The sequence below is a fragment of the Arachis hypogaea genome, chromosome 18, assembly GCF_003086295.3.
Source record: "Arachis hypogaea cultivar Tifrunner chromosome 18, arahy.Tifrunner.gnm2.J5K5, whole genome shotgun sequence".
NCBI lineage: Eukaryota > Viridiplantae > Streptophyta > Magnoliopsida > Fabales > Fabaceae > Arachis > Arachis hypogaea.
Window position 1 is genome coordinate 99683794 of NC_092053.1, and position 72089 is coordinate 99755882.

Below are 72089 nucleotides of genomic sequence, written 5' to 3' on the forward strand. Positions count from 1 at the left end.
TTAACTTACTACTTATGCCACATATATACTTAAACCTATGCATGTCGGTGAACGTCATAAGGAATAAGAAATCTCAGGCCTCATGGGGTTGGATGGTTACAAAATATATGTGTGAAATGTGTTAGAAAGTCCCCAAGAGATTATTAGAAAGCTTGAATTTGAGGTCAGTGTTAGGTTAGCTAAATTCCCGTTATATATGCTATAAAGCCTAAATGATGCATGATATCCATTTTTCATGAATTTTAGATTGAAAATAGTAAATTGCACTTATTCATTGTAATTGAAGGCTTTTGTTAATATTTTTCTAATTTGCTTAATTGTTAAAAACATGCTTTTTGGACTTGTAAATTGTCAAATTAATTTCACTTCTATTCCATTCGATGTCTTGGTATGTTTGTTTGAGTGATTTAAGGTTTAAAAGGCAATGATGGCTTGGAAAGATTGTGTAAAAGCCAAAAATATGGAGAATTCATGAAGAAATGAAGTTGACCAAAGCTATCAATCATGCGTACGCATCTTTTTTCATTCGTGAGCACGCAGCATGCGTGCATATGCATCATTTCAATCTCGTTCCTTACTTAAAATGGCACGTGACTCGCGATTTCTAGCCCATTTTGGACACAATCCAACTCATTTCTAAAGCATTTGAAGCAAGGATTGAGAGACGATCAGCCAAGTAGTCTTAGTTTTTAGTTTTTTTAGGATTTTTTACTTTGAATTCTAGAGAGGGAAGCTCCAAATTTTCCCTAGAATTCAAGAATTTTCTTAAATTTTCTTTCCAGTTCTAGGATTTAAATTTGTTAATTGTAGTTTTTAGTTAATAATTTCTTTTTTTGCTACTCTAATTTCTCAGAATTTCTTGTTGTTTTCTCTATTTTGCTATTTTTAGTTTATGAAACATTGTTGAATTATCATTTTCTCTTAATGCAATTTGATGTTTGATATTTTATTATTACTTAATTGAGTTGTTATGATTGCTCTCTTGTATTGCGAAGTTATAGATTTTATTAATTCACGCAATTTATAATGCTTTTCTTTTATATCGACCAAGTGTTTGATAAAATACCTTACTTAGTTATAGAGTAGATTTTGCACTCTTGGCTTGGGTTGAGAACTTGGGTGATCTTGAGTCATTAATATCCAATTTTCTTGATAGTTGTGGTGCGCGAAATTGTGATTTGAAGCAAGCTAAGGTTATCTTGTAGAAATGCTCTTTCGAGTGCAAGGAGGTCAGATCCTGACAGCATCTACAGCACTTGCTCTATCTCTGAATCAGACTTTTGCTCCAACTCTTCAATTTTAGCCAGAAAATACCTGAAATTACATAAAAACACACAAACTCAAAGTAGAATCCAAAAATATGAATTTTGCACTAAAACCTATGAAAACTTAAAGAAACTTAAACAAAACATACTAAAAACTATATGAAAATGATGCCAAAAAGCATATAAAATATCCACTCATTAAGTTATAATAGCCCAATTTTCTGTATGTCTAGATCATATCAAAAACTGAGTGCTACCAACTTGTCTTCCTAATTATTATCTATTATTTAATGAATATGAGCCTGATCGTAGTTAACACGTTGTCGATTTTATAGGAAACCTTTTCCTTTTAAAAAAATATTAGGTCAACGCACATCAACAACAGATATAATAACAGTCACAAGATAAGATAGAAATATTCATGAGCATCTCATAAATACATATAGGAACCCAAATATACGGTGATATGTCATCAACTTCGTATAGTATCCAGTTAGAACATTCCTGGCATAGTTAGATAACACACACACACACACATGACATCCCAGGTCCTGGCCAATTCAAAAAGCCCCTAAACTGGAATCCAGGCTAACCTAATTTCCACTATAAGTTTATTCCCCTCTAAGATCACAAAAGTGAGAGAAAGACACTCTATGTCTTCATTTGTATCTAAACAAGACGGCTTCAAAACAATAGCAACCCTATGGTCCTTCTTTTGGTCTTTCTCTCTAGCGGTCGTGGAAAGGTGCTTTCGCCTCTATCGGGGAGTCCTTAGTAGGGTCGGGATAGTTAATTAGGTTCACTTTATTCTTTATTATACAACAAACAAGCAATAGAACATATACAACTTTAGAAAATAAAGAATAGAAAAGCAATCAACCAAAACCTTACATACATTCACAGAAATACACAACACAAAAATATGAGCAACCAAATATGATGTATGTCTGTCTTATGCAGGCCATGATCTCATGTTTTGGTTTACACCATACAACCTGACATTACTTGAGAACCAGTCTTAGATAAGGTTTCCTATTGCATACTGTACCTGCGAATGTATCGATATGGTTAAGAACACCATCAGTACATGATCACTAGCAATCGTCGCAAAGCTAGACGCCATAATATATGCACAATAGAAAACAGAAATCAACAATACGTGGGCGTCCCCGAGTAGGCATTCATGAAGGAAAGATATCTGTAGCCTGAGGCTGAGTCGACCAGAGCATCAAAGTGGGGGAGTAGATAAGAATCTTTAGTGCAGGCTTTGTTGAGATCAGTGTAATCAACACACATTCTCCATTTACCGTTTTACTTTTTTACCAATAAAACGTTGGTCAGCCAAAGCGGATATTTTACCTCCCTTATAAATCCTGCTCCTAGCAAGGCCTGCACCTGCTCTTCTACAACCTGTATTCATTCTGGCCCGAGCTTCCTGCGCTTCTGCTGAACAGGTCGGGAACCTGGGTATACAGCAAGCTTATGGCACATCAGGTCGGGATCTATGCCGGGCATGTCAAAAGCTTTCCAGAAAAAAAAAGGGTCGGAGTTTTATCTTAACAAGTCAACGAGTTGCTTCTTCAGGCTCTCTTTTAAGTTTGCCCTTATACTCGTTGTCTTGCTAGGATGGTCTCCAATTAGTATATCTTCAATTTTGCCTTCGGGTTGAGGACATAATTCTTCACGAACTCGTACTCCCTCCAATTCGATGGTGTTGACTTCCTTGCCTCCTGAGTTTCCTTTCAAAGTGAGGCTCTCATTGTAGCACTTCCTAGCTAGCTTTTGGTCTCCTTTGATAGTGGCAATCCCTTTGGGGGTAGGAAATTTCATACAAAGGTAAGGAATAAAGACAACAACTGCAAGTTTATTTAGGGTGTTTGGATCTATTAGAGCATTGTAGGCTGAGTTTACGTCGACTACAGTGTAGTCGATACTCAAGGTCCTTGACCTAGTACCCTTTCCGAAGGTGGTGTATAATGGGATGTAAGCAAGAGGTCGGATCGAGGTGTCTCCTAGTCCGTACAGGCTATGAGGGTAGGCTTTTAAGTCTTTTTCTTCTAACCCGAGCTTGTCAAAAGCGGGTTTGAACAGGATGTCAGTTGAACTTCCTTGATCTATGAAGGTGCAGTGAAGGTTAGCATTGGCCAGGATCAGTGTTATCACCATTGGGTCATCGTTCCCAGACAGTAGGCCTTGTGCATCTTCTTTAGTGAAAGAGATGGTGGGCTGGTCGATCAGTTGATTGCTCACCCCGACCTGGTATACTTCTTTGAAGTGTCTTTTTTGGGATGATTTTAACATTTCTCTTCCTGCAAATCCTCCATTAATCATATGGATGTGTCATTCCAGGGTGTGAGAAGGATGTTCGGGTCGTCCCCCTTCTTCATCCCTTCTTCTTTTTCTCGGATCGTCCGACTTGTCTGCCAGGTATCTATCAAGTCGGCCTTCTCTGGCCAAATTTTCTATGACGCTTTTTAGGTCATAGTATTCGTTGGTGGAATGGCCATAGAGCTTATGATACTCACAATATTCTATCTGACTTCTAGCTTTCTTGTGCTTAATCGGACGAGGTGGTGGAAGTTTTTCCCTGTGACATATCTCTCTATAAACGTCCACTAGGGAGACCCTGAAAGGAGTGTAGTTGTGATATTTTTGAGGTTTCTCTACTCCTGGCTCCTATTTTTTTCTTGGGTTCCCTTTCTTTGTCCTGAGGTGGATAGGATAGGTTCGATCTTGAGGGAGGTGACGATTGGATTTTTGACGGTTTAGAAATTCACAATTGAAATCTCGTTGTAAAGTATAGCTTCTAAACCAACAATAATCCTTTCATACAAAAATTTGTTTGTCACAAGTAACAAACCCCTAAAATTTATAAACCGAAGTATTCAAACCTCGGGTCGTTCTCCCTAGGAATTACAATAAAGTGTCTTGTTATTGGTTATGAGTTATTTTGGGGTTTTGGATAAGAAGCATGAAAAGTAAATGGCAATGAAAATAAACTAACAACTATAAAAGGCTCTTGGCAAGATGTGAGAACTAGAAGTCCTATCCTAGTTATCCTTCTCAATTGTGATGAGAATTGTTCATTGCTACCACTTAGTTAACCCTTACTAATTAAAGAAAAGTCAAGTGGATGAATTGACTTGAGCCACAAGTCCTAGCCAACTCCCAAGGAAAGACTAGCTTTAGTGCACTCCAAACCAATTAGCAATCTCTCGAATTATCAATCAACAAAGGAATTAGATAACTCAAGTGTCACTAATTACTCTACCTAGGCCAAGAGGAACAAAACATATACCATATCTAGAAGAGGCATTTCAACAAACACATAAAAGGCAATAAAAGTAAACAACATAAATTGCAAGAATTAAAGAGAGATCTAACTACAAAGGCAAGAGATCAACAATAGAAAAGCAAAGAAGAACAATCATCATGAATTACCTCTTATTGAATTGAAAGAAAATGGAAGGAACAATAGTAGATCTACAACAAAGTATAAGAACAACATAAAGAAAATTACAATAAAAGAATGGAAGAAGAATGAATGTAACAACAAGTAATTGAGAAGATAGAAGTAGAAGAAGATGAATTAAAATCTAGATCTAAGAACTAAACCTAATCCTAATCCTAATTCTAGAGAGAAGTGAGAGCTTCTCTCTCTAGAAACTAACTCTAACTAATAAACTAAGCTAATGATTAAAAGTATGTTGATTCCTCTTCAATCCTTGGCTTAAATAACATCAGAAATGAGTTGGATTGGGCCCACAAGGCTTCTAAAATCGCTGGCCACGTTTTGCTTTAAGTGAACCAGGTGGCAGCAACAGCGCGTGCGCGTACTATGCGCGTGCGCGCCACCATACGTGTAGCAACTATGGCAAATCTTATATCGTTTCGAAGCCCCAGATGTTAGCTTTCTAATCCAACTGGAACCGCATCATTTGGACCTCTGTAGCTCAAGTTATGGTCGTTTAAGTGCAAAGAGGTCGGCTTGACAGCTTTCCGGTTCTTTCATTTCTTCATGAGTTCTCCAACTTTTCATGCTTTCTTTCTTCATTTCCTTGATCCAATCTTTGCCTCCTAAACCTTAAATCACTTAACAAACATATCAAGGCGTCTAATGGAATCAAGGAGAATTAGATTTAGCTATTTTAAGACCTAAAAAGCATGTTTTCACTCTTAAGCACAATTAAAGGAGAAGTTATAAAACCATGCTATTTCATTGAATAAATGTGGGTAAAAGGTGATAAAATCCCCAAAAATCAATACAAGATAAACCGTCAAATTGGGGTTTGTCAACCTCCCCACACTTAAACCAAGCATGTCCTCATGCTTAAGCCAAGAGAGAAACAAAGGGTATCAACATTTATTCAATGGCAACTAACTAAATGCAATCTACCTATATGCAACTATCTAAATGAATGCAAGTGCTTAGTCAAAATAAATCAATTTCCAAGAAACATATATGCCCAAGGGCTAAGGACTAGCAAGTCTAATCCACAATTGAATTGAGTTATTAAATATTTTTACAAACTTGCATGAAAATTATGATCATAGGTGAAAACATGTAATTGAGCATCAAACCCTCACCGGATGTGTTTGCACTCTATTCGCTCAAGTGTTTAGGGTTGATTCACTCAATTCTCCTCTATTTCATGCTTTCCAAGATTTGTTTTTCTTCTAACAATCAACATTTATTTCATGCATGCATACAAGTATCATGAGGTCTTTTCATTGGTTGTAATGGGGCTAGGGTCAAGGTAGGATGCATATTTGGTCAAGTGAGCTTGAAATTTGAATCTTTGATAAGCTTAAACTTCCCACCTAACCTATGACATCCTATACAATTAAGTTCTAATCTAACTACCCATTTTTCACATTTTCACATACTCATGCATTTTCTTTTCATTTCACAACTCATATCATTGATCTTATTGAGCTTCACCTTGGGGCATTTGTCCCCTTTTTATTTCTTTCTTTTTCGTTTTCTTTCTTTTTCCATTTTTTTCTGTACTTTTCATATATTTTTTTTTCTCATTTTTTCTTTCTTTCAAACTATATACAAGAGTACCAATGCATAAGGTCTATACATTTAATCAATACATGAGCATGTACCCAATTCCCAATATTTACAATAATAATACAAAACTACCCTTTTATTCACCCAATGTACCAAGGTTTCCACACTTGAATGATACACACACTCTAGCCTAAGCTAATCAAATAGGGGTGGCAACGGGGCGGGTAGGGGCGGGTTTTTGCTCTACCCGACCCCGCCCCGCCCTACAGAAAACCCGCATCAAACCCGCCCCGCCCTACCCGCGGGTTGTAAAATGTTAAACCCTAACCCGCCCCTGCGGGTACCCGCCCCTACCCGCCCCTACCCGCCCCTATAATTATTAAATCCAACAAATAAAATTAAATTTTAAAAATTATATAACCACTATTTACATACATAATATAAATTAAAGTAAAAATTTATATATGATATAATATTATTAATCATTTTACTAATTATTTTATATATGTTACGTATATTATATATTAAAAATATATATATTTACATATATATTATATATACTAATATATACCGGGGCGGGTTCAACCTAAACCCGACCCCGCCCCGCCCCGCCCAAGAACCCGCCCCGGTGTGGGGCGGGTAATTTACCCGCCCCGAGCAGGTAGGGGCGGGGTGGGTACCCCCGGGTTCGGGTAGTGTTGCCACCCCTATAATCAAAGATCCAAATAAAGGACATTCATTGTTTTCCGCTTTAAGGCTTGTAATGTGCTAAAATAAGAACAAGTGGGTTAAGCGTAGGCTCAAATTTGGCTAACAAAGGAAGATAAAAGGTAAGGCTATTTGGGTAAGTGAGCTAATAAAATGATGGCTTCAATCATGTAAATGCATGAATACACAAAATAATGGACATAAAGAATCAAACAAATCAAAGATTACAATCATAGAAAGAGAATAATGCACACAAGAAGGAAAAATAAGTGGTTATAAGATGTAACCACATCGTTAGGCTCAAATCTCACTTGCTTATGTTCTTAGCTCAAAAACATGATCCACAATATATATAATTCAAGCAAGTTCTATGAAAAGTTTTTACTCAAATCAATTGACATGCCCTATAGATAGAAATCTTGAAAAATTCTCATTATTTTGACTAAGCTTATTGTGTATACATATGCAAAAATAAGAAAATGCAAAATGCAAGTAAAAATCCTAAAATCCTAGAATGAAATGTAAAAGTGTTGGGATTAGAAATTTGTCACCCAAAATCGCCGACCGGTCGGATGACCTCCCTACACTTAAAAGTTTGCACTGTCCTCGGTGCACTCAAAGATGAGCAAGGGGGTACGGCGACTCTCCGGATTGCTATGTGTTCTTTCTTCCGCTTCCATGGTTGCTTGTGGTGAATTTGTTATGAAAAACAAAAATATAACACCATAAGATGAGAAGATATAAAAGCAAGGAAGCATACATTGTTGGAATGAGGTAAATCACTAGAATGAGGTGAGTGAATTAGTGTGACATTAAGAAATATTAGGTGTGTGAATTCTAAATTGCGCGGTTTAGAATACACATTAGCATAAAAGCTATGTCACAAAAGAAGCATGCACTTCACTTATCCTAGTGTGCTTGAGATGCTTTAAGTAAACTTGTAAGGTAAGACAAGCATTAGAGAAGCATGAAAGCATTCAAGTCAAACATATGGATGGATATAATCATGAAATACAATGCATTAAGGTAAATGCACAACATCATCCATCAAGAGGTTGCCTAATCAAAGAATACGGTTCAAATCACATGGTGGCTAGCTACAACATGCAATTCAAAAGAGTTATAAGCTCGAAGACAATTCTCATCACTTGGTATTTTTCAAAAGGTAAGCATGAAGAACTCAAAACCAAGTAACAAAATATAACCTCAATCATAGAATCCAACAAAGATTATCTAAAAACATTCATGCTAAAATAGCATTTAGGCAATAAGGGATATAGCAATGTATAGTAAACAAAGTCAATACTCCAACACTTATGGTGAAAAGAGAGAAAATAAAATGAAAACTAAACTAAAACTAACTAATCAACTAACTAACTAACTAATTTGTTAACTAAAATAAATGGTTGTCAATGGTGTTTGGAAGTGTTGGATGAGGGGTAGGAGGAGGGAGAAGGGAAGAAATAGAAAGAGGAGAAGAAAAGAAATGTGGCGAAGGGAGGAAATCCGCGCGTACGTGCGCATGCCGCGCGCGCGCGGATGGCTTATTTCGAGAGTGACGCGTACGCGTCATGTGCGCGAGCGCGCAAATAGGTTTGTGCCAAAGGCACAACGTTGGCGCGGTGCAGGCACAACTCTTTGGAAAATGTAAGGAGGTTGGAACTTCTCAATCCGCACGTACGCACGCATGGCGCGCGCGCGTGGATGGTCGAAAATGCTGGAAGTGCGCGTACGCACGCAGTGCGCGTACGCGTGGATGGTGCTCTGTTTTTCAAAATTTTTTTTCTATGTTTTTGCACCAATCCAAGCATTCCAAACCTCCAAACAGCTACCAAAACACCATAAAACCTTATTTAACATACTTAAACTACCAAACATACTCAACTAACTAAACAAAACATGAAATTAAAATAATTCTATCAATATGTACAAAAGAGAAAATGAAAGGATTTTACCATGGTGGGTTGTCTCCCACCTAGCACTTTTGTTTATTGTCCTTAAGTTGGACTTATGGGGAGCTCCTCTCAAGGTGGCTTGTGCTTGTATTCATCTTGGAACTCCCACCAATGCTTGGTTCTCCATTGTGCCCCAAGATTCTTCATGGATTGAGCCAAGTCTTGATGGAGTTCTTCACAAGCTTGGGGCTCCCAAAGTTGATCCTCTTCTTGTAATCCAGGATCCCACACTTTGTTTTCACACCCGTCTTGAGGTTGATCATCATTATTAGTCCAACCGGGTGGTGAGTGAGGTGAATTCTCTATATAGTGGCCAACAATCCTCCTAGACCCATCTAATTGAGCACTACTCCAACCTTTATATCTCATGTTTGATGCATCAACCATAATGAGCCTTGATTTGCAACGCCAACCACGAAACCTTTTTCGTTTACGCTTCATCCCACAAAGCTCCCTAAGTTGGCCATCCGTTTCAAGCAAACCATATTCAAGTGGGATAATAAAGCTAATAGAAACAAATTTCACCCACTCAAATGAAGGAGTAGATGGCAACCTAGGCAAAGACAACTCCAAGAGTTTTGATAAAGCGTATTCAATTCCCATCCTCCTTTTTCTAAGGATTTCCACCTCTTCACAAGACTTCTCAATTATAATCCTTTGTTCAACAATTTTATATAAACCTTTTCTCCTACTCAAGTCATAAATGGGAGGGTAAGAAAAATTTACCTCCACATTGCTTTCCATCTTGTTGGGAGAAGGTTCTTCATGCTCAAAGGATTCTTCACCACTAAGGTTTGATGCTTGATCTTCATCACCAAGGGAACTCACTTCTTGCTCTATCCCATCCAAATCTTCATATGGAATATGTCTTGGAAGGTGTGCACTTTCCTTCCTAGCATCAATTTCAATCATCTTGGAGGGGTTTTCTTCAATTCTAGATTCCCATGGAGGCTCCGCATCTCCTAAGTCTTCAACCAATTCTTCCCTTTCTTCAATAATCATAGCTTCCTCCAATTGTTCCAATACAAAGCAACTTCCCTCATTCTCCACCAATCTCTCTTTTATGTTATGCTCTTCATTTGATTCCCCACATGTAGCCATGGGAGTTCCTTGAGAGTTCAAGCATTGGGATGCTAACCGGTTTACCACCTCATCCAAGGCGGTCATGAATTGTTGCACATCCCTTGTCATCTCCTCTTGTCCTTGAACAAGAACATCAAGAATGTCATCCATTGGAGGTTGGGGTGGATGGAAGGGTTCATCAATTTGGGGGAAGGGTTCATAGTAGGGAGGTGGTTCTTCTTGGTAGAGTTGTGGTGGTTCAATAATTTCCACTCTTTCCACTTGTTGCACAACACGCTCCATGGTTGCTTGAAGTTGATCCAATGTTTCCTTGAGATGATCCCTTGACTCTTGTTCCTCTTGGATAATATGATTAGGATCATATGGCTCTTGGATTGATGGACATGAATATTCTTCCATGGGAGGTTGTGGTGGAAAGTGGTATTCATCTTGTGGTTGAAAATTTTCATACATTTGTGGTTGAAAATTTTCATACATTTGAGGAGGTTCATCTTGGTAATAACATGGAGGGGGTGGCTCTATATGTGGTTCATATGGCTCATACGGTTGTTGTAATGGTAGATATGGATGAGGGTCATATGAAGGTGGTTGGTGAAAAGTGGCTTTTGAGTATGGTTGAGGGTTATGTTGAGGGTATGGCTCATAGGCATATGGTGGTGGTTCTTGAAAGTCACAAGGGAGTTCACCATAGCCATTAGATTGATATGCATCAAAGAATGGCTCTTCTTCATAGTGTATTGGTGGAGGTTGTTGCCATGAAGATTGATCATGTGCATGTGGCTCTTCCCACCTTTGGTTATCCCATTCTTGATACACATCTTCATTGTAGCCCCCATTACCTACAACATAGTTGTAATCACACTCATAGCCAAAATGAGAATTCATAATGGAAAGAGAAAACAAAAATCAAAAGATAATGGAAAATAAGAGAAATAAAATTCTACAACTAGCAAATAAAGCAAAAAGCAAGATATTCACACTATTCACATATGTACAATAACCAATAACATAACACCATTGCAGTTCCCCGGCAACGGCGCCATTTTGACGATTGGATTTTTGACGGTTTAGAAATTCACAATTGAAATCTCGTTGTAAAGTATAGCTTCTAAACCAACAATAATCCTTTCATACAAAAATTTGTTTGTCACAAGTAACAAACCCCTAAAATTTATAAACCGAAGTATTCAAACCTCGGGTCGTTCTCCCTAGGAATTACAATAAAGTGTCTTGTTATTGGTTATGAGTTATTTTGGGGTTTTGGATAAGAAGCATGAAAAGTAAATGGCAATGAAAATAAACTAACAACTATAAAAGGCTCTTGGCAAGATGTGAGAACTAGAAGTCCTATCCTAGTTATCCTTCTCAATTGTGATGAGAATTGTTCATTGCTACCACTTAGTTAACCCTTACTAATTAAAGGAAAGTCAAGTGGATGAATTGACTTGAGCCACAAGTCCTAGCCAACTCCCAAGGAAAGACTAGCTTTAGTGCACTCCAAACCAATTAGCAATCTCTCGAATTATCAATCAACAAAGGAATTAGATAACTCAAGTGTCACTAATTACTCTACCTAGGCCAAGAGGAACAAAACCTATACCATATCTAGAAGAGGCATTTCAACAAACACATAAAAGGCAATAAAAGTAAACAACATAAATTGCAAGAATTAAAGAGAGATCTAACTACAAAGGCAAGAGATCAACAATAGAAAAGCAAAGAAGAACAATCATCATGAATTACCTCTTATTGAATTGAAAGAAAATGGAAGGAACAATAGTAGATCTACAACAAAGTATAAGAACAACATAAAGAAAATTACAATAAAAGAATGGAAGAAGAATGAATGTAACAACAAGTAATTGAGAAGATAGAAGTAGAAGAAGATGAATTAAAATCTAGATCTAAGAACTAAACCTAATCCTAATCCTAATTCTAGAGAGAAGTGAGAGCTTCTCTCTCTAGAAACTAACTCTAACTAATAAACTAAGCTAATGATTAAAAGTATGTTGATTCCTCTTCAATCCTTGGCTTAAATAACATCAGAAATGAGTTGGATTGGGCCCACAAGGCTTCTAAAATCGCTGGCCACGTTTTGCTTTAAGTGAACCAGGTGGCAGCAACAGCGCGTGCGCGTACTATGCGCGTGCGCGCCACCATACGTGTAGCAACTATGGCAAATCTTATATCGTTTCGAAGCCCCGGATGTTAGCTTTCTAATCCAACTGGAACCGCATCATTTGGACCTCTGTAGCTCAAGTTATGGTCGTTTAAGTGCAAAGAGGTCGGCTTGACAGCTTTCCGGTTCTTTCATTTCTTCATGAGTTCTCCAACTTTTCATGCTTTCTTTCTTCATTTCCTTGATCCAATCTTTGCCTCCTAAACCTTAAATCACTTAACAAACATATCAAGGCGTCTAATGGAATCAAGGAGAATTAGATTTAGCTATTTTAAGACCTAAAAGGCATGTTTTCACTCTTAAGCACAATTAAAGGAGAAGTTATAAAACCATGCTATTTCATTGAATAAATGTGGGTAAAAGGTGATAAAATCCCCAAAAATCAATACAAGATAAACCGTCAAATTGGGGTTTGTCAGGAGGCTCTCTTAGTCGGGAATTTTCTTCCATGTTGATATACTTCTCTGCCCTTTCCTGAATCTCGTTCAAAGAGGTCGGGTGTTTTTTAGATATGGATTGGATGAATGGTTGATACACCACTATTTTATAGTTTATCTTGTACTAATTTGAGTGATTTTTATCAAGTCCTTGCACACTTATTCATACAATTTGCATGATTTTACAATTCCCTCCCAATTTTGTTCTATGGTTGAAAACTTGTTTTCTAAGCTTTAAATTGTGTATTTTAATTCCCCTTTTATACCATTTGATGCCGTGATCTGTGCGTTAAGTGTTTTCAGGCTATATAGGGTAGAAATGGCTTAGAGGATGGAAAGAAAGCTTGCAAAAAATGGAAAGAACACAAGAAACTAAGGAGACAACCAGCGAGGAGCGATGCGCACGCATGGTTCACGCGTGGGCGTGATTTGGAGATTTTTATGCCGATGCGTACGCGCACCTGACATGTACGCGTGAGAAGCGAGATTGCACGGCGACGCGTGCACGTACCTAACGCGTACGCGTGACTGAGGCGTACACGTGACATGCGCCACGTGCAGAAAATGCAGAAGACGCTGGGGGCGATTTTAGGCTGAGTTTGGACCCAGTTTTTGGCCCAGAAACACAGACTAGAGCCAGGGGACAAGCAGAGACTCAACACACATTCTCATTCACATAGTTTTTAGTTTTAGTTTTGAATCTTAGAGAGAAATCACTACTTCCTCTAGGTTTTCTTCACATTCATAATTTTAGAGTTTATGCTTTGGATTTGGATATTGAGAAGAGTCACTACCTCCGTTGAAGTTGTCATTATTCTAGTTTGTTTCCTTATTCTCGTACTCCTTTAATCGCCCAATAACCCTATTCAGATACGAATGTTTATGATTTTGGGATTTATTAATGTAAAGAACTATTTTTACCTTTAATTGATTTTTAGTTATTATTTTATTTAGTTTATCATGTCTTCTTTTTTCCCCTTTTATCGTTTGTGAAAATTGTATTCATGTCAATAGAGTAAATCCCCAACTTGACTTGGGATTTGATTAAAAGGAGACCCTTGAGTTGGAATACTCAAGTGTTGATTTTAATTGGAAATTATTGGCCAATTCTCTAGTCACTAACACTAGTCCTTTCATAAGGAGAGGATTAGAACTTGTGAATAAGAGTTAGCTCAATTACTTGACTTTCCTTTATTCGGTAAGGGTTAACTAAGTAAAAACAACAACTTCTTACTATCATACTTGAGAAAATCCAACAAGGATAGAACTTTCGATTAATCTTCTCCCAGTCAAGGCTTTTTAATTAATTATATAAATTCTCTTGTTAATTTCCATTGCCTTAATTTATAATTATTCATTTTCCTGTTCTCCAACTTTTAACATTTTTTAGAAAATTTCTGACTAATAAAAAGCACTCTTTTGTCAACTCACTGGGAGACGACCAGGGAATTCTACTACCAGTATTTTGTTCTTAAAATTGTGACACTCTTTCAAAATTGATAAGCGGAATTTTCGTCGGTTAAGAACTGTACTTGCAACGCTATTTTCACTATAAATTCTTAATCAGCGATTTTCCGCCCATTCAATTTTTGGCGCCGTTGCCGGAGAGTTGCAATAGTGTGCTAAATTATTAGTTTGTGTAAATATTTTTACTTTTACATATTTGCATTTTTATTTTATTTTATTACCATGAGCTGTATGTTTCTTTTATTGAATGACGCGTTCACTACCTGATTCGAGCTTAGCCGCGTTTGATCCTGAAATTGAAAGAACTATTTCACGTATTAGGCGGGCTCGGCATCGGTTAGCCTCTGAGGGTGGTGAAGTGGTTCTTACCAACTCACCAATCTCATCTGAGGGCGAATCTGAAGTGCCATCTGAGGAAGAAACAAGCTCCACTTCTACTGATTCTGTTGATTTACGTGCAGGTAATATGGCGGAGCCCAGAAGGATTACTCTCCAGGAAGCAGGAGCTCCAGACTTTACACTGCAACCGTATCAAGCGCGTCACCCAAATATGACTGCAGATTTTAAACTGAAGACTGCGCTAATCAACTTACTACCCAAGTTTCATGGCTTAACTGCTCAAAAGCCTATCAAGCACCTCAGAGATTTTCAGACAGCCTGCTCAACTACTAGGCGTCATGGTGCAGATGAGACTACTACCTGGCTATATGCCTTCCCATTATCTCTTGAGAGAAAGGCAAGAGAGTGGTTTTACACTCAACCTGAAACAGTTGTTACTAATTGGGATCTGCTCAAAAGGGAGTTCCTGAAAAAATACTTTCCAGCTGAAGTTACAGACAGACTGAGCAAAGAAATTTCCAGCATTATCCAAGGCAAATCAGAGACTCTTTATGAGTATTGGGAACACTTCAGGAATCTCCTAGACTCATGTCCCCACCATAAGATTGACCAGTTGGTGTTGATCAGCTACTTCACATAAGGCATGATGCCTCAGGATAAGACTACATTAGATGCTGCGAGTAATGGTTCTCTGAAGAAGTACAAGACGGTGACAGAAGCTTGGCAACTGATCACCTATCTAGCTGAGTCTACCCAGAATGTCAAGCACAGGAACAACCATCCCAAGGCTATTGCGGAGGTTTCCTCTAGTAGTGAGACTGCTGCTCTCACACAGACTCTGGGAGAGATGACCAACATACTGAAGCAGATATAGCTGAATCAACAACAACATCAGCCTCCCCCACAATAACAGTGTCAACAGTTGGTTCCTCAGAGAGTGTGCGGAATATGTGCCTGCTATACTCATTACACTGATGAGTGTCCGTAGCTCCAACAAGAAGACAACACCTTGGGCAGCTACTCATAATTTCTATGACCACCCAAATCAAGGATACTATCAACAAGGCGGCAATTATAACCAAGGTGGAAGCTACAATCAAGGTTGGCAAGATAACTCCAACCAAGGCTGGATAGACAATTCCAACCAAGGATGGAGAGACAACTACAACAGAGGAAGCAGAGACAATAGTAGAAATAGAGGTAGAATAACAACAACAACAACAGACAGCAGAACCAAAACCAGCCTTACAGAGCACCTCACCAAAGGCAATCCCAAGCGCCTCAGAACAACCAACAGCAGGCCCCTCAAATCACTTACCCCCTTCTTCTTCTAATGACGAGATGCTTCGCTCTCTTGTGCAAGGACAACAAGACATTCAGAATACACTTACCTCTATCATAAATGGTCTGAACGCTACCTTGCAAGCGCTTGTCTCCCAAATGGATTCATTATCTACCCCCAACAATCAACCTTCAAGCTCCAGTGCAATTCCTTCTCAACCTTTACCCAACCCCAAAGGTGGTATCAATGCCATTACTTTGAGGTCCGGAACCACACGGCAAAAGAGGAGTCATGAGGAGCCAAGCTCAAATGAAGATATCCAAGTCGAAGACATTGTTGAGGTAGAGGATGTTGAAGAAGAGGAGGAAGTACAAGACATGGTTGAAGAAGAAGCATCTCAACCAGGGAATGGAGTACCAAAGGAAGATGAAGTTACAAGAGAAGCCATTCCCATTCCATTTCCACACCTTGCTAGGAAGTCTAGAAAGCAGATGGAGCTCGACCCCAAGATGGTGGAGATCTTTAAAAAGGTTGAGGTAACGATTCCCCTTTTTGATGCCATTCGCCAGGTACCTAAATATTCTAAGTTTCTAAAAGATTTATGCATGAATAAAGATAAAATACAGGATTTAGAAACTATTCCTCTAGGTAGCTCTATTTCTGCTTTAATGGGTGATATACCGGAAAAATGTAGTGATCCAGGTCCATGCATAGTTACTATTACTATAGAAGGTGTAAAATTTTCTGACTGCATGTCTGAGTATTATGCCATTATCTGTATATGATGCCTTGAGGCTCCCTCCCTTAAAAAGGTCGGCAGCACGTTTTGTTTTGGCATATAAAAGTATAATCTCAGTGGTAGGAATTGCTGAGGACGTGCTAGTGAGCATTAAGGGGCTCACATTCCCAATTGACTTCTACATCTTGGAGATGCCCCCTAATGACTCAGGAAGACCATCATCCATCCTTCTTGGAAGACCATTTCTAAAGACTTCAAAGTTCAAATTGGATGCCTTCTCAGGAACTTACTCCTTTGAGATAGATGGCAGAGCAGTGAGCTTTAACCTGGATGAAGCCATAAAGCATCCTCCGAAAGATCATTCCGTCTTTCAGTGCAACATCATTGACGAAACTGTAGCTGTAGTTCACCGAGAAGAAGTAGAAGAGATGCACATGGAGCAAGGTGCAAGTGTAGGGAAACCCTCTGAGCCTACTGAAGATACCTTGCCACCATCACTAGCTCTGGATGATCAAGTGCCTAGCCAGGGGCAGCAAATGGAGTTAAAGCCCCTTCCACCCCCACCTCAAATATGCTTACCTTGAGGATAATCAGAATCTCCGAGTTATTATTGTAAGGGAACTCACTTTACAACAGGAGGAGCAGCTGCTTAGTGTGCTGAGAAGACACAAGAAAGTAATTGGGTGGAGCTTGGCGGATATAGTTGGCATCAGCCCTCAAGTTTGTGAGCACCGGATATTTTTAGAAAAGGAAGCAAAGCCTGTCTGTCAACCTCAAAGGCGGTTGAACCCCACCATCTTAGAAGTTGTCAAGAAGGAAGTGACCAGGCTGCTTGAAGCTGACATCATCTACCCCATCTCAGATTGCGAATGGGTTAGTCCAGTACAAGTGGTACCCAAGAAGTCTGAAGTCACAACAGTGAAGAATGAGCATGGAGAGCTCCTAACAACTAGAGTGCAGAATTCCTGGAGGGTGTGCATTGATTACAGGCGCCTCAACCAGGCTACTCGCAAGGATCACTATCCCCTGCCCTTCATTGATCAGATGCTCGATCGCCTGTCAGGTAAATCACACTACTACTTTTTAGATGGTTACACAGGCTATTTTCAAATTCATATAACTCCTGAAGATTAGGAGAAAACTACTTTTACAAGTCCCTTTGGAACGTATGCATACAAGAGGATACCTTTTGGCTTATGTAATGCCCCTGCTACTTTCCAATGATGCATGATGAATATTTTCTCAGATCTTATTGAGAGTTGTATGGAAGTTTTCATGGATGACTTTAGTGTGTATGGTGATTCATTTAGCCTTTGCTTGGATAGTTTAACTAGAGTATTAGACAGGTGTGTTAGTTCAAATATTGTATTAAATTTTGAAAATGTCATTTTATGGTAAAACAATGCATTGTTCTAGGACACGTTGTTTCTAATACTGGTATTTTAGTTGATCCAGCAAAGGTAGATGTCATTTCTAGTCTACCTTACCCCTCCTCCGTGAGGAAAGTCCGTTCGTTCCTTGGTCATGCAGGTTTCTACCAGAGATTTATCAAGGACTTCAGTAAGGTAGCATTGCCTTTATCCAGACTGCTGCAGAAGGATGTTGAGTTTGAGCTGAGTGAGGACTACATACAAGCGTTTGATAAGCTGAAGATCACCTTGACTCAAGCTCCGATTGTGAGAGGACCAGACTAGAGCCAGCCTTTTGAGATTATGTGTGATGCCTCCAACCATGCAGTAGGAGCGGCGCTGGCTCAGCGCGAAGGTAAGGACCCTTTCATAATTACTTATGCTTCTAAGACCTTAGACACTACTCAGTCTAATTATACTACCACTGAAAAAGAGCTTCTGGCTATTGTTTTTACTCTGGATAAATTTTTAGCCTACTTACTTGGTACTAAAGTGGTAGTGTACTCATACCATGCAGCTCTAAAATATTTATTAGCTAAAAAGAATCCAAACCAAGGTTAATATGTTGGATATTGTTGCTGCAAGAATTTGATTTAGAAATCAAAGATAGGAGTGGTTCCCAGAATTTAGTGGCGGACCACTTGAGTCGCCTAGAGCACATTAAAACTGACTCCACTCCTATCAATGATGCTTTCTATTTGATAGCCTGCATGCAATATCTGAAGTAGTTCATTGGTATGCTCCTATAGCTAATTATCTAGTTAGTCATACCTTCCCTCCCAATTTTACTAAACATAAAAAAGACAAGCTGAAAAGCGAGTCCAAATATTATATATGGGATGACCCATATTTATGGAGGTATGGTGCTGACCAAATAATTAGAAGGTGTGTGCCCCAATCAGAATTTCAGTCAATTTTAGAGGCCTGCCACTCCTCTGAGAGTGGTGGACATTTTGGCTCTCAAAGAACAGCTAGAAAAATTTTAGACTGTGGATTTTTGTGGCCTAATCGTTTTAAAGATGCTACTGCCTTCTGTAAATCTTGTCCCCCATGCCAAAGGTTTGGGAATATATCCAAGAGGGATGAGATGCCCCAACAGCTTATGCTATTCTGTGAAATTTGTGATGTTTGGGGCATTGACTTCATGGGTCCATTTCCAAACTCTAGTGGTTTCTTATATATATTGTTAGCTGTAGATTATGTTTCTAAATGTGTGGAAGAAATTCCTACCCGTACTGATGATGCTAACGTTGTTGTCTCCTTTGTTAGAAACCATATTATCTGTCCTTTGGATCTCCACGAGCAATCGTGAGTGATCAAGGCACTCACTTTTGTAATAGGAGATTAACAGGTTTACTGAAGAGACATGGCATTGTGCATAAGGTATCCATAGCCTACCATCCCCAGACCAATGGGCAAGCCGAGGTGTCCAACAGAGAGATAAAGCACATATCAGAGAAGATAGTCAAGCCTTATAGGAAAGACTGGAGCACTAGACTTGTAGACACGCTCTGGGCTTATTGGACAGCGTACAAGACACCCATAGAAATGAGTCCCTTCTGCCTAGTATACAGAAAGGCTTGTCACCTCCCATTGGAGGTGGAACACAAGGCTTTCTGGTCTGTAAGGGAATGCAATATGGGATTTGAGAAGGCTGATGCTGAAAGGAAGCTGCAACTAGCAGAACTGGAGACCCTTCGACTTGAAGCATATGACAACTCCAGACAATACAAATAGAAGGTGAAGGCTGTGCATGACAAGCATATCAAGAGAAGAGAGTTCAGACCTGGGGAGCTAGTTCTCCTTTACAACTCAAGGCTGAGGCTCATGCCAGGCAAGCTGCGTTTAAGATGGGAAGGCCCCTATAGATTAGAGAAGGCAGAGCCATATGGAGTCTTTCACCTGAGCCATCCTTCAAGTTCCAAATTCATCAAGGTCAATGGACATCGCTTAAAGCTGTATCATGGTGAGAAGATGAAGAAAAATAAAGAGCTAGAGGTTTTCCTCTTAGAAGATCCACCAACAGAAGCAGACTGAGCTTGTGGACCGTCCAACTTAAGGACGTAAAAGCAAAGTGCTAGGTGGGAGACAACCCACCATGGTATGATCGTTCTTTTTCATTCTTAGTTTTATTTTATTTTGTCTTTCATAAGAGTTCATTCATAATTTCTGCATAATCATTCTGCATTCTATAAAAAAATAAAGCATTCGACACGCGAGCGTCCACGACACGTACGCGTCATATATGAATGCGTGGATAATAAGAATTGACCCGAGAGTTGGGCAAGTGTGGCACTGGAAGTGTGCTTTGCGCACAAGCAAGCCCACGTGTATGCGTACATCACGCGTGCGCGTCGCTTGCATTTTCGTCCGACCACGCGTAAGCGTCTTTGACGCGTACGCGTGACCCTGGAAATCGGCGTAAATGGGTGTTTGGCCAGAGAGTTGTGCTGGCTTGGGGCTAGAACTGTGCTAGTAGCACAATCTTCATCACGCGTACGCGTCCCTGATGCGTGCGCGTCATTTTCCCTTATTGGCCATCCACGCGTGCGCGTACCTGACGCGCACGCGTCACATGTAGTTATGGCCCCAACCCATAATGCACCCGAGAGTTGTGCATACGCGTCCCTGACGCGTCTGCGTCACTTCAAACTTTCGCGATCCACGCGTACGCGTGCCGTACGCGTATGCGTCGCCTGCAACGCACAATTAAACCCATACGCCGCCTGATTTCCATTCTCCCCTCCCCCAATCCTAATTCTTTTTCAATTCTAATTCTTTCTTCATTCCTCCTTCCTTATTCTTTCTTACTATCCACTACTTTCTTCTTCCCTTTTTCATCTTCTACATCAGGTTTCTTTTTCTTCTCTCCCTCTATTTTTTTCGTTCTTCTTTCAGTTATTGTTGTTAATTACTCTTCTTTCTTCTCAATTTTTCTTTTATGCTTAGTTATTTATCGTTTTTTTTTTCATTCTTTTCTTTTGCATGCTTTTTTTTTCATGTTGGTATTCGAGTTTTATTTGGGTAGTACCTTATTATACTTGAGCTTGTGGATATTATGAGGAGTGATTTGACAATTGACATTTAAGTTTGGCTCTCATATACATTTGGATACATTATTTTCATTCCTATTTTAACTTGCACACCAAGTGTTTGTGAAAAGGCTTTTATGGCATTCTGAATCCTATTTTATTCTACTCTTACATTTTAATGCCTCTTTTTCACAACACTTATCCTCTACATGTATTTGGGATTATCATTCACAATTGTCATCATAACAAGTGCTCTTTAATTTGGCACATTTAATACTTGATGCTTGAGTTATGCTTCTCATGCCTGTTTCTGCATGCCATAAACACTCATGCATCTAATTATTATGAATTGCCTTCTCGATCTTAATTGATGTCTTACCTACATGTTGTAGCTACCATGTATTTAAGCTATAATCTTTTCTTTGGCATTCATTATCACTTGGAACTTCCACCTTCTGGTTTTAGTTATCTATATTTTACATTCTTCCTCTCTCCTTCTTCCTTAGGCATGGGTACCAAGAGAGGAAAAGAGAAAGTCACTGACAAGACACCAGCAAGGAGAGGAACCAAGAGATCCCCGGCTAAAGTGCTTCCATCTACAAGCGTAAAGCTGCCAACACAGTGGGTGAAGAGGATCATTAAAGTTGATGAATCAGAGAAAGTCTTTGCCGCCTGGGACTCCACACGGTTCACTAACCGTTACTGCGAACAGATGTTCCCTATCTTAGCCGAAAGGAACTACAACAATGAGCCTCTACTCATTGTTCCAACACACTTTGTTGATTTTGTGGAGCCCCGCATAGAGAGGAGACAGTGGGGATTTTTGAGGAGACAGCCGCGGGAGGCCAACCTATCATGGGTAGTTGAGTTCTACTCTAACTTCTACTCACCTACCCTGCAGACTGTCTATGTTCGTCAGCACCAAGTCCCTGTCTCCGAGAGTGCCATACAGAGAGCATTGGATCTTCCACCTAGTCCAGATGGATTGGATGCATATCAAGAAGCCTCTCTTAAGTGCCAGATGTATCAGTTCGATTGGGATAGCGTCCTTGGAGTTATAGCCCGACCTGGCAGCACCTGGATCTATGGGCCGCATCGATCAAAATCCAAAAGCATCTCATCCCAGTCACTTACCTTAGAGGCTCGCGTGTGGGCACAACTTATGTCCCACTATATCTTTCCGATCACTCACGAGTCGACCTTCACAGCAGACATGGTTGTTCTCATCTGGTGCATCCTGACAGAGCAACCTCTCAACCTGCCCCGACACATGCGGCAAGCCATGGACACGTACAGATAGCGGGTAACCTGCCTTTCCCCGCCTTGGTTTCAGATTTAGTCTCTGCAGCAGGTGTGTCCTATCGGGCCGGAGACACAAAGGTCATGATCCCTAAGGCCGACCAGTATGTCCCACATGGGAAGTACATCAGGCCATCAGTTCCTTCTGCGGGCCAGCCTGCAGGCCCATCTTTGGATACTCTTCCTTCTTCTACCCCACCTTCATCCACACCAGAAGCATCATCCACCCATCAGATGTTCCTTCTGATCCTTGAGAGGTTCGACCTGCAAGACCGGCGAATGGAGCAAATGGAACGCCGTAACAAGCGCCGATACAACTACCTAAAGGAACTCATTATTGGTACTCGCTCACCTCCAGAACAGAAGGACACCCCGGACTCTCCTTCATCCAGTAGCACATGAAGCCAGGGCGAACCAGACAGCGGAAGCGATGCTTCTAGCCCTACCTTACTCCTTATTGATGGCACGGAGGATCGTGCCAAGCCTTAGTGTGGGGAGGTTAGTCATTGACTTCCAGAGGTAATTTCTCTCTCTTAACACCAACATTTTAGTTTTTCTTTTATTAGATAGGATAGCTTGCATGTATGATTTGCTTGGTTAAAGTAATGAGTTTCCTTTCAAGATCCTATTTTATAGTATTTCACTAATTTAAATTAAAAATTTGTGTTAAATTTGTTTGAGGACTGTAATTTGGAACATGAATTATAGCTAAGAACACACCACCTGTGAGATTTGAGCTTAATTATATGGTTATATTATTTAACCATGATTTTTATTCTTGTGTGTTTTCTTATCTATGATTGCAATCTTTACTTTGTTCTATTCTATATGTCCATTATTTAGTGTATTTGCATGCATACATATGATTGAGGCCATCAATTGTTATTAGCTCATCAAATAGCCTACCACTTCAATTACCTTTGATTTCCACTTTGAGCCTTTTAATCTCCATTTGTTCTATATTTTACCACATCACTAACCTTAACCAGAAAAACAATTAATTATCCCATTGAATCTTTGGTTAGCTTAGGATAGAGAATGTGTGTTAACTAAGTGTGGGAAAATTGTGGGAACTTGGGTTGATGAGAAAGTGTTGAGTTTTATTGACGAGATATTGGGAATTTGGGTGCATACTCATGAGAGATCAGAAAAACCATATGCATTGATATGTTATGTTTGCTTTCATGTTCATAAAAAAATAAAAAAATAAAGAAATAAAAAAATTAGCATAAATAAATAAATAAATAGGGGACAAAATTACCCCAATGTTAAGTTCAATAAAAGATCAATGCATATGTGGTGAAATTAAAGGAAAATTTGATACATGAGTATGTGAAGTAAACAAAAGTGAAATTATGGGTAGCTAGGCATGATTTTAGAATTATATAGAGAGTGTGTGTGTGTGTTAGGTGAAAGCTTAGGTTAGTCAAAGATTCATATTATAGCTCACTTGGCCATACATATATCCTCACCCTTACCTTAGCCCCATTACAACCTTGAAAAGACCTCATGATGTTTGTATTGGTACACTAAATATTTGTTGATTGGTTAGATGAAGAACAAAGTTTAGAAAGCCTGACTAGAGAAGAGTAGAGTGAATAACCCTAGACACTTGAGAGATTAGAGTGCATATACACTACCAGTGAGGGTTCAATGCTTGATTCTATGTTCCCTGCTTTCATGAGCCATCTTCTTACAAGTTTACTTGTCTTTTATTGTGTGATTTGAATTAGTGGAATCTAATTTATTTTTCTCTTGAAGAACTTGTTTACTTTCAACCAAGTAGATAGAAACATCTTAGCATATAGTTGCATTCACATACATAGGTTGCATTTCATGAGTCTTACTTGCCCCATTTATTCTTGTGATCTCCTTGAGCTTAGCATGAGGACATGCTAATGTTTAAGTGTGGGGAGATTGATACACCACTATTTTATGGTTTATCTTGTGCTAATTTGAGTGGTTTTTATCAAGTCCTTGCACACTTATTCATACAATTTGCATGATTTCACAATGCCTTCCCAATTTTGTGCTATGGTTGAAAACTTGCTTTCTAAGCTTTAAATTGTGTATTTTAATTCCCCATTTATACCATTCGATGTCGTGATCTGTGCGTTAAGTGTTTTCAGGCTATATAGGGCAGGAATGGCTTAGAGGTTGGAGAGAAAGCTTGCAAAAAATGGAAGGAACACAAGAAACTAAGGAGACAACCAGCGAGGAGCGACGCGCACGCATGGCTCATGCGTGCGCGTGATTTGGAGATTTTCATGGCGACGCGTGCGCGCACCTGACGCATACGCGTGAGAATCGAGATTGCATGGCGACGTGTGCGCGTACCTGATGCGTACGCGTGACTGATGCGTACACGTGACATACGCCACGTGCAGAAAACGCAAAAGACACTAGGGGCGATTTTGGGCTGAGTTTGGACCCAATTTTCGGCCTAGAAACACAGACTAGAGCCAGGGAACAAGCAGAGACTCCACACACATTCTCATTCGCATAGTTTTTAGTTTTAGTTTTGAATCTTAGAGAGAAATTACTACTTCCTCTAGATTTTCTTCATATTCATAATTTTAGAGTTTATGCTTTGGATTTGGATATTGAGAAGAGTCACTACCTCCGTTGAAGTTGCCATTATTCTAGTTTGTTTCCTTATTCTCGTGCTCCTTTAATCGCCCATTAACCCTGTTCAGATACGTATGTTTATGATTTTGGGATTTATTAATGCAAAGAACTATTTTTACCTTTAATTGATTTTTAGTTATTATTTTATTTAGTTTATCATGTCTTCTTTTCTTTCTCTTTTATCGTTTGTGAAAATTGTATTCATGTCAATGGAGTAGACTCCCAACTTGACTTGGGAGTTGATTAAAAGGAGACCCTTGAGTTGGAAAACTGAAGTGTTGATTTTAATTGGAAATTGTTGGCCAATTCTCTAGTCACTAATGCTAGTCCTTCCATAAGGAGAGGATTAGAACTTGTGAATAAGAGTTAGCTCAATTACTTGACTTTCCTTTATTCGGTAAGGGTTAACTAAGTAAAAACAACAACTTCTTACTATCATACTTGAGAAAATCCAACAAGGATAGAACTTCCGATTAATCTTCTCCCAGTCAAGGCTTTTTAATTAATTATATAAATTCTCTTGTTAATTTATATTTCCTTAATTTATAATTATTTATTTTCCTGTTCTCCAACTCTTAAAATTTCTCGGAAAATTCCTGACTAATAAAATAGCACTCTTTTGTCAACTCGTTGGGAGACGACCTGGGAATTCTACTCCCAATATTTTGTTCTTAAAATTGTGACACTCTTTCAAAATTGATAAGCGGAATTTTCGTCGGTTAAGAACTGTACTTGCAACGCTATTTTCACTATAAATTCTTAATCAGCAATTTTCCGCCCGTTCAATGGTCCTTCTCTAAGGCCATCGACTAAGCCCATAATCATAGCTTCAGTTCGTAGATTCTGAATCTCCAAGCAAGCTTTGTTGAATATTTTCGTGTAATCTCTAAGCATTTCTCTGACCTCTTGCTTTACTCTGAGTAAGCTTAGTGTGTGTTTTGTTTTATCCTTTTGAATAGAAAACCTGGTCATAAATTTTCTGGCTAGGTTGTTGAAGCTGGTGGCTGACCTCGGAGGTAGGCCGTCAAACCACTTCATCACAGCTTTGGTTAGGGTGGTAGGGAAGGCTTTGTAATGTATGGCGTCAGAGGCATCCACTAGGTACATTCGACTTTTGAAATTGCTTAGGTGGTGTCTTGGGTCGGACATCCCGTCATAGAAATCCATGTCGGACAATTTAAAATTTCTAGAAACTTTGGCCCTCATGATCTCTTCTATAAACGGGTCGTCTCCTCCTAAGGGGCTCTCCTCCCGATTTGTCATGTTGGTTCGACTTCGGAAGTTGGCTTCCAGCTTCTAGAGCTTTTCTTCTAGCTCTTTACGTCGTCTTACTTCTCTTCTCAATTCCCGTTTTGCCTCCCGCTGTCGTTCAGCTTTGTGTTCGAGCTGCATCAGCCGATCTTGGTGTCCTTGGACCATGTCCAGTATCTCTGTCGCCTGGGGGTGATCCTCATCCTTAGGGTGGTGTACTTCAGAATGGATCCTTCTTGGAGGGGGTTTTCTTAGGGCCCTTCTCCGCGGGGTCCCTCAGTGCATTGTGGTGGATGAGGGAGCATGATGGCATGGCCTTTCGGTTGAACTTCTCGCTCAGATTCAAATGCGGTGCGGCCGTCCTCCTGTTGGTTGTCCGCCGTGGTTGTGGGATGAATTTCAAGTCCCCAGCAATGGCGCCAATGTTTCAAGGATTACCTGAAATGTCGATTTGGGCCTGAACGGGAGGTCCAAGTCCCTTTCAGTGGCAGCGTCCGACTTGTGATGCCGAGGTGCCGCTTGTCTGAATTCCTCGTGAGGAGGTGGGGGTGGTACTTGCAAGAAACTCTAATGCTTAAGTTAGCAAGGACTTTAGGCAAGCTTTTAGTAGATTAGAACGTGAGTTATACCTGGGGGTGCTGGTGTATTTATAATAGAGTTGCTAACCACCTTTGTTGAGATGATCTTATCTTTTCTGAGAGATAAGCATTTCCTTTATCTTGGAAATTTGTTGAGATTCTCCTTCTAGATGAGGTAGAGATTTTAGGGAGTAGTTTGTCTGCTTTAAGCAAGTAGGATTTTTGCCTCATGGAGTCATTGTTCAACCTCTTTAAAGAGGTCGGACTTGTCATGAGGTCCGCCTTTATTGATAGACCTTTTAGTGTTTTTGGGTCTGACTCTTATCTATTGGGTCAGGATATGAACAAAATAATTCTTTTTTTTTTTGGTGACGAACAAAATAATTCTTTGAAATATAATTTTTAATCATAAAAAAATAACACAGCAAACGTTTCCTGAAATTATCAACCTTTGCTATATCCAGCAAAAGTTGACCTTATTAATGAGGTTTGTCATAAAATGTTGATTAAGAATTATGACCGAAGGTGTTGAAGAGCGCAGAAAAGGAAGCGACAATTGTTGAGAATTTGATGGAACACGTGATAGAACTCGATTTGTTGAGTAGTAGTTGCATATATTTTATTGAATTTTGAATTTTTTTTTAATTTTTATATAATTTTAATTGATTTTGTATTTTTTTTTTCTTTAGTTATGATAATTGATATATTTGGATTTTACCTGCAATTTGGACATTGTAACCAAGTACAAAACCCTAAACCCAATTGGTCTAAAATCCAACTAGTGTCAATTACAAATTTTGTTTGTGTTGAAAAAAGGTTAATTTTTAAATTAGTCCATAAAAAATAAGATATTTTTAAAATTTATTTTTAAAATTTTTTTTAATTAAATTGGTCCTTCAAAGATTGCGAATTAATCATATTTGTCCTCAAGTCACTCCATTAACAATTTTTTTCAAAGATTAATGTTGTAAAATGTTAATTAATAACATATATAATACTTGATATGTCGAATTGGATATTGACCAAATATGTTTATGAGAATTTATTAATTTAGTCATTTTTCCCAATTATAAAAATGCTATTCCTAATATGACCTAGTAACTAGATTGATTTTCGTAAATATATTTAGTCAATGCCTAATTGAACATGTTATGTGTCATGTATGCTATCAGTTAATATTTCACATCATCAATCATTGACAAAAATTGTGAGTGGAGTAACTGAAAAACATATATGAATAATTCGTAATCTTTGAAGGACCAATTTAATTGAAAAAATCTTTTTGGCACGAATTTGAAAAATACCTTATTTTTCAAGGACTAATTTAACTATTAACCCGTCGAAAAAAATAAAGCATTGATTAGAAAAAGAAGCATCACAAAGAATTAAAGTGATTGTATTGGAGAAAACATTGAGTCTTCTAAAATAAAATCATTCTCTAAAGCTTTTATATTAATCACATTTTCTAGTTCTTAAAGATTCAAGGTAAAATTCACAGTCAACGATTGAAGTCAAGAATATTTCTTATAATGCCAAATCCTGACCTCTTTACATAAATTGAATAATAACTTCAAATATAAAGGTTCAAATTAAGCAATTTCAATATCATTGGAAAACTAAGACACATAATTCAAAACGATATCCAAATGTCGCATAAAACAGTGAGGATAACACCGCATATGCAAGAGAATTCTAGCTACACGAGGCTTCGCATATGCGAGTGATTTCTGGGTACTCGGACCAAGTTTCTTCGATCTCCATTAACTTGGAGCGTGAATTAGTATTTTTGGGCTCTATGGCTCACCCAGAGGTTGTAGTTGAAGGGAAAAAAGGCTAACAGGAAAAGGGAATTCAAACAAATATCACCCAAATCACATAAGAAATTACGGACCAAGGAATTTAATTTATAATTATTGTACAATTAACAATATTAAGTATTAACAATCATATATACAGGGATGAGAATGTACAAGATCCCTACCTAATCTCACTGAAATAATTCCTCCTTACAGGCGACTCCTTTTAAGAAAGAAGAATTCGGAAGCATGTCGACCAACCCCCCAAACCTAACATTTAAAACCTATATATCTTACAAGAGACAATCCATGTAAACTCAACTAACACTAATGGCCTTTCCTTGATTGTCAAGCTCTCTACTCAGTTTCAGGACAAATTTTGCAGGCTCTCTGGTCAAGACAATGTTCCCTCTCGAATCTTGGACGCTAGGACTTGAATCATTAGAACCCATAACAATTCTGCATGAGTCTGGCGCGTCTGATCCCATTTCAACACCATAATATACCAAGTGGTCTGATATGCTATTCCCACTCACCGACCTGCATGATAATACACTACCTCTTGACAATAGAGTTTGGATAAACAACACTAGTCTATCATAAAATTAATGGATAATCTTTGGTAGTTGGATTCTTATTATTTTCCATAAATTTGTAAAATGGAAACAGTAAATATGAAAATAGGAAATTTAAACATAATGTAAACAACTCTCAATTTTCAATAGCGCTCGTGAAATTCACTGCAGCAGCAAAGTTTACTGTAGTCTATACTATTTAATGGGATTATGACCAAAAAGATTGACTTACCTACTGCAAGTTGGATCTTCACCAGATCCATCACAAACCTTCTCAACCCGATATACCAGACTTCCTAATCCAACGTTATAAAGCCACACCTGCAGTGCACAACAATATCTCAGATTCAAGAACTGGTAAACAAGTGAATCAGGTGCCACAGGTTTGCACAGATCACTAATGACAGCAGAATGGACAACACAAGAAAGCCAGTATAGTTCAAGCAACAAACAACCTGATAGAAAGAGCATTAAAAAAAAAAAAAGAATAATGAGTTTGGAAATAGAAAGCTTTCTCTCATTAAGGGTATGAAAAGGTTTGATGTCCAAAAAAGGCAAAAAGGAACATGAGAAAAATCGTAGCAAACTGCAACCATCAGTGCATAATATGATTAATGATTCCCAATATTTTAAACTTAGGTTTTAAAAATATAGCAGTAAACAAGTGAATTTTTATTGACCAATAACACGGGAATTGAAACAACGAAGCCAGATAATAATATAGACGTGCAGAACATATTTTTTATACATATAACGTGTAATCAGTATTCACCGCTGAAGGTGAAATAATAGATGACAATAACATTGCGTTTGGTCTCCTTGTATTCATAGAGGAATTTATATCCACATTGAGAAATTGGAAGGCTTTGCTTCATTGATGGCGGTTCTCTTTGTACTTATATTTGTGAAAATGATCTCTTATCTCGATTCCTCCTATTTCATAATCCTCCGTTCATCTTAATAAAATTCTTTTATCCCCAACCCCCAAAATAAATAAATAAATAAAAAGTAGATGAAATAGTCAATGAACATTTTACACAAACAAGAATGCAACCTATTAAACTTTTTAAAAAATATAACAGGTCTGATACATATGATGCAAATTTTCATCACTTCATTAAGCCATAATGCCTAACCTCTCTTGGGAAATGGTGGTATGTCTTTGATGGTAAATAGTAATAATATGGTGGCAAATGGGGAACAATGTCGTGGTCATGTGTCACACGCAACGTATTTGGAACAAGTGTGCTATACAGGGATGCAAAAACAGCATTTCCAATTCGGGGTTGTCCAAATGTCATAACCTGAACATTCTTTTCACATCGATTCACCTGTAGAAAGGTCAAATCAAACAATAAACTACTTCATATGTACAAAGTAGGAAAAATCATAGAAGGGGAGACAAAATAGCAATTCAAAGACTTTTAGTTTGGGCATTGGACACTATTCCAATTAGATTTTTGAAGATTAATCAAGATAGAAAAAGAGGTCTTATGAATTTGGTATTAATCCATATTGTAAATATTAGACAAAATTTTTTGCATTAGTGCTTATTACACAATACACCCGTCATTTACCCAGCCCAAGAACCTGAAATGCAAAATAAAACCGGATTTCCAAACACAATGGTTCCACTTCCACAAGATATTATTTAAAAATTTTGCTTGATGAAAAATGCAGATATTAATCATGAAAAGTAGTCGAAGGAAACTTGAACCACAAAGGGTGCATAATGTCCAGCTTTGCAAGATAAGTAAACCGTAATTATAATTACCGTTAAATCTAGACCACAAAATGCAGCCATTGCTCCTCCCATTGAATGTCCAAGCACAATAATTTGAATATTTCCATAAAATTTCTTTGCCCTGTCGACAGCATCCAGAATTGCGGGACGTATTGTTGTGTTGTGGTATGCATTATAAAATCCACGGTGTACCTAGAGAAAATGGTAAGAGTATATCAAACCCAACATTGATAGAACAGAGAACTAATAAGGCTTAACCTTTTAACAGCACACACCATTGCATCATCCATGCCCGGATAATTTATTTCATGCTGCTTCCAGTATAAATCTTCTATCCAGTTCTGTAAGCTGTATAAAAACAGTTACAAACTGATTATCCTCGAATAACTCAAACAACAAAACAACAACAACAACAACAAACCCTTGAATGAGATGCATCTAACAGACTTGAAGTGTTTGACTTTTAGAAAACTATATGAACCTTTGGATTTCTAGACCCCAAATACTGAATGAAATAAATGTAAGCCAGTAAAATGTGAACCTGTGTTCATTAGTTCCTCTGAATGCAATGATAATGGCATGCGGATCATCAGCCACTCCAACAAATGCCTAGAATAAGCAGAGATTATAACATCAGAACAAAGGGTACACTAATAAAATAAAATAACAAACGAGAATCTATTAATTCTATATAAAGGAATATTGTTTCTACAAAGATTTTTTCACCCACCTGCAAGCAGTGCTCAACATCAACCACCAACTCTATAATTTCAAATCCCTGTTTCCATTTTAAGATCTTTATTAAAGAGCCAAATTCATAAGATACCAAAACATAATAATTCAAAGCTCTAAGACTTAAAGTGAATATTCAATGTAAAAATAAGATTCACATTCTTAGCACCTCAGTCAAGCCATCACATCTAGAGCATGTCCAAGTAAAAAGCGCTGTTAAATCTGACAAGTATACCTGCAAGAACCAGTCCTATTTCAGTCCTTTTATGCAATATGTACAGATTTCCAACACTATTTTGCTTTCACAAATAGAAGCTTAACCAAAGCAAAGTTTGAAGTTGAAATTTTCATTATTAATCCTGAATTCTTTATCAAACTTTTAAGATATGATTAGGAAACAAATAATATTTATAATTTCAAAGAAGCTTTGCTATACAGCCTAGATGATGATAATATAAAATGCCCATAGAACTCACCGCAGATGCATATTGCACTAATATTGTAGCAAGTGTATGGTTGTACTTGGGAAGATTAACCTTGTCCCTAGCCTTTAAGTCTGCCAAATTGAAAACAACACATAAGTACACAAACATGAAATGCTCACAAGACTCTGATTCACAGCACGGTTTCATCATATAAGATGAATTAACATTTGTTCGGGTATCATGTAGACATAATGACATATGTGCAGTGTAAATCATTCACTGAATCTTCAAAAAATGAGAGAAGAAAGATACTATTCATTGTGTCATGTAGCGTAAATCAGATAATCATTGTTGCAGTCATGAATGATATATCTTCAGTGCATTATCCAAATCAATACAAATAAAAGGACATGAAAATCTTCTGCAGAGTTTTAAAATGTCATTTGCCAACAATATGATCTATTTGAACTATTTTCAAGTTGGGTATATTGTTATTGAACAAAACTGGTACTGATTTTATGTCCCATAAAAAGAAAACCACACTCTGTAGGTTTAACCAACAACGACCAATATTCCTCCGACTAGATGGTATGGGTTAAATAAATCAAACAACTCTAAACTGCCCCTTTCATAAACCATCTCTGAGACTCTGAATCTCTGTAAACAAACAATCAAAACCTAAGTGTATTGTAATGGATTATCCTGTAACTTTTTTCTTTCCCTCACTAATATGATCACAAATGACACAACCAACAATCATCAAAAAGTAAACATGTACTAGGCTTTTGATTCTATCTCCTTTAATAATAATAATAATAATAATAATAATAATAATAATAATGTTACAAGAGGGATTCCTCACCCTCTCTTCCATTTACCAACAAAAGTAGCAATAATATTGAATGGAAAATTTAGACTCTTACCTCTACCATTAGATGAGCTAAGCAAGCATAAAAACGTAACCAATATCAACCACCATGTTTTCTTCATCTTGTCTGTAATTGAAATACAAAACAATCAGCTGACAACCAAAAGAAAGAGTAAGAAAAGGTAAAACAACATAAAACCATATTTCAACAAGTAAGCATCGATGATTTCAAAAACTGTGCCTTAACAGAGTTAGGGAAAAGACGGATTTGGCACTCGGTATTTTATATACTAAGGTACATATATACAAGAGATGGCTCATTCATCAAATTTCTCCCAGAGCAAAAATTGTTTCTAGTTTAAGTCTTAGGCCACTCAAAAGAACAATTGTACAAATTAAAATAGGGTTAAGCGCAGGTTGAGTGCTTCATTCATCACTGATTTAGCAAAATAAAGCATTAGATGTAATCACTCGAAGTACCAAATCAAATTAACAGAATTTAACACTGATCTGCTCATTTATCTCTGTTTATTGAGCATTTTCATGCGCCACCCTGATTCATTCACTTCATTCATCTTCATATAAACTTAAAAAATTCTCAGCATCTGTTCCAACCAGTCCAAATAAAAATTCCCAATCACAAGGTCATTTTTCAAACATGTTCTCCTCTAGAAATCTAGAACATTCTTTCCTCAACAATGAACAATTAACTACAAAATTTAACAATTAAATACAAAATTTAACACTAAATCAAACAATTTATATACATACAAACACGGGAGGAAGGACCGGCTGCGAGGGACACGAAACAGAACAGTAGGAGCAGAGACAACCAGAGACCGGCGGCGAAGGACCAGACGGAGAGAATCAGAGAGAGCGGTGAGAGGGACAGGAAGGAGACAGAAGCAGAGAACGGCGGCGAACAGCAGAGACGGAGACAAGGGTTGGCGTGCCGCTTGACGGCGGCAGGCGGGGGCCGGCGGTGAGGATGAGAAGGAAAAAATCAAAGAAAGAGAGAGGGATGAGAGGAATTCTTCGAGTGAGAGAGGGACGGACGGAAGGGTTGGGGCTAGGGGCTTTTTTTTTAATAAAAAAATAAGAATTGGTGAAACCGTGAGGTTTTACAACTATTTGACAACTACGTTGGAAAAGATTTGCGTATCGGTAACACTTTCTCAAGTGGGGCTGATTTTAAAACCGAGAAATAAATAATGAGGAGTCAACAAATTTTATTATTTGTTATTATTATTTTTAGTTATTAAATTTATTCTTTTTAGTTTAATAATCTAAGAATGTACTTTTACAATTAGGCATATATTATTTAATATTATTTAATTTTTAATTTTCTTATGATTTTTAAAGTTTACTCTTTATTAATTTGCTTAATTTATATAAATTTTATTTTATTATATTAATATTATTGAATAATATTAATATTAATTATTTAACATATATATATATTTGTTGTATACATATTTCTAGATAATTATTCAACATATATTATGTTATTTGTATGAATTATTTTAAAAAATTATTTAAAAGATATAAGTTTATTTGCTTATTTGAATATCATTAAGTTGATAAAAAAAAATTTTTTTTAATAAAAAGTATCTTTTTTATAGTTTTTACTTTTTAGTGTGTTTGGTAAATTTTTTATAGTAAAAATAAAAGTACTAGAAAAATAAAAAAAATATTTTTTTAAGAAGTTATAATTTATATCTTTTTTAAAAGATTTTTTCTTTAAAAAAAATATATTTTTTATATAATAAATAAATAAAAAGATCTTTGTATGAGATATCCAAATATAAAATTACTTGTACTTTTTTATAAATTTAAAAAAAATAACTTAAAAAATATCTTTTTTTAAAAATTCACCCAAACAAACCCATATCAAAATTTTGTATATCATTAATAAAAATTACCACGTTACAATATAATAGCTTAGTTATAAATAAAATGACTAAAATAAATAAGACAATACACATATATTATTCCCTTATTAAATTACATAATGAGAATACAATAACAAAACATGAATAAAAAATCAATATTAAAGAAGTCATGTTTATACTCTATCAATAAATATGTATGGTTATATTAATTTGAAAAATATAAAAGAACCAAAACAGTATAATAAGATAACATAGTTCAAATATGTTTTTTTTTTCAAAAAAAAAAAAAAGAAAAAAACAGAGCACTTGATTTATATTATAATGTGAAACGATAAAATAATAGTAGAATGAAAAGAATGAATTAACTTGTGCAAAAGAAAAATAAGTATAAAAAATAATTTTCAAAAATTAAAAACAAAATATAAGGTTAACTTTTTTATATAAATAAATTAAAAGTAATTTAGGTGTAGAATTTTTTTGTAATCAAGTTCAAAATAAAATTGGTTCAAAACCTAATAAAAAAAAACGTGCATACATCATTACTCTTTTTTTTCACACTTTTTACGGCACATAAATTTTTGTTGGAAAGTACAAAAATTTATTGATATACTACATAAAATTTTAAAGCATAACACACAATTTTATATATAGTACATACTTATCAATATAGCACATAAATTTTTACACATAGTACACATATTTTTGCACATATCACACAAATTTTTGTACATAGCACAAATTTTTACTACAAATGTATTTTATTAGTTTGGTTAGTCAATATTTTGCGTATATAATCTTCCAAATTTTTCTATACAACACATCAAAAATTCTATGCTATGCAATAAGATTTTTGTGTTGTACGTCAAAATTTATGTGTTGTACGTATTTCATTGGTTGGGTGTCAATATTTTGGGCATGTCGTCCTTAAAAATTTTTTGTGCTGTATACTAAAATTTATGTGATGTGTATCAAAATTTATGTGTTGTGTATCAAAATTTATGTACTTTAGTTTTCTGAAAATTTATAACAGAAGAAGAAGATAAAGACGACGAGGACAATGATAATGATAATAAAAGAGGATGAGGAGAATAAAAAAAGAAGAAGAAATTAAACAACAACAACAATATCAAGAAAAAGAAGAAAAAAAAAGACAGCGATGGTGACAACGATGATGACGACAGTAGTGGCGGCAGTGACAACGACAATGACGTTGAAGAAGGAAGAACGAACGTAAGAAGTAGAAGAAGCAACAACGATGATCATTAAAGGAGAGAGAAGTGGCATGCAAATAAGTTTTTATTTTTAAACAACTTGATTAAACTTGATTACTCAAAAGACTTGGACACCTATCATTTTTGATAAATTAAATATTTTATTTATCAATATATATAATTTATAAGGTATGATGGTTATCAGTGGCTAAGAGAAGGGGACTTGAATCTTGGCCTCCTATTAATTTAGCTTTCAACCTTGCGTTCTATAGAGATTCTGCGAATAGAAGACAGGAGAGATTTTGGTTTTGTCTCCTGATGCAGTAGGAGCCATAACAGTGTTACTTGCAAGAAGAGTTGTAACGAAATGAAGCTTTGTAGAGAAATTAGGAGATACTTTATTTTTGTCTCCTATAGTGCAGAACCAAAAATAGAAAAGAGAGTAGAGAATGACACGCAAATGTATCTTGTTTCAGCTACCCAGTGCAATGTAGCCTACATCCAGTCTCCATCACAACAATGATGAAATTGCACTATCTTTTCAACAGATTACAATCAACAATTCTCCCTAGGATCTACCCAGTCCTATATGGGACAAGTCCAAATTCTAACCCAAAATAAACTTGATTAGGACTCACCCTAGCTTTCAACTGCAAAATGCTAATCCAACTTTCAAGGGAATCCACTCAGAATCATGACACAAATAAAACAGAAATACTTACAAAGGATTTCTAAGATAACCTAGGCTTTTTCTCCAAGTTTAATACTCTACCTTTTTTCTCTCATTGGCTTTTTCTTACAAACCTCACCATTTGCCTTTTACCAATGAAACTCAGACAGACTAAACTGAAAAAAAGAAATACAACATGAAAACTATGAAGGAGAAGAATAAACAGCTCAAAGAGCTATGGAAACCCAAATGTGTGCTCTCACTCCTTATTCCAATCCTTAGTCGTTCACCCTTATTATAGAAGAGTGAAGCTCCCTAGGCTTGAAACATCTTCAGCATTTTGTTTGTCTTCTTCTCCAACAATCAGAATCAGCAGCGGCATTCACAGAGGAAAGAGAGGGCTGAAGCAATGACATGCAACCATATCTTTCTCCTTTAACCTTTTTTCTTCATGCATCTTAAATCTGGGTTGTGCATCTTTACTTAGTCCCAAGTTTGTTTCTTGACCGTTGATAAACAGCAGAGCACCATTGACTTTACGTTCTTTATTTTTTCAGAATGGTGCTTATGACACAGAGGATTTCTTCAACATTTCTTGATGAAGAATAAATGAGAAAATCTCCTTTTTGTGGTTCTCTATTCTGATGAGATATTCTCTCTTGTTTTAGCCTTTTTTCTTTCTCTTCTTGCTTGAGAATGGAAATTAGCTTTTTGTTCTTTATTGTGCCCTAACTCCAGAAATTTTTTTTCTTTCTTCTTGGTACAAAGAGTGATGTGATATGAATTTTGAATTACCTAGTTGGAGTCTAAGTGAAGTGTATGAATTTGAGTGTGTGGTCCATCGATTGGACTTTATATTTTTATTTGGGCTTGCTTTCTTTCTTATTTATTTGGCTAGAGACTTGTTTTATATCATGAGAAACTTTTGTGATAGAGCAAGTAACTCTTGGTGTAAAACCCGGTCAAACCGTAATTAATTAGATAATAAATTAAATAGGAGCGCATATGGTTAGAAAATTTAGCAATCGGAATTTGATAATTTAAATGTGATATTTGGATTCAGTGAATTTTTCAGAGTCGAAAAAGATAGTTTTCTGCATAAATACGCGCACTGGAATTTTGACCGGCAGTACCGGTTGAGAAAAGTGACTATAAATAAATAAGGTTAAGAAGTTAGGATTTATAATTAGGGAAGGTAGAAATATTTAAAATGCAATTTAAAGCGCTAATCTTAAAGGTTTTGGCCCAAAGTTGGGCCAACGGACTAAACTAAATGAATTGAGCCCAAGTGGATCCAAGCCCAGCATATGTAAGCCTTAACTTAAAGCCATTCAGTCACCACAACCCTCATTTAGTGTGGTTGTTGCTGAAATGAAAAGAGAGAGATGAGAAGAGAGAAACTCTAACTCTCTTTGATCTTCAAATCATCATAACTTTCTCTCCGGAACTCTGATTGACGAGCCGTTTACGGTCACACGTCACTCTTCTCATCCTCTACAATTATATCTAAGTTTTATGGTGATTACTCTATTCATCTCTGCCCAGTTTTTGAAATTCTCTACTGTTATGCATTTTTGGGTAGTTAGTGTTAAAATATTGTGATTTTGGTTGTTTAGGGATACTCTAACATAGATTCTAAGTGGGTTCTATCCCTATTTCATATGGACTGAGGTAAGAAGTACTCAAACCATTGTGATTTATCAATTTCATGAACCCTAGGTTGATTATAAGTGTGAAAATTGATTATGTTAGAGTATTGGGTGATTTTGGTGCACAATTGGAAGATTGATATTGCTTAAGGAGCTTTGATGAGACTTGGAGCTAAGAATTGGTGGAGACTTTCAAGAAGAAGTTCAATTATTTTGGCCACAAGAGGTACGGTTTAAGTTTCATTTAAGTACCGTGTGGTGTGATGAGAATTCCTAGGCTAGATGTCCCTAGGATTAAGTTTGGATTGTGTAAATGGTTGGTACTAATATGCATAGTTGATCTGTAATATAAATTAATGATTGGGTTGAGAATTGTGTGAAATTGTATGTTTGGTGTGTTGAGAATTTGATGCATTGGAAAATAAATATTGGTTTGTGGAATATGCATTTAAATTGTGAATTTGGGACAGAGGCTGTGAATCTTGGGCCGGATGCCGAAAAGAGGTAAGGAAGGTAAGTTGATGTGTGTATTGTGTGATGATATAAGAGATTTGATGGATTTTAGATATTGAATGTATGAATAATTGGTTTGGTTATTGAATAATAAGGTTTGAGGAATTGAGGTGTGGAATTTGATAGTTTTTGGTAAAATTGTGTAGATGAGGTAGGTTTGGTTTTGGTTGAGTGTAATTATGTGACTGTGGTTGGGTTGTGGTCATTTGGATGAGTGAAAATGAATTTGACTTGTGAACATTGGGAAAATTGGTGATTTCTATTTTTGGGTAGAAACTGATTTTTGACCAACTTTGGCGGTCCGTGACTCAGTCCACAAAGTTTGGAATTCTTCAAAATTGGATTTTTATGAAAGTTTATTCAACGATCTTTCTAACGGTTCAAAAAAGGATGAAAAAGAAACTTTGTAGAAGAAGTTACGTGTGCTGAAAGTTTGGGGTTTGAAAATGTAATTCTACAGCTCTTTAACTTAGTAAAAATTTTGGAATATCGGGCTTCCACGTGCACGCGTGGCCGACGCCCACGCGTCAATCTCGATTTTTACTCACCCATGCGTGCACCTGGCCGACACGTATGCATCGCTGCACGGATGTGGATGCCTTGTAGAAAATCTAGAGAGTTGTGCGGGTATTGTGCTGGTTTTGTGCGAGACGCACAAAACGCACCCACGCGTACACTTGGCTGACGCGCACGCGTCACTCTGCTTTTCTGACTCTCACGCGTGCTCATGGGCGATGCTCACGCGTCACTCCACTTTTCAGCCTTCCACGCGTGCGCATGGGCGACTCGCACGCGTGACCCTGTTTTCAGCCAAAGTTGACTTTGAGTTTTTAAAGCCGAATTTCAGACTTTTAAGCCTCCATTCTCACCCTTTAAGTCCTAAATCTTTATAGTATGTCTAGTAATAAAAAAAAGCTAGGACATGTGGCAACTTGTGGATGAAGTAAAGAGAGAATCAATGAGGAATGATGAGTAATGATGATTGTATAAGTTGCTGAGGGTAATGATGGAAGTGCGGTGTATGGCGTGGGCCAAAAGGCTGTATTTAATAATGATTATTGGCTGGTTATGGGTTATGTTATGAGCCGGATGGCTATGATAAATATTGATTTATGGCTGAAAATGAAAATATGGCTTTGAATGATTGTTTTATCTTGAGCTCTCTTTCTCGAAAGTGCGACCCCAGAGAGATGAAGGAAGGTGAGGATCCCCTCCCTTGTTCTTCCTGATATTGTAAAATCGCCCCCAACGAGATGGTGGGAGGTTAGGATCTCCTCCTTAGTTCCTCCTGGGCATATGAGAATGTATCTCTTGGGTAGATGCAAGGGTTGTGGTTGCACCCTACTTGTTCCAGGTTGGTTAGCATAGAGGCTCCCCGGGTAGACGCAAGAGTTGTGCTTCGTCCCACTTGCTCCGGGTCAGAGAGTGTGATGCCTGGCTAGTAGCGGCAATAGTGGTGACTCCACTCGCTCCAGGTTGAGCTTTTAAACACCTGCCTGGGTAGATGCAGTGGCTTTGGTCCACTTGCTCCAGGTTTGGTTTGCAACTCCTGGGGTAGATGCAGTAGTTAGCCCCCACTTGCTTCCAATCGAGTATGATGTGAGATTGAAACTATCTGAGTCTCGAATTTCTTTGGGTAGATGCAGTGGGTCGGCTCCACTTGCTCCAGGTTGAGATTCGAGATTCTGCTGACCCTATGTTGTAAGTGTGGCTGGACACTGTGAAAGTTCTGGATGAGCTCGCCCCCGTGAATAAACACCAGTGTGGGTGTTGTGTGATTATGATTATGATTGTGAATAACTTGAGTTGGGGATGCACGACAGAGGGACAGTCCAATGGTTAGCTACCAAGACTTGTCGGGTTGGCTTTATAATCGACAGATGAGACTCATCAGCCATAGGGCAGTCATACATCATTTGCATGTGTTTGAATTGTTTGGGTTTGCCTATTTGTTTTGGATTGCTATATCATATATGTTATGTTACCTAATTATGTGCTACTTGTTCTACTTGTACTTTAGTTATGTATTACTTGCCTGTATTGCTTATGTTTGTACAACTGAGAGGTCCCTCATGCTGGTGTTGGTGGACGCTGAGGGCTGTTCTTGACAAGATGAATTGATGATATAATTGAATAATGATGATGATTATTGAATGAGGAAATTGAGCTCCCTGGGTAGACGCGGTGAAGTAATTTCACTTGCTCCAGGTTGATAATGAGATAATTTGAGCTCCTTGGGTAGACGCAGTGATGTGATTTCACTTGCTCTAGGTGAGGATATGAGGTAACGCCATAGAATTGCTGAGACAAAATAACTGGTGATGGTTTGGCTTATGATTCTGATTCTTATTTGTTGGAGAGTTAGAAAGTCGGGAAGCATGAAAGATATGAATTAGATTTAGCATTCCCTTATGACAGTTGCCTGTTTATGGGCTAGTGAGAACATAGGGTGAATATTTGGTGAAAGGAAGTTTAGGATGTGATGAATGGATTTTTGATGGTATAGAATTTCACAAATGAATTCTCGTTGCAAGTATAGTTTCTAAACCAATCACTAATCCTTTCATACAAAAAGTTGTTTATCACTAGTACAAACCCCTAAAATTTATAAACCGAAGTATTGGACCTCGGGTCGTTCTCCCTAGGAATTACAATAAAGTGTCTTGTTATTGGTTATGAGTTATTTTGGGGTTTTGGATGAGAGGCATGAAAAGTAAATGGCAATGGAAATAAACTAACTACTATAAAAGCTCTTGGCAAGATATGAGAACTAGAAGTCCTATCCTAGTTATCCTTCTCAATGGTGATGAAAATTGTTTATTGCTACCACTTAGTTAACCCTTACTAATTAAAGGCAAGTCAAGTGGATGAATTGACTTGAGCCACAAGTCCTAGCCAACTCCCAAGGAAAGGCTAGATTTAGTGCATTCCAAACCAATTAGCAATCTCTCCAATTATCAATCAACAAAGGAATTAGATGACTCAAGTGTCACTAATTACTCTACCATAGCCAAGAGGAACAAAATCTATACTAAAATCCAACCAAGCATTTCATCAAACACTTGGAAGGCACAAAAGAAAAGTATAGTCAATCACAACAAGAATGAATTCTAACTACAATTGAATGTAAAGAATTAACAACAACAATCAAGGAAATCACAATTATCATGAATTACCTCAAATTGCATTATTGAAAGAAAATAAAGAGAACAAGAGTATCTCAATTACAAAACCTAGAAACAAAATAAGAGAAATTACAACAAGAGAATAGGGATAGAGAGAAGAACCAAAGTGTAGCAATCATCAATTGAAGGTAGAAGTAGAAGGAGACTTGAATTAAACCTAGAACTATGAGATCCTAATCTAACCCTAATTCCTAATCCTAATCCTAGAGAGAAGAGAGAGCTTCTCTCTCTAGAAACTAACTACAAAGCTAAACTAAACTAATTAGTAATTAACATATGTTTCCCTCTTCACTCCTTGGGTTAAATAGCATCAGAAATGAGTTGGATTGGGCCCACAAGGCTTTAGAATTCGTTGGCCACGTTTTGCTTTAAGTGAACTAGGTGGCAGCAACGGCGCGTGCGCGTACTTTGCGTGTGCGCGCCACCATACGTGTAGCAAATATGGCAAATCTTATATCGTTTCGAATCCCCGGATGTTAGCTTTCCAACCCAACTGAAACCGCATCAATTGGACCTCTGTAGCTCAAGTTATGGTCGTTTAAGTGCAAAGAGGTCGGCTTGACAGCTTTCCGGTTCTTTCATTTCTTCATGAGTTCTCCACCTTTTCATGCTTCTTTCTTCATTCCCTTGATCCAATCTTTGCCTTCTAAATCTGAAATCACTTAGCAAACATATCAAGGCATCTAATGGAATCAAGAAGAATTAAATTTAGCTATTTTAAGACCTAAAAAGCATGTTTTCACTCTTAAGCACAATTAAAGGAGAATATACAAAACCATGCTATTTCATTGAATAAATGTGGGTAAAAGGTGATAAAATCCCTTAAATTCAATACAAGATAAACCGTCAAATTGGGGTTTGTCAGGATGCTTAGTAAATTTTTATTGCAATGCATTGTATTTATTTGGCACTTTTATTGTACTGAGAACCCATGGGTCAGGGGTTCTCATTCCGTATATATCTCTTGTTTTTCAGATACTGGTCCAAGTGCTCAGAAGTGAGCTGTGGTTCATCTGAAAGATGGCGAAGATCCTTATATTCTCTACTTTATATTTGCTTAGAATCTCTCCACCTTTATTTTGAAAAGCTTTATTATGTATTGAACTCTTCTGAACTTGCCTATAGAGGCTCTCATGTTTCTTTTGGGAGAGATTAGGAGATACGGTTGTCAACTACTTTCATACTATACCCTAGCTGGCCTAAACTTCGCGGGTCGCGACTAGTGGCTATTTACTTATGTTATATGTCTATATACTGTCCTTCTCTTACTCTCCTTCATACCTTTATCTGTATATCATTTTCGACTTCACGCTTTATCTTTTAGTTGTCGATGCGTGAGTGACACGACTTCGTGATTTTATTTTTTACTCTTTTCAGGCTTCTCGATTAATACCCCTTTTCTATTTTACTTATAATTATGTAATAAAAATCTACCTGAAAGTCATACCACCGTAATATCATTGACTTATGGCTCGAGCATAAGGATTTGAATATTAGGGTGTTACACTTGAGCCATTATTGTGAGTGTTTGTGAGACAAAGTACTATGTGGCTTGGGTTATAGCTTTTTGGACTATTCTCCATTTAATTTGTTCTATGCACACTAAACAAAATACATTACATAAATAATTTGACAATTAATCTAATAATGTTTAGTTATCATCTTAATCATAATTTAGTTCTCTAAACTCAACAAGGTATTTACTAATTTATGTAATATTATTTATCTCGTTTATGAGATAATTATGAATATTTATAGTGTAAATGAGATAAGTCATAATTTTTTTTACTCTATCTCATTTACAAATAAAATATGTGGAATTTGAAGCAAAAGCATATCTCGTCTACAGTTATCAGAAATAATTTACATGTTTACATATGTATTATAAAAAAATTATTTTTAAATTAATCCAATTTTTTAGCGTATAATTATTAATATCTTAAAATAGTTACACTATGTGTTTTAATACAATTTAATTTTATACAATATTATTTATTTGAATTTTTTTAATCCAATTAATATTAAAAAAATATATAAAAATTTTTGTAACTAAAATTAATATCTCAATTAATACTTGAAAAAGTACATAAAAAATTTAAAATTTAAACAATTTGTTATTTATCAATTTAATTAAATTTTATTTAAATTTATTTTTGAATTTGTAATAAGTACAAGAAATATGTATTTGGCTAACTTTCAATCCTCTTTAATTTGGCCTCTTTTTCTATTACTTATTTAAATTCTTCATCCATTAATTTTTCGTTTTTATTTATCTCTCCTGATTTTTTAGAAATTAGATTTGAAACATGTTATTTGCAAACTTTTTCCTTTAATCTATTGATTTTTTATTTTAAAAATTTATAATTTAAATTTTATTAATCTAATTTAAAAAATAATACGAACAAACGTTATAAAATTTATTTATATATAATTATAAATTTTTAATTATTTTTTATTTAGATTATACTACATCTAAATTTTACTAGTAGATCGATCTAATTCTATAATAAATTATATCAATTTATTTTTTAACTCTACTTATATTTCAATTACAGTATACTATACATGTATCTACTTATATTTTATTTACAATATAATATACAAATATCTCATTTACAAGATAAACGAGATAAATAATAAAACAAAAAATATAAATTATGTCTAAATTATTTATACTAGTTAATAAAATATTTAAAATGTTTATCTAAAAATACAATCCCAAAATATAATCATAGTGAATAATTCATAAAAAAAATTAAAACTAAAAAGAGAAAAAAGAAAGATACATATACATTAAAGTTGGTCATGTGTTATTTAAAAGAAGGAATGCAACAAAGAAAATAATACTACCAAATACGAGGATTTATACAATGAAAATATTTTTGCATTAGTTAAATTCATAAATTAAGTACTAACAAATAAATAAAAAAGAGTAGTTTTTCCTATCGATAGAAGAAATCAATTTAGATTAGTCATTAACACTATTAGACACACACATGCAGATTTCTGACTATCGTTTTAACAACCCGTGATGAGACAGTAGGATTTATTAACAGCTAGATCATCGGTAATAAGGATTTACCTCGAAAAAATTAGGTTTTTTATTTTTTGGAGATTAAATTTGTAAAACCCAGAAAAAATTGCTAGATAATTAATTAATAAATAAATTAAGAAAAAAGAAGATTAAGAAAATTCAAATTTATAATTTAAAAAAATAAAAATATTTTAAATACAAATTAAAATGCTAATCTTAAAAGTTTTCGCTCAAAATTGGGACAATAGGTTAAAATAAGTGAACCAAGCTCAAGCTTTCAACTTATACAATCTTCAACTTATGTAATCTTCATTTGATCATATCTTGAGCCACGATGTTTCGATTGATGAGCCGTTTGCATTCACACGAAATTTTTGTTAAGCTCTTCAGTTCTAGCAAAACAAAGTAGGTAAGAACTCGAAATCCATTCTCCAATGTCTAGCCTAACAGATTTCACATTTTTGGGTATTGTTTTTGAAAGAGCCTAGCAGCGGAAACGACACAAATGTCCAACACAAGAATAATATGGAAGCACTCACAACACAATATGGTAGCAACTATAACAAGCAAATATAGCAAGTAAAGCAATAACAAGAACACACCGAGATTTTAACGTGGAAAACCCCCTCAATGTGAGAGGTAAAAACCACGGGTCGTCCAAACCAATGAAATAGCTCTACTATAATCAAATAAGGTACAAGAGAGTCTCAAACAAAGCACAAAAATGTGCATATAACCAGCCAAAACATCAAATCACCAAAGCTTACAAAAGAGAAGCAAGAAGATGAAATATACCCACAAAAACAGAGCTACTGTCGAAGCCAATTTCTCTCTCTGTAAACCTCCAATTAAAATCTCACCGTCCAGAATGAAGAATAAGATGTGAAGAATCTACAGTTCAAATTTTACGTCGATCCAACGGTGAAAGAATCAGAAAATGCCGTTCAAAGATTGTTGCTCTGTGTAAAAATGGAAAACCTAATTTCTCTCTTGCGAAGCCAATTTCTCCTACTGCAAACCTTCAATCAACATCTCCACTGACCAAAATGAAGAACAAGATGAGGGGAATATGCAGTTCAAATTTTAAGCCGATCCAACAGTGAATGAATGAGAAACTGTCATTTGAAATTTGCTACTTTACAAAAAATGGAAATTCTATTTTTTCCTCTTCTCTCTCTTTTGGTGGCTACTCTCTTTTTCTCAAATTGACCCAAAAAATCTGAATTAGGGTTGTGACACTAGAGTGCAAGAATACACCCCCAAAAAGTTGGACTTGGGCCTCACAAAGGAGAGAAAAAAACCCAACAAATATCCCCCTTCTCGACTAGGTGGAGGCCCTCGCCATTCCGGCGATCAAACAACATGTTTCAAATTTATCTCTTGACAATGCTTTTGTCATCATATCAGCACCATTGTCATCAGTGTGAACTTTCTCAAGTTCCAACAACTTGGAATCTAACACATCCCGTATCAAGTGATATCTAACATCAATATGTTTAGATCTTGCATGAAAAATAGAATTCTTGGTAAGATGAATAGCACTTTGGCTATCACACAACAACACGTAACGGTCTTGCTTGAAACCAAGTGCTGCAAGAAACTTCTTCATCCACAACAACTCTTTACATGCTTCAGTTGCTGCAATAAACTCTGCCTCTGTAGTAGAAAGTGCAACACACTTCTATAGCCTTGACTGCCATGAAATAGCTCCCTCTGCAAACTTGACTAAATAACCTGAAGTAGACTTTTGAGAATCAATATCTCCTGCCATGTCTGCATCAGTAAAGCCAACTAGCAAAGGTTTCTCACCACCAAAACTCAAACTCAAGTTAGTTGTACCTTTGAGATATTTCATAATCCATTTAATAGCATTCCAATGTTCTTTACCTAGATTAGAGAGAAAACGACTCACAGTACCAACCGCATGAGCAATGTCTGGTCTAGTACACACCATAGCATACATCAAGCTTCCAACAGCTGAGGCATAAAGAATTTCATTCATTGCGTGTTTCTCCTCATTAGTGGTTGGACACTGGTTGGTACTCAACTTAAAATGAGGAGCAAAAGAACTAGTAACACATTTGGCATCATTCATGCCAAACCTTTGAAGCACCTTCTTTATGTACTTCTCCTGTGACAAATAAAGCTTCTTGGAATCTCTATAACGAGTAATAGTCATACCCAAAATCTGTTTGGCAGGACCCAAGTCCTTCATAGCAAAGAACTTGCTCAACTGTTTCTTCAACTCATTAATCCTCAAAGCAGTTTTTCCCACAATTAAAATATCATCAACATAAAGTAAAAGAATGATAAAATCATCATTAGAAATTTTTTGCACAAATACACAATGATCTGAAGTTGTCTTACGGTAACCATGCTCCCCTATAACAGATTCAAACTTTTTGTACCACTGTCTTGGAGCTTGCTTCAAACCATAAAGACTCTTCTTAAGTTTGCACACAAAATCTTCCTTTTCTTTAACAACAAAGTCCTCCGGTTGCTTCATGTAGATTTTCTGATCTAAATCACCATGAAGAAAATCTGTCTTCACATCCATTTGCTCAATCTCCAGATCAAGAGATGCTGCTAATCCAAGCACAGCACGAATGGATGACATCCTCACAACAGGAGAAAAGATCTCCTCATAATCAACACCTTTTCTCTGGCTAACCTCTAACAACCAATCTAGCCTTATACCGAAGCTTAGAATTGTGTTCTTCATTCTTGATTCTAAATACCCATTGATTCTTCAAAACTCGCATACCCTTTGGTAGCTTCACCAACTCATAGGTATCATTCTCAAGCAAGGACTTCATTTTTTCTTGCATAGCTTCAAGCCATTGAGCTTTGCTTTCATCTTCAACAGCCTCTCCAAAGCATTTAGGTTCTCCCCCATCAGTCAATAAAACAAACTCATGTGGAGAATACCTTGACGAAGGCTTCCTCTCTCTTGTAGACCTTCTGAGTACATTTTCAGGAATTTCCAAAGCTGGTTCTTTATCTTGATTATCATCACCAACTTCATCAAGTATCGGATCAACTGTTCCATCTTCGCCTGCACTTGTATCATGCTCATTATTTTGAGCTTCAACTCTACCATCTTCTACCATAGGCATAGAGGGAGTAATATCCAAGTCAGAAAAATTATCACTAGGCTGAACCATTGGCTTCTCCGCATTATCAACATCCTTCAGTGTTTGGTCTTCAATAAAGATAACATCTCTACTCCGAATCATCTTCTTGCTAACAGGATCATAAAACCTGTAACCAAACTCATCCATGCCATAGCCAATAAAAATACACTGCCTAGTCTTTACATCAAGCTTAGATCTCTCATCTTTGGGAATATGAACAAAAGCTTTACATATAAAAACTCTTAAATGATCATAAGAAACATCTTTACCTGACCATACCTTCTCTGGCACTTCAAATTGTATGGGAACACATGGTGTCCGGTTCAAGATATGAACAACAGTGCTCAAAGCTTCACCCCAAAAAGATTTTGCCAATCTAGATTGTGACAATAAGCACTAACTGTTTCAACCAATGTTATGTTCATCCTTTCAGCCAAGCCATTCAACTGATGAGCCTTCGGAGGAGTCTTTTGATGTCTTATAACATACTCTTTACAATAAGCATAAAATGGACCTGAGTACTCACCACTATTGTCAGTACGAATATATTTCAACTTCTTCCCAGTTTCTCTTTCAACAGAAGCTTGAAATTGCTTGAACACATTCAAAACTTGATCTTTGGTATTCAAAGTGTAAACCCATAATTTCCTAGAATGGTCATCAATAAAGGTCACAAAATAGATAAACCCTCCAAGTGTTCTTGTCTTCATCGGCCTACATACATCAGAATGCACCAAGTCAAGTATTTCTGACTTCCTTAAAGGTGGATGACTCTTGAAAGAAACCCTGTTTTGTTTCTCAGCAAAGCAATGGTTGCACTTAAAGGTGGTTACTCTTTAGTTGCCAATGCTTCACATGTTTCTTTTGATCACAATGATGACACTCAATATTCTTATACTTTTCTCGAGACTTGCTTCTGCTTTGATCTCTACTTTTAGGACATCGACTTTTGTTTCTCCCCCTAGACTTAGAAACAAGAACATCTGAATGTGTAGTCGATGTACCTTGTGACTTTCTTCTCATCTCTTCATTCAAAACACTTCTCTTGGCAAGATCCATAGAGATTACACCATCAAGAGCAGAATTGGACAATGACATTCTGAGAATTTCCTACGAGTCTGGTAAGGAGCCAAGAAGTAACAATCCTTGAACCTCTTCATCAAACTTGATACCCATGGAAGATAACTGATTCATAATTCCTTGGAAGTTATTCAAGTGATCTGTCATTGATGTCCCATCTGTATATTTCAAAGCCAACAACTGCTTGATCAAAAACATCTTGTTATTCCCAGTTTTCCGAGCATACAACTGTTCAAGCTTAATCCACAGGGTCCGAGCATGTGTCTCTCTAATAATATAGTTCAACATATTATCATCAACCCACTGCTTAATATATCCACAGACTTGTCTATGCAACAAAGTTCAATCATCATCAGATTTATCATTAGACTTCTCTGTACCAAAAACTGGTTGATGAAAATTTTTGACAAAAAGCAAATCTTCCATCTTTGACTTCCATAAATCATAATTAGGACCATTAAGAGTGATCATCCTACTAGTATTAGTATTAGCTTCCATTATTCACAGAATCACAAGCCCAGAAGAAATACCAACAAGCTCTGATGCCAGTATGAAAGAGCCTAGCAGCAAAAATGACACAAATGTCCAACACAAGAACAATATGAAAGCACTCACAACACAATATGGCAGCAACTATAACAAGCAAATATAGCAAGTAAAGTAATAACAAGAACACACTGAGATTTTAACGTGGAAAACCTCCTCAATGTGAGAGGTAAAAACCACGGGTCGTCCATACCAATGAAATAGCTCCACTATAATCAAATGAGGTACAAGAGAGTCTCAAACAAAGCACAAAAATATGCATATAACCAACCAAAACATCAAATCACCAAAGCTTACAAATGAGACGCAAGAAGATGAAATATACCCAAAAAAATAGAGCTGCTGTCGAAGCCAATTTCTCCCACTGTAGACTTCCAATTAAAATCTTCACCACCAGAATGAAGAACAAGATGAGAAGAACATGCAGTTTAAATTTCAAGCCGATCCAACGGTGAACGAATGAGAAACTGTCATTTGAAATTTGTTACTTTACAAAAAAATAGAAATTCTGTTTTTTCCTCTTCTCTCTCTTTTGGTGGCTACTCTCTTTTTCTCAAATTGACTCCAAAAATTTGAATTAGGGTTGTGATACTAGGGTGCAAGAATACACCCCCAAAAAGTTGGGCTTAGGCCTCACAAAGGAGAGAAAAAAACTAATAGTTTTTAGTAGATTTAGTAATTTTGGTTATTTAGGTGTGATCTAGTAGTGGGTTATTATGGGGTTTTGTCCCAATTCACAGTGGATAAGATAAGAAAGCTCTATACCCTAGTGATTTATCATATTTGTGAAACCTAGGTTTTGATTTTGGTAATTTATATAGTTTAGCTTGGAAATTCTTGTTGGTTGGAATTGAATTGAGGAATTGGTGCACTTGGAATTGATCTTTGGTGGCTAGGCGTAGTTGAGCTTGTTTGAGGACTCAACTTGGTAAATTTGTACATATTGGGAATTGGCAAGGTATCGTTTCAGCTTCCTTTATGTAATATATAATATTTTGTGACACTTAGGCTAGTGGCCTTTAAGATAGGATTGAATGATGTGGTTGTATGACTAATTGCATGTAAATCATATGGTTGATGATGATTTGGATGAAAGTATATGGTGGAATATGAATATTGATGATTATGATGATTGTGATTATTTGATGAATTATGATATTAATAATGGATAATTGTTGATGTACTGATGATTGATGATGTTGTTGTTGATAGATGATGAGAAATTAGAGAATTTATGATGATAAGTCAATAAACAATGTTTGTGATGGTTTAGAATGGTGTATATGCGAATTGTTTAATGTTGGGATTGTTGATTGTGTTTAAGATGGTTATACTGAGAAGACATTAAGGAAATTATGAGGATTTGATGGTTTGATAGCTAGATACTTGAGAAATGGTTAGAAAGGGTTTACTATGAATATTTGAGTTGTGTTGAGTGTGTTTTTTTTAGTTTGGTTTTAGAAGTTTTGGAAAAACTAGAGAATTGTCACTTTTGGTAAAAACCTATTTTTAGTAAACTTTGACGGATCATAACTTGAGCCTCGATTTTTGAAATTGATTGGATTTTATTTTAAATTAAAGATGATTTAAAGGCTTTAAAGTGATATAAAGTTTGAGGAAAATGGATTTTCATAGAAGAAGTTATGAGCGTTTGAAGTTCGGTGCAAAAATATGAAATTTTGCAGCATAAAATTTTTTTAAGTCTGATACAGCATGCATACGAGGCATAGATATGTGATAAACCACTATTTTATGGTTTATCTTGTGCTCAATTGAGTGGTTTTTATCTACTCTTTACCCACTTATTCATACTATTTGCATGGTTTTACATTTGCCTTCCTAATTATGTACTTTGATTGAAAACATGCTTCTTTGATCTTATATTTGCTTATTATTAATCCTCTCTTATTACCATTAGATGCCTTGATATGTGTGTTAAGTGTTTTCAGATATTATAAGGCAGGAATGACTCAGAGGATAGAAAGGAAGCATGCAAAAGTGGAAGGAATACAAGAAGTTGGAGAAATTGCTAAGCTGTCTAGCCTGACCTCTTCGCACTCAAACGGCTATAACTTTGGCTACAGAGGTCCAAACGACGCGGTTCTAGTTGCGTTGGAAAGCTAACGTTCGGGGCTTCGATTTGATATATAATATGCTATAGTTCCCCTGACGTTAGATGACGCGACCGCGTGATCCATGCGGCCGCGTCGCAGTGACAGAAATCCAGCGTGGCAAAATTCTTCTCCAGCGAATTCCGGGCTGTTTTCGACCCAGTTTGCGGCCCAGAAAACACAGATTAGAGGCTATAAAGTGGGGGATTTCATCCATTCATAAAGAGGCTCTCATTATTTTACAATTTTAGGAGTAGATGTAGTTTTTAGAGAGAGAGGTTCTCTCCTCTCTCTTATGATTAGGATTTAGGATTTCTCTTAGTTTTAGGAGTGACTCTCAATCCCAGGTTCTTTATTTTTATTTATTTTCTCAATTTAATTTATGAACATCTATGCAGATTTAATTTCTTTTGTTAATGCAATTCGAGATATTTTCAGATTTAAGATTGCTTTGCTTATATTGATGCTTTTAATTTAATTTAGATATTTTTCTTCCTTTTGGCTTTGGTCAAGTAATTGGTAACACTTGAGTTGTCAAACTCAGGAGTGGTTGAATTTGGCAGATTTTGCTTTAGCTAGGATTGCTCTAACACTAGTCTCTCCACAAGAGTTGACTAGGACTTGGGGATCAAGCTAATCAGTCCACTTGACTTAACTAAGTGGGATTAAAATCCAATTCTCATCACATCTGATAAGGATAACAAGGACAGGATTTCCAGTTCTAATACCTTGCCAAGAGTTTATTTTTCAGTTATTTATTTATTTTTATTGCTTTGAAAATATACCTGTGCCCATTGCCCAAACTCCAAATTTTCCCAATTTACAAACTCATAGCCAATAATAAGAACATACCTCCCTGCAATTCCTTGAGAAGACGACCCGATGTTTAAATACTCGGTTATCAATTTTAAAAGGGGTTTGTTACTTGTGACAACCAAAACGTTTGTATGAAAAGACTTTTGAAGGTTTAGAAACTATACTTGCAATGAGGATTTATCCGCAAATTTCTAGACCACGCAAAAGTTCTCTCATCAAAATGGCGCCGTTGCCGGGGAATTGCAAACGTGTGCCTTATTATTGGTTATTGTAAATATTTGCTTTTTACTTGTTTATTTGTTTTTATTTTTATTTTTATTTTTTTTGCTTTTTCGTACATTAAGAGGTTATTTGTTTTTATTTAATTATTAAAAAAAAAACAAAACTTTTCAAAAATTTGTTCTTAGTGTTCATCTTGATCTTCAAGTTGTTCTTCACGTTCATCTTGACCTTCAAGCTGTTCTTAGTTGTTTTCTTCGTTTTGATCTAAAAATTTGAAATTTGGTGTCATTTTATTATTTTTCTCTTTCCTCATTAAATTCAAAAATATTTTTAATTAATTTTTTTCGAAAAAAAAAATTCAGATTTTTATTTTTAAAATTTTTATCTTATCTTATCTTATTTCAAAAATCAAATTTCAAAATTCAAATTTAAAAATTTTCAAATTTCAATTTTAAAAATTTTTCAAATTTCAAATCTCAAATTTCAAATATTCAAATTTCAAAAATTTAAAATTCAAATTTCAAAATTTCAAATTTCAAATTTCAAAATTTAATTTTCAATTTCAAAATTTAAATAACCTTTTAATTTAAAATTTATTTTTATTTTCGTTTTTAATTTTTATTTACTACTATGAACTCTTACCCTTTTGGCTATGAGTCTGGTTACAATTATGTTGCAGGAAGAAGAAATTACAATGAGAACAGGCATCAAGGTTGGAACAATCAAAGATGGAAGGAGCCACAATGATTTGATCAACCCTCATGGCAACAACCACCTCCATTGGACTATCAACAACCACCACCATATGCCTATGAACCCTTTTCTCAACATAACTTTGGACCACCAAACTCACAAGCCCCTTTCCGCCATTCACCTCCATATGACCCTAACCCTCAACCACCATACCAACCAACTTATGAGCCATATGAACCATATATAGAACCACCCCAATTCCAATCCAATCACTCCCAACCACCACCACCACTTTCTTTTGTAGCATGTCCAAGTCCAGCAACCCGAGAAGCAGAGGATCGCCTAAGGGAAACAGTAATTAAATTTCAGGCAACCATTCAACAACTGGAGCAAGCATTAATTCAATGGGCTTCTAGGCGCTCAAATATACAAGGATCAGCCACAGCTCCATGTGGACAGTCTAGTGAAGAGCGTAGGATGAAGGAGATACCAGAAACCCCAGTGGACAAGACAGAGAATGAATTCATACTAGAACAAGTAGAAGAAGTTGTCATTGTTCAAGAAGAAGAGTTGGTTGAAGACTTAGGAGATGCAGAACCTCCATGGGAAAGTCCAGTCATAGAACCCCCTTCCAAGATGTTTGAAATTGATGCTGAGGAGGGTGTACAACCTCCAAGGCATATCATAGATGAAGACTTGGAAGAGGTTGATCAAGAGATGGAGATTCAAGAAGAAGAAGAAGCACAACCTCCCATGCCCTTGGAAAGAAATGAAGAGGAGATTGAATTGAAAGAAAGCTGCCAAGAGGAAGAGGTTGGAATTGAAGAAGCTTGCAAAGAGGTGGTAATTATCAGAGAAGAGCACAAGGGAGTGGAGCTTGCAATTTCATTAAAAACACCTCCCCCTAAGTTGCCATCATCCTTCACAACATTCAAGTGGGTAAAATTCATATCCTATAACTTTCTAATCCCACTTGAATATGGGCTACTGGAGACGGATGGTCAACTTAGAGCTCTTTGTGACATTAAGAGTAAGAGAAAGATGGCCAGTGGTAAGAATTGTCCTGCAAGGTTCATCATGGTTGGAAGCTTTAAGTTTAAATGTAAAGGTTAGTATAGAGCTCAACTGAATGGGTCTAGGAAGTTGTTTGGCCGCCTACGTGAGAATTCAGACTGCTTGCCACCCGGAGGGAACAATATTGCTCAACCAAAAGACGGGTGCAAAGGCAAGGTCTGGGACTCCGGAATCCATTCTACCAATCACCACTCTTGGGGCCTGGTCACTTGCTTTAACTTACTTGAAGGCTTTCTGCGCCTAGTTTGGGACCCCGGAGGACACTGGAATCACAAACATTGGTGGAGATTCCTGGATGAGTTCAAGCTCAAGCCACCATAACAGGAAACTCACCAAATGTCCAACTTAAGAACTTTAACTAAAAGTGCTAGGTGGGAGACAACCCACCATGGTATAATCTTTCCTTTTTTTCAATTATAATTTTATTTAGTTTTGTTTAATTTTGAATTTTATTTTATTTCATTGAACCTGGAGTTTTGCATCACATTAACACTGCATTCTGCATTTGTTTTCAGATAAAAAAAAGGAAAGAGAGCACGCGACGCGACCGCATCAGCGACGCGTCCGCGTCGCAAGGAGATGAGAGAATAATAAATTGAACAGAAAGTTACGCAGGAGCAGCGCTGGAGGCGTGCCAATGGCACAAATCGTCCCACGCGACCGCGTCGCTCACGCGACCGCGTCATATGGGAATACTGGCCTCCCACGCGATCGCATTCCTCACGCGGCCGCGTGACCTGAAATCGACGTAAAAAGGGTGTATGGCAGCAAGTTGGGCTGGAGTGAGGCTGGACTCGTGCTGGAAGCCCAAACCCTCCCACGCGAACGCGTGCCCCACGCGTCCGCGTCGTCTTCAAAAGATGGCCACTCACGCGTCCGCGTCACAAGCGGCGCACAGAATATCCAGATCAGCCAATTTTCTTATCTCTTTCTTCCCTAATCCTTATTTTTCTTCTCTTTTTCTTATTTCTTTCTTCTTCCTTTCTTATCTTCTTTCCCTTCTCATTCTTCTTATTTTTCTTTTTATTTTATTTTAATTTATTTGCATACTTTCATTCATTGCATTATTTTCATTGGTGTTAGAATTTTATTTGAGTCATTATTCCTCATTATATGTTTGACAATTATTATTATCTTCTTTAAAGGATTGCTTGCATGTTCACTGTAATACTTTCTATACCTTCTTCACCATGCATGCTATGTGTTTGTAAAAAAAAAACTCATATGGCATTATGCATTTCTCTATGTTATTATACTATTTAATGCTTGCTTTTCATAAACTCCCTTTACTATTTTAATTGAATATAATTGTCAATACAAACATGGTAATTTATTACAAGTAATGCTTGGTCTATGCTACTCATGCCCTTTTCCGGCATGCCAATAAACACCCTGCATCCACTTATCTTTCGATGCACTGGCTATTTTTCATTGCTGGCTTTTCACATGTACTCGAGAGCATGTGTTAATGTCAATTACATCCTAATGTGCATCCATCACCACTCTTCCATTCTCTTCTTTGCTATATATCTATTTGAATTTAATTTACTTTCTCTTCCCTTCTTCAGGATGGCCACCAAGGAAGGAAAGGAGAAAGCTACTCCCAAACCGCCAGCAAGGAAAGGAACAAAAAGAGCCCCAGCTGAGGAACCACAACCCCCATCCACTTGCACATCTTAGCATGCACCGAGGACGGTGCAATCTTTAAGTGTGGGGAGGTCGATATCGATCTCCATGGGTTAGTTATTTCCTATTTTAACACCAATGTTAATTTGTTCATTGTTGCATCTGCATATTTGATTGCATGTTTATTTGATTTTGTGCATTTAGTTACTACTTGGTTAAAGTAATAAAATTCTTTTTAGGACCCTATTTTTGAAAATTTTCACTAATTTAAAATGAAAATTTTTGTGTTTAACTTGTTTGAAGTTGTATTTGGAACATGGTTTTTAAGCCAAAGAACACACAACCTGTGAGATTTGAGCTTATTTATATGGTTACATTATTTAACCATAAATATTTTATTCCTGTGTGTTCCCTTCTCTATGATTGTAATCTATATTTTGTTCCAACCTATATGTCCATTATTTAGTGTATTTACATGTTTGCATATGATTGAGGCCATTATTTGATTTTATCTCACTTATCCCAAATAAGCCTACCCTTTAAATCACCCTTGTCAGCCACTTTGAGCCTTTTAACCCCCTCTTGTTCTGTATTTTACCACATCACTAGCCTTAAAGCAGAAAAATAATTAAATATCCCAATTGAATCTTTGGTTAGCTTAAGATAGTGTGTTAATTAAGTATGGAAAAACTGTGGAAACATGGGTTAATAAAGGAAAAGTATAATGTTTCTAATTTATTTGAATATCAGGAATTTCGGAACCTACTCATGAAAAACTAAAATAGAAAAATAATAGAAAATCCATGTGCATTGATAAGTTATGTTTGTTTCTCTACAAAAAAAAAAGAGAAAAAAGAGAAAAATCTAAAAATACTCAATAAATAAATAAATAAGGGGACAAAATTACCCCAATATTAAGTTTAATAAAAGATCAATGCACATGTGATAAAAATTAAAGAAAAATTTGGTACACGAGTATGGGAATTATACAAAAGTGAAAATTTTGGGTAGCTAGGTAAAGTATTTTTAAATTATATAAAGTATGTATATGTTAGGTGAGATCTTAGACTAATCAAGGATTCACTTTGTTAGCTCACTTAGCCTTATATATATATACCCTCACCCTTACCTTAGCCCCATTACAACCTTGAAAAGACCTCATGATGTTTGCATTGGTACATTAAATTTTTGTTGATTGGTTAGATGAAGAACAAGGTTTAGAAAGCATGACTAGAGAAGAGTAGAGTGAATAACCCTATACACTTGAGAGATTAGAGTGATATACACTTCCAGTGAGGGTTCAACGCTTAAATTCTATGTTCCCTGCTTTCATGAGCTGTCTTCTTACAAGTTCACTTGCTTTTTATTGTATGATTTGAATTAGTGGAAATTGGTTTGTATTTGTCTTGGAGAACTTATTTACTCTTAACCAAGTAAGTAAAAGCATTTAGCATGTACTTGCATTCATAGGTTGCATTTCATACCATTCCTCTTCATCTTTATAGTTTCCCTTGAGCTTAGCATGAGGACATGCTAGTGTTTAAGTGTGGGGAGGTTGATAAATCACTATTTTATGGTTTATCTTGTGCTCAATTGAGTGGTTTTTATCTACTCTTTACCCACTTATTCATACTATTTGCATGGTTTTACATTTGCCTTCCTAATTATGTGCTTTGATTGAAAACATGCTTCTTTGATCTTATATTTGCTTATTATTAATTCTCTCTTATTACCATTAGATGCCTTGATATGTGTGTTAAGTGTTTTCAGATATTATAAGGCAGGAATGGCTCAGAGGATAGAAAGGAAGCATGCAAAAGTGGAAGGAATACAAGAAGTTGGAGAAATTGCTAAGTTGTCCAGCCTGAACTCTTTGCACTCAAACGGCTATAACTTTGGCTACAGAGGTCCAAACGATGCGGTTCCAGTTGCGTTGGAAAGCTAACGTTCGAGGCTTCGATTTGATATATAATATGCTATAGTTCCCCTGACGTTAGATGATGCGACCGTGTGATCCATGCGGCCGCATCGCAGTGACGGAAATCCAGCGTGGCAAAATTCTTCTCCAGCGAATTCCGGGCTGTTTTCGACCGAGTTTGCGGTCCAGAAAACACAGATTAGAGGCTATAAAGTTGGGGATTGCATCCATTCATAAAGAGGCTCTCATTATTTTACAATTTTAGGAGTAGATGTAGTTTTTAGAGAGAGAGGTTCTCTCCTCTCTCTTAGGATTAGGATTTAGGATTTCTCTTAGTTTTAGGAGTGACTCTCAATCCCAAGTTCTTTATTTTTATTTATTTTCTCAATTTAATTTATGAACATCTATGCCAGATTTAATTTCTTTTGTTAATGCAATTCGAGGTATTTTCAGATTTAAGATTGCTTTGCTTATATTGATGCTTTTAATTTAATTTAGATATTTTTCTTCCTTTTGGCTTTGGTCAAGTAATTGGTAACACTTGAGTTGTCAAACTCAGGAGTGGTTGAAATTGGCAGATTTTGCTTTAGCTAGGATTGCTCTAACACTAGTCTCTCCACAGGAGTTGACTAGGACTTGGGGATCAAGCTAATCAGTCCACTTGACTTAACTAAGTGGGATTAAAATCCAATTCTCATCACATCTGATAAGGATAACAAGGACAGGATTTCCAGTTCTAATACCTTGCCAAGAGTTTATTTTTCAGTTATTTATTTATTTTTATTGCTTTGAAAATATGCCTGTGCCTATTGCCCAAACTCCAAATTTCCCCAATTTACAAACTCATAACCAATAATAAGAACATACCTCCCTGCAATTCCTTGAGAAGACGACCCGATGTTTAAATACTCGGTTATCAATTTTAAAAGGGGTTTGTTACTTGTGACAACCAAAACGTTTGTATGAAAGGACTTTTGAAGGTTTAGAAACTATACTTGCAACGAGGATTTATCCGCAAATTTCTAGACCACGCAGAAGTTCTCTCATCAGTATGCGACACGGGTAATGGAGGTCTGAATTTTCTGATGCCTTTATCAAACACCTAGATGACTTAGGTTCGGACCATAGGGCATTGTTATTATGCTCACACTAGAAGGAAAGGAGATCTAAAAGAAGATTTCGATTTCAAGAGCGATGGTGTGAGAAGGAAGAGTTTGGCAATATAATCAAGCAAGCTTGGAGGCACGAGGTAGTAGGGTCAGCAATGTTTAAGTTGGCTGGGAAGTTAAAATCTTGCAGGCACAAGCTAGTAGAGTGGAAAAAAACCTCTAATTCCAATTCAAATTAAAAAATTATGAGCCTTAAGGAGAAGATATCAGACGAAACAAACAAAGGGCAGCTTGCAAATGGAGCAACAATCCGTATTTTAGAAGCTGAACTTGAGGAAGCTTGTGAGCAAGAGGAAAGATATTGGAGAGAAAAATCCCAAATACAATGGCTGAAATTGGGGGGGGGGGGATAAAAATACGAAGTTCTTCCACTCCAAGTTTCAGGCTAGGGACAGAAGGAACAAAATTAAAGAGCTTAGAGATGAGGATGGGGAGACGACATCGAATGCGGTGGGCATTGCTAAAATCGCTCAACGGTATTTTGAAAAACTTTTCTCAACCAGCTTTCCTAAAGATCCTACTGAAGAGTTACAAGGAATGCCTAGAAAAATAACAGCAGCAATAAACCGAACTCTGGTGAGGCCTATTTCAGAAAAAGAAGTCAAATCAGCTGTGTTTTCAATTAACTCTTTCTCAGCTCCGGGTGAAGATGGTTTCATGGCTAAATTCTTTCAACGCTATCGGGAGACTATCAAAGGAGATGTGCTCTGTGCTGTCAAGAGTTTTTTGGTGGAGGTAGAGTACTAAAAGCTTTCAATCATACCAATATCTGTCTAATCCCTAAGGTGAATGATACTAAGTCTTTGAAACAGATTAGGCCTATAAGTCTTAGCACTGTTGTTTATAAAATTATTTCAAATATAATTGTTCACAGATTGCAACCAGTTATGCACAAGGTTATTAGTGACTCACAAAGTGCTTTTATAAAAGGAAGACTCATTAGTGACAATGTTTTGATAGCCCACGAATTTATGCACTCTCTAAAGAATAAAAGATATGGAGATTATGAATTTGCTTTGAAACTTGATATGAGCAAGGCGAATGACCGGGTTGAATTGAATTTTGTCTGGACCATGATCGAGAAACTGGGTTTTTGTAAAAAGTGGGTGGATTGGATTAAGGAACTGGTGACTACGGTTTCCTACTCTGTTACTGTGGATGGTGCACTTCATGGTTATTTTAGACCATGTAGAGGATTGCGACAAGGCGATCCTCTTTCCCCTATCTCTTTTTATTCTGTGCAGAGGGTCTATCCTATCTGCTCCACAGAGGAGAACAGAGCCTAGATTTTTCTGGGTTGAGACTAAATCGCAGATGTCCTAAAGTCAGCCACTTTTTTTTTGTAGATGATTCAATTTTGTTCAGTAAGGCTACGATCAAGGACTGCCAGAGTTTACTCAAGGTCTTAAGTAACTATGAAGAGATTAGTGGACAAACAGTTAACTTGGACAAATCTTCAATCTTTTTTAGCAGGAACACGCCCACCCAAACCTGAGATATGTTGTCTGAATTACTACACGTTCCACACGTGGGTAACCAGAATAGATACTTGGGCTTGCCGCCGTAGTGCAGAGGTAAAAAAAATCCACCTTTAATTACATCAAGGATAAAGTGCTACAGAAACTGCAACATTGGAAACAGACTCTACTATCATCGAGTGGAAGGGATATCCTTATTAAGGCGGTGGCTACAACAGTGCCTATTTACACTCTCAGTTGCTTTAAACTCCTAGAGACACTAATAGAAGACGTACAAAGAGCCATATTGCAGTTTTGGTGGGGCCAAAAATGATCGGAAAGGAGGATGCAATGAATTGGGTGGAGAATTACTTGTAGGTCTAAGAGCCAAGGGGTCTTAATTTCAAAGATCTTAAAGCTTTCAACCTTGCAATACTAGCCAAACAAGGATGGCGACTACTTACAAGAACAAATTCTCTAATCTCTAGGGTATACCGAAGTAAATATTTCAAAGACTCCAATTTTCTCCACGCAGAAGTTGGAATCAACCCTTCCTGGGGATGGAGGAGCGTAGTAGAGGGCAGAAAAGTTTTGGAAAAAGGTATCCTATGGAGGGTAGGCACCGGTTCAGATATCAAAATAAGAGAAGATTCATGGGTTCGTGATTATCTGTCTATTACTCCTAATACAGAGACTAATTCAGAGCACAATCCTACATGGGTTTCAGATCTACTTTTACCAACCAAATCATGGAACCAGATACTAATACAAGAACTATTCAGACCAGATATTGCAGAGGCAATCATAAACACTGAAATCCAACAAGGTGATGATGAGGTTACCTGGCTAAAGGAGAAAAATGGATGCTATTCAGTAGCGTCTGGGTACCAGCTAGCATTCCAATTCTTCCACCCCCACTAGAGTTTTTGTCAGAACAGTGTCAAAATAAGCAACTATGGTCTGATATTTGGAGCATCAAATGCCAACCCAAGATAAAAAATTTCCTTTGGAAAATTATGCACAAAGGCCTACCTGTTCAACAAAGGCTAAGTGAAAGACTTCCATCAGTGAGTCCATTATGTCAGCGATGCAACAGGTTCCCTGAAACAGTTGCGCATTGCCTCTGGATGTGCACCGACGCTATTGAGACCTGGAGAATCACTAATCTACCTGTTCCAACTTTAATTAAAGAACCATTGATTTGGTGGAGTGAGCTTGACAAAAATCTGAAATTTGTGAGCAATGCGACAAAGTAGAAAGAATTCACAGCAAATGTATTATAGCAGATTTGGATTACCCGGAACGAGAAGCTATTCGAGAATAAGAGACGCCATCCTCTTCAATTGGTTGATGCTGTTCGCCACGCCATGAGAGAAGACCGACACCGTTCTTGACCTTTCTTCCTGGAGATCTCCTTCACTTTTATTCACTTTACCTTTTGGTTTACTTTACTTTTTGATTTTCTTTCTTCTATTGAATTATGTATTATGGCTAAAGTTGGATCGTTCCAACCTTTCTCTTGTTATGCTGTCCTTTTTTGGACCACTCATTTTTATTTAATAAAATGAATTTTATCTTGAAAAAAAAAAGAGATACATTCATAATTATCTTGTTTATACTGTAAGCGAGATATGTGTATTATTATTAAAAAATTACGATTAAAATAATATAATATTATTTAATCGTAATTTTTTTAATAATAATACACATATCTTATTTATACTGTAAATGAGATATGCGTATTTTTTTAAATTATATATATATATATATATATATATATATATATATATATATATATATATATTTATAATTATTTCGCCTACAATATAAACAACATAAATGAACGAGAACGGGTCAGATTTTCCTTAGGCTAGTCTCAAGATTCATTTCTAAGACTTACAATATTTATTTTATAATATTGTATAATCTATCCTTGCATTTTTCATTGAACTTCTTTTTCTCTAATGTACTCATCCTAATATATATATATATATTTTTTTTTTATAATTATTTCGCCTACAATATAAACAACATAAATGAACGAGGACGGGTCAGGTTTTCCTTAGGCTAGGTCTCAAGATTCATGTCTAAGACTTACAATATTTATTTTATAATATTGTATAATCTACCCTTGCATTTTTCATTGAACTTCTTTTTCTCTAATGTACTCATCCTAATTACTTCTTTTATAATAACGTCTGTTGTGTATGTATATAAATAAGCGAAGCTTGCATTGCAAGCTACTATTATTATTATTATTATTATTATTAATGTTAAAAGATTATTAAAATTTTATTATTTTTAGGTATTACTTAGTCATTAATATTTAAAAATATAAAAATATTATTGAATTATTAGACTAAAAAATTTAAGCAAAAAAACTGAATTAATAATTAAATAATAACAAAAAATAATAAATTTGGATGATACTCTAACATTTTCTTTATTATTATTATTATTATTATTATTATTATTATTATTATTATTATTATTATTATTATTATTATTATTATTATTACCTATATGCTATTCAGAGTTATAGATGAAGAGGTACAATAATATACTCACTAATATCCTATTATGACTGCGGTATATCGGGTTTGTTATCTAGGGTGTTACAAGAGACGAGAGAGGAAAGCGAAAGGGGAGGTTGTGAGAAGATGAGATCGATCAGAGTAGCAAATTGCAAGGCAAAGAGGTAGTGAAAAATGGAGTGGTGACATTTTGGCAAGGCTGAGAAGTGACTGAGAGTGATGGAAATTGGTGATAATAAAGCCACGAGAACTGAGGAAAATTGTTTTGGCCATTAACTTAGTGACACAAAAGTGGCTTCTTTTACGCGAGATATAGATTTGGCAGGCTTTTAGTTTGGTGGGTTCAAAGTCTTCATAAGTTCATATGACCATTTTTCTTGTTCTGTTTAGCGAATCAACCCTGGTTCGATCTGTTTTGACACTCTTAAATGACTACTATGTTCAAATTTCTATTATGTTTAAAATATAATATAGTACAAATGACAGAGAGATAAACGGGATAAGATAATGATGACACAACATTCTTGAATGTCATACCTCGTGACTTGAATAATATACAAAGTGGTTAGTTAGGGGTTTTGTTTTTATTCAAGTTTGTGAGATAGGTTAGCGTGTGTATATATAATGGTGAAGTGTGAGAGTGAATGTTCACCATGACACTTCAGCGTATTAATATTCAGCATATGTTAGCTTTATCCTTAGCCTGTTCCTTTTTCTAAGAATTGAAAAACTGTTATCTCCTTTCTGTATTAAAACCCACAAACAAATTATAATAAATAAAGTATATGTGAAGCCTTCAACTGCTGTAAAAATAGTACTAGATAACTTGCTTAATTATCAATTAATTGCAATATTTAAACGTATATACTTATAGTAGATTTTGTTGTTCCAACTTATGGACTAATGTTATATATATATCATCGATTAAGACTCCAAGACCATTTTTTAAAAATAAGTAAGGTTACACGTTTTTTTATATTAGTCAATATTTTTTTTCAACACCTGATTTTTATATTATTAAAATTGGAATGTAAAATTTAGAATATACTACTTATTAATATTTAGAGTATTCACTAAGTATTGGCTAAAAATAATAAATTTTATTTTTCATATAACATTATTTTTCAAAATTTTATATCTCAATAAATCATCCATATATGAATTACATTATAAAAAATCTGACTAGCTATTTTAAATTAATTAACTCAAACTTAGAAAGAAAAAAATGCTTCTAATAATAATCAAAATTGATACCTAATTAAAAGTTCAAAGTATATATTCTTTCAAGCATAAAATCGTTTTCTCACCCCCTGTCTAGTTTTATTTTAGACAATTCGCATCTTATTGATTGGAAAATGACAACCTTTTTTCTATCCTTCCTTTCCGTTAGACACATGGACCTTTTTGTGAAATTCTCTGACAAGTCTTGATAAGATTTAATGACATGTCACGTTGGGCTCTATGAAACGGCACTACTTCTCCTCCATGAACGATAACCATTCGATTAGGACACTTAAACCTCTATAGAATCATCAAAACGACATCGTGAATGGGAGTGAAATGAAAGGTCTCTCATGATAAACTCCAAAGAACCCTCACTCCATTCTTTGAATTACAGAAAACCCTAATGAATTGACATTTTTTCCTCCAAAATATTGCTGATGAAGAGCTTTAGTGAGGTGGTCATGACGATACTATAAGGAAGGAATAGAGCAACTAACGGAGGTTTTTATGGAGTAGCAATGGTGTGTCTATCGCTTTCATCGAGGTAACTTTTGTTTAATCTTTTTTGAACTGCGTCCAATGGTCTTATTTTTGTCTTTTTTGGATCCTTCTTTAATCACTTTAATAGAAAATGCTATTTTAATATGTGATTATGTCGGTAATCAATTAATTAATTTTTTATTTGTTGAACTTTTTGCATGTAGATGTCTTTTGAAGTTATCCTTGTGTTTTACCATGGGAGCTAGTTTGAAAAGGACTTTAATGGGGTGTTGTGGCAATGTGCACAGATTTCCTCCATTATATATTAATATTGTCAATTTCAGAGATTTTGAGCTAATGTTTAAGGGACTAGCGTATGTTAGTTAAAAACAGATGTATTGGTATGACTCAAGAGCACCTAATTTGGAGGCTAGATTGCATGTTCTTAAGGGGGATAAAGAGACTAATGAAATGTGTGATAAGAAGATGGAAGATACGGAGACTGATTTGTGACCACAATATAAATAGGCCACAAGTTTTGAATGATATAGCATATGATGGAGTTAGGGTAAAAAATGATTTCTCCTTCTTTGACGGGTATGAAAGTGCAGAAGATGAGGCTTATGAACCTCCCCCTCCTGGATTTGAGTCTCATAATAGTAGTAGTGTTGAAGAAATTCCAACACCAAAGGAAACTACTAAGAAAAAGAGTATTAAGGAGAAGAGTAGTGAGGGGCCTAAGAAGAATGTAAGAACCGAGACTAATTAATCGTCTAAGTAAATAATTAATATTGTCCAAAATAGGATCCAAAAATTTAGAATGAGAATTTGAGGATTTAAATATGATTTTTAGACTTAGTAGATTTTTCTGAGTCAGAAAATGTATTTTCTGCGAAAACTCGAGTAAAATCGCGAACTGGCAGCCGAACCGGTCGAACCGGTTTAAGTCTGTTCGGTACTGTGCGAGAAAAATTAAAAACAATTGAAAACCTTAGGAAAATATTTAAAGGCGAAAACTGGACGTTAATTTTAAAGTTTTGGCCCAAAGTTGGGCAAAACGGGCTAAAAACGCTAACGAGTTGGACCGGGCCCAAGCCCAATATATATACTCTCATTAAAGGCCAATTCAGCACACAACACTCTCATAAACACAACACACACCAGCTGAAAGAAAAGAGGGAGAAGAAGCACTATTAATCATCATCTTGCCATGCTCATAACTTGAGCTACGGAGCTCCGATCACCGCACCGTTTACGGCCACGCGATCCTCGCGGAGAGCTCTACAAAACTCACCCAAGAAACTGGTAAAAAAATCACGAAATTTCTCTTAGTTCTTCCTTCCAAAATTTCAAATTTTTAGGGTTTTGTATTGAGTGAAATTTTGTAATTTTGGGTATTTAGGTACACTCTAGCACTTGATTCCTATTGGGTTTTGACCCAATCTACATTAGGTAAGGTGAGCATACTTGATCTCTTGTGGTTTTGTGTATATATGAAACCCTAGGTTTGATTTGTAGAATTTGTGTAATTTCTAGCTTGAATTGGTGTTGTGTAGAGTATATTGGTGACTTAAATTGCTTGAAAGTGGACTTGGTGGCTGGACTTGTTGATCTTGGTTGAGGATTTGGTGAATTAAAGCTTGTCGGAGTTCAATTTTGGGTTTTTGGCATATTGGAAATCGGCCAAGGTATGGTTTCAGTTTCCTCTACGTAATATATAATATTTCTGGACATTTAGGCTAGTGACCCATATGATAGGATTGAATTTAATTGGTTGTTGGAGTTGTTGTATGATGATTTGATGATTTGGGTTGTTGATGAATTGAATTGTTGATGTTGATAGTATGGTATTGGAGATTGAGATTGAATTTGATTATGATGATTGTTAGTAATGGTGGAATGATATTTGATAAATGTGTTGGTTGAAAAATGAATCTATTGTTATGTATTTGAGAATGGGATTGATGATTGTATAAGGTGGAGTGGTGAATTGAGGTATGAAAAGTGTGAAATCTGATGTGTTTTGGGAGTTAATGAGATGGTGGTTTAGTGTTGGTTGTGAAACTGGAAAATTGAGAACTTGCGAAATTTTGGTAAAAACGAATTTTTGGTGAACTTTGACGGATCATAACTTGAGCCTCAGTATTCAAAATTTGTTGGAATTTGCTTTAAATTAGAGTTCATTGAAAAATATTTAAATGGATATAAAGTTGTAAGAAATAGATTTTTGTAGTGAAAGTTGTGATCATTCAAAGTTTGGTGTCAAAATTTGAATTATGTGAATGCTGCAGAATTTGTGATTTCTTGTTTTTGTGCGCACGCACACCCCTGTGAGTTTTTGAACCTGTGCGTACGCACAGTCTTGTGCGTACGCACACACAGGGGAAGGCTTACTGATGGGAGCGCTAGCACGCCCTGTGCACACACAAAACCAATGAAGTTTGGCAAGCTGTGCGAACGCACAAGTTGGAAGGTGCATTCTGATGAGGGCATTCGCACGCCTTGTGCGAACGAAAATAATTGGAAAATTTTACACCTGTGCGTACCCACACCTCTATGCGTACGCACACATTTTGAAAATCCTGCTGGGCGTGCGCATGCACATGCCTTGTTTTTCAACTAAATTTTTGTTTTTAACTGTTTCACCTTCCCAACAAGCTTGTAACCTTCTGTGACACCTATTTAAGACTCTTTGGCTTATTTTCAGGTATCAACACATGGAAAAAAGTCCTAGGAGATTTTATTTGGTTATACCTTGAATAGTTAGAGAATGGAGGCTTAGGTTTCTGGTATACTGAGGATGGGTTTGGTGGAGTGAAAAGGGAGAAAGATACATGAATTGAGAACTGATGAACTAATGAGTTCGGAAAGGAAATTGTGAATTGACAGTGGTTGAGATGAGTTGAGAACTCGGAGTTGGAAATGATGAATTATTGATATAATAAAATAATAAAAATTTCAAAACCACTAATGTAACACTTTTAGATTGAGATTGTTGAGACGCTATGCGTCCGGCAGGAATGGCGGTTGGATCCCGCCTGTCGAGGTAGCAGCGGCGGCGTAAGGGAAGTGGTTCGTCCTGCTTGCGTTGAGATGTGAGGTTCATGGCAAGAGTATCTCGCTCGCATCCCTTCGGATCACTAGAGTGTGCAGGCACAAAATCCTGGACGGTGTTCCGAGAACTATATCTCGAGGGTTCCCATTATGATTCTGAAGGGCGACATCTCCATGGAGATGTGTCGGGTTGGCAGCTGAACCGACAATGTGATATCACAGCCAGTAGGACAGGCATTCATCATGTGCATCTTCTATCTTTTTGTTTGCTTTGCCGACTTGTAAGTGTTTGCCTAATTGTATAACATGCCTAATTGCCTATTTGAATTACTTGCCATATATGTCTATACTTGTGTTTTACTTGCATTGTAATAATTGTGTATTTCTACTGGGATTGAGGAGGTTCGGAAGGCGGCGGCGATGGGATCGCATGGAGGATAGGTTGGTAAAGGCTGTGGTACAGCGGAGAACCATTAGATTAGAAAATCCTTTAAGTTAGAATACCCCTTTATCATGTTATGGTTTAAATTATTCTTTAATGTTTTAGTTATGCTTTAAGATAAATCTTGTTATGGATATGAAGTAATAGGATTGCCTCTGGCGTCTCGGAGTCTTATGTCTTACATCATTGGGCACTGTTACCATACTGAGAACCTCCGGTTCTCATACCATATTCTGTTGTTGTTTTTCATATGCAAGTCACAACCCACCTCGGTGAGTTGCTTCGATGGAGACAGAGCGGAGGATCCCGGATATATTTTGGAGCCTTTTTGCTTTTCTTGTTCTTATCTCTCATCTTTTGTATGTACTTTTTCCTAGAGGCTTACTTTGAGAGAAAAACTTGTATAAGATGTTTTTAACTTTCAGAATTTCGTATCGTCTGTATATAGCTAGCCGGCTTAAACTCCACGAGCCGTGGCTAGATGTTTATACTATTATACTCTTCTATTTTGTTATATTATATCTATATCCTGCGCGTTAAGTTTGTAGCTTTGTGTGTATGTTTTGCGCTTTTCAAATCCTGTTTTTGAGCTGTATCTTTCATCGGGCTTCTAAAATATATTACTTCTTCTATATGTATTATATGTATAAGCTTTAGACTTGTCGTACCTTTTGATTAACCTTTGCTTTACGATGTGAGGTAAGGCTTAGGATAATTAGGGTGTTACATTTAGTGGTATGAGAGCGGTTCGTCCTCGTGAGCCTGAGGGATGGACCGATTATGCTTCAATTCACACTCTATGTCTCTTCTTTGATGCTATTAGGTTATCTATTTGATATATGCATAGCATGCTTGTTTGTGAGTGCCTTTCTGGGATAATTGAAGCACTAGGCTTTTAATATTGAGACTGATCACCTTGATATCGATTGTTTGGTGTAGACAGGAACCTTAATGGCCACTCACGGATGAGGTCGTACGCGTTCACGAGCAGAGAGTAGAAATGAGCAATTGGCCGATAACCATGCCGAATTCATGGTGGCAATAGCTAACCTTGCGAATACCATGGAGGCTAATGCTGCTGCGACCCTGCAAGTTGTGCAGTGGTTGGGCCAACCAGCTGGGAACGGAAACGGAGATGGAAACAGCAATGATAATGAGGAAGGAAATGGTGATAACATGGGAGGTGCTCCGATGACCTTGGCTACTTTTCTCAAGGTTCATCTACCAAGTTTTAGAGGTTCAACCAACCCTACAGAAGCAGATAATTGGATCCAGGCCATGGAGCGTGCCTTACAAGCACAGAATATTTCGAATAATCAGTATGTGGAGTTTGCTACGTATCAGCTTTTGGGAGAAGCTCAGCACTGGTGGCAAGGAGAATGCCGCTTGCTATAGCTTCAGAATGTTGACATCCCTTGGGATGTGTTCCAGACGGCTTTCTATAAGAAGTACTTTCCTGAATCTGCAAGGGAAGCGAAGGAGATAGAACTTATGCAGCTTAAGCAAGGTTCCTTGTCTGTGGCAGAATATACTAACCAATTTGAGGAGCTTTTCAGGTTCTCTAGGGTGTGTCAGGGTGCCCCGGAGACCTACGAAAGCTGGAAGTGTATCAAGTATCAAAGGGGATTGAAGGATAACATTATGACTGCTATGGCTCCTTTGGAGATTCATATTTTCTCCGATCTGGTGAGCAAGGCGAGAATTGTTGAGGAATATGCAAAGACGGTAGCCTCGTCAAAGGACACTCATGGAGGAAACACTAGTCGGGGACGTGGCAAGTACTTTCAGCCAAGAGGTCAGAATTTTAAGAAAGGAGGACATGCGCCTCAAGGTCAAGGAGGCTTCAGAAAGAACACTTATGATCAGTACCAGTGTGGCAAAGGGAGGGGAAATCAGAGTAATATTTCTCTGGATTTAATTTGTGATCGTTGTGGATGTTTTCATCCATATGACTCTTGCAAGATTGGTATAGGTGGTTGTTTCAATTGTAGTTTGCCTGGTCATATTGTGAGAGATTACAATCATGGAAAGAACCCGAATGCGGGTCAGAGTCAACACCAAGGGTGAGTATTTGCTGTGAACGCCAAAGATGCTGCTAAGGTGGATCCTCTGATGAGAGGTAACTATTTAATTGGTGATAAAACCTTAGTTGCATTGTATGATACTGGAGCTTCGCATTTGTTTATTTCGTTTGCTAAAGTTGAGGAACTAGGCTTGAAAGTGTCAGAATTAGCGTTTGAATTGCATGTACATACTCCGCATCAGACGGTTATGACTAGGTCAGGTTGTAGACAAGTAGGTTTCAAGTTTGAGGGTAGAGACTTTGTGCATAATCTGATTTTCTTACCAATGGTTGGGTTGAAAATGATACTGGGGTTTGATTGGTTGTCGAAGAACCGGGTTTTGTTGGATTACTTTGAGCGATCAATTCAATTTATTTCGGAAGGAGAGAATGGAGCAGTTGTAGCTGAGGGTTATTACCTGAACTCTGTAATGGTGCACTGTAGTGGGGAAGAGTTTCAGGGTTATATCTTGTTGGCTGCTAATGCTTTGGGTGACACCCAAAACTTAGATTAGATTTTGGTAGTTAGAGACTTTCCAAAAGTATTTCCGGAAGATATTCCTGAGTTTCCTCCTCAACGGAAGATTGAATTTGTGATTGAATTGGTACCGGGAGCCGGACCAGTGTCGATTGCACCGTATCGAATGGCTCCGATAGAGCTGGCTGAACTAAAGACTCAGTTGGAAGAGCTTCTGAATAAGAGGTTCATTCGACCGAGTGTATCTTCGTGGGGAGCGCCAGTTTATTGGTAAAGAAGAAGGACAGAGGAATGCGACTTTGTGTGGATTATCGACAGCTGAACAAAGTGACTGTGAAGAACATGTACCCACTACCAAGGATAGATGACTTGGTGGATCAACTGCAAGGAACTGGAGTGTTTTCTAAGATTGACTTAAGATCCGGTTATCATCAGATAAAGGTGAAGGAGGATGACATTCTGAAAATTGCGTTTAGGACACACTATGGACACTAAGAGTTTGCGGTGTTGTCCTTTGGGTTGACGAATGCACCTGCTGTATTCATGGATTACATGAACAGAGTATTTTGTCCCTTTTTAGACAAATTCATGGTGGTTTTCAAAGATGACATCTTAGTTTATTCTAAGACGGTGAAGGAGCATGAGGAACACTTGAGAATTGCGTTGCAAATCCTGAAAGAGCGGAAATTGTATGCTAAGTTGTTCAAGTGTGAGTTCTGGAAGGAGGAAGTAAAGTTCCTAGGTCACGTGGTGAGCAAAGAAGGAATAGCGGTGGATCTTTCGAAAGTAGAGGCGGTGATGGAATGGGAAAGACCAACGACGGTGACGGAAGTCAGAAGTTTTTTGGGCTTAGCCGGGTATTACCGGAGATTTATTGAAGGATTTTTTCAGATTGCACTTCAGATGACTAAGTTACAAGGAAGGAGGTGCCGTTTGTGTGGATGTTAGAGTGTGAAGAAAGTTTTCAGACCTTGAAACAAAATTTAACTTCAGCACCTGTTTTGATT

General features: G+C 36.7%; 1 protein-coding gene and 1 long non-coding RNA gene across 2 annotated transcripts in view; one reads left to right on the forward strand and one right to left on the reverse strand.

Moving 5' to 3' along the window:
- Positions 1-28544: 28544 nt before the first annotated feature.
- Positions 28545-33985, reverse strand: LOC112771314 (lipase). Its single transcript, XM_025816015.3, has 11 exons — positions 33580-33985; positions 32864-32935; positions 31992-32071; positions 31685-31750; positions 31514-31561; positions 31325-31392; positions 31059-31131; positions 30814-30975; positions 30176-30370; positions 29272-29360; positions 28545-29004 (listed from the first exon to the last, which is right to left on the reverse strand). The coding sequence occupies exons 2-11, from the start codon at positions 32928-32930 to the stop codon at positions 28782-28784; spliced, it is 1071 nt and encodes a 356-aa protein (XP_025671800.1). The 5' UTR covers positions 32931-32935; positions 33580-33985; the 3' UTR covers positions 28545-28781.
- A 30848-nt stretch (positions 33986-64833) lies between these two features.
- LOC140181557 (uncharacterized) overlaps positions 64834-72089 on the forward strand; it is a 12535-nt gene continuing 5279 nt past the window's right edge. Inside the window, exons 1-4 of the long non-coding RNA XR_011876344.1 lie at positions 64834-65110; positions 65271-66351; positions 66449-66503; positions 66603-66734. This is a non-coding gene — a long non-coding RNA (uncharacterized lncRNA). The remainder of the gene's footprint in view (positions 65111-65270; positions 66352-66448; positions 66504-66602; positions 66735-72089) is intronic.

Excerpts from the sequence above, each read along its gene's own strand:
- LOC112771314 (XM_025816015.3), bottom strand. The coding sequence starts at position 32,930 with ATGAAGAAAACATGGTGGTTGATATTGGTTACGTTTTTATGCTTGCTT. Across the intron at positions 31,393-31,513 it reads ATGTTGAGCACTGCTTGCAG|GCATTTGTTGGAGTGGCTGA; the intron begins GTGGGTGAAAAA and ends TGCTTATTCTAG. Across the intron at positions 30,976-31,058 it reads CGGGCATGGATGATGCAATG|GTACACCGTGGATTTTATAA; the intron begins GTGTGTGCTGTT and ends CATTTTCTCTAG.